Source organism: Mytilus edulis, chromosome 1 (assembly GCF_963676685.1).
Source record: "Mytilus edulis chromosome 1, xbMytEdul2.2, whole genome shotgun sequence".
In the NCBI taxonomy this organism is placed as follows: domain Eukaryota; kingdom Metazoa; phylum Mollusca; class Bivalvia; order Mytilida; family Mytilidae; genus Mytilus; species Mytilus edulis.
Window position 1 is genome coordinate 80,390,468 of NC_092344.1, and position 62,196 is coordinate 80,452,663.

The 62,196-nt window shown below is 33.6% G+C and overlaps 1 protein-coding gene across 1 annotated transcript; it reads right to left on the minus strand.

Moving 5' to 3' along the window:
- Positions 1-20,084: 20,084 nt before the first annotated feature.
- LOC139491306 (dehydrogenase/reductase SDR family member 11-like) lies at positions 20,085-59,941 on the minus strand. Its single transcript, XM_071278928.1, has 7 exons — positions 59,817-59,941; positions 53,989-54,140; positions 49,400-49,603; positions 25,603-25,697; positions 24,428-24,548; positions 22,859-23,011; positions 20,085-20,190 (listed from the first exon to the last, which is right to left on the minus strand). The coding sequence occupies exons 2-7, from the start codon at positions 54,118-54,120 to the stop codon at positions 20,149-20,151; spliced, it is 747 nt and encodes a 248-aa protein (XP_071135029.1). The 5' UTR covers positions 54,121-54,140; positions 59,817-59,941; the 3' UTR covers positions 20,085-20,148.
- Positions 59,942-62,196: the final 2,255 nt, after the last annotated feature.

Sequence of the window (62,196 nt, forward strand, 5' to 3'; positions counted from 1 at the left end):
CATCGCCCTGTAAGATGTATCTTTGGCTATTATTCAGACATTTGTTATATATATATATATACATGATGTATATATTAAGATATCCTTCAACAGTATGGTTATGCTTTATACTATACTATAACCATACTGATGAAGGATATTTTTTATCCGAAATATTTATAGATAATGACACTTATGTGAAAGGGAATATCCGCCATAATTATAAATCTCTTAATTTGTTAACGTATTTTCTTTATTCGTTACATATATTTCTGCATTTCTTATTTTGTGAAATGTAATTTCTTTGTTTGAGTCACGTTACTGGAGATCGTGTCAGTGTAATTGTTACCGACACCAGCCAATGAGAATGTCCATTTCCTGTCTTTTTCTATTTAATACAGCATGTTATCTTCCAAGTACAAATATTACAAATGTATATACCAATACAGCAAGTTCTTTTAAAAACATCAACAAAGAATTAAGATATTCATTTTTTGTCTTTAGGCATAAGATATTGTGTAAGGCTTAGTTTCTTGAAAATGTAAATATGACATACCAATAAAACAAGTCCGTAGACATCTACAATGTATCAACAACAATTTATCTTCTGTCTAAAGGTTGCACTTGTAAATACAGCTGTCTGACAAACGACGCCTTTTTTGGGGTAAATAAATAATTTTCATTGATATTTTGTTTTGTTTACGTACTAGTTCCACGATATGATATCTAGGTTTTATCTCATACAGCCATTACTCTTGAATGCTCTTCGTGTAAATACACTTGGAAAGCGGCAATATTCTTAGGAAGACCAAAATTAAATGGAGGGGTAGTATAGAATTTAGTATAAGTTAAAACTTTTTAAAGTTCGGGGCATATATAGTTATCAAAAGTACCAGGATTATAATTTTATACGCCAGACGCGCGTTTCGTCTACATAAGACTCATCAGTGACGCTCAGATCCAAATAGTTAAAATGCCAAACAAATACAAAGTTGAAGAGCATTGAGGACCCAAAATTCCATAAAGTTGTGCCAAATACGGCTAAGGTAATCTAATCCTGGGGTAAGAAAATCCTTAGTTTTTCGAAAAATTCAAAGTTTTGTAAACAGAAAATTTATAAAAATGACCATATAATTGATATTCATGTCAACACCGAAGTGCTGACTACTGGGCTAGTGATACCCTCGGGGAAGAAACGTCCACCAGCAGTGGCATCGACCCAATGGTGTAAATAGTTATCAAAAGTACCAGGATAATAATTTTATACGCCAGACGCGCGTTTCGTCTACATAAGACTCATCAGTGATGCTCAGATCCAAATAGTTAAAAAGCCAAACAAATACAAAGTTGAAGAGCATTGAGGACCCAAAATTCCAAAAAGTTGTGCCAAATACGGCTAAGGTAATCTACTCATGGGGTAAGAAAATCCTTAGTTTTTCGAAAAATTCAAAGTTTTGTAAACAGAAAATTGATAAAAATGAACATATAAATGTTGAAAATATGCAACACAGTCCTATGTTTTGGCCATTGAATAAAATAACAAAAGTGCTTACCAACGTTCCATTCAAGGATCATATTAACGAAACGTCATAGTAAAACTGGCACATGTTTTGTCGTAAAGGGAGTTTCTTTCGTTAATAGCATTGTCTATATTGACAGAAGTGCACGATCATCATTTTGAATACATTCGTATCGATTGATGATTTTTGAACAGCGGTATATCGTTGTTTACAATTAGCGTGCTTGAACACTGTTATGTCAGATAAAAAAAACATTTAGTCTTATAGTGATACATTTATAAAATCATTTGAATAAACATGTAGGACACAATGTTAAAATAAACTTATATATCTTTGGGTATTTTCTTCACTGATAAAATATATACAAAATGTACATCACTAGAGTCAATCATATTGTCATTTATATTCTATTGTCAATAAACATACGAAATCCATTCTTAATTTCAACTGTAATTCTGTCTGAAAGCAAGAAGGATTTGACAAATTCATTCTTTTAATATTTTATTTCCTAGATAACGGTTAGTTAGTAGTCTTGTGTGAATGAGGCTCGCGTCTGGCGTATTAAATTCTAAACCTGGCACCTTTTGTTAGCTATCATTCGTGTGTTTCTCTGTCCTATATGTTCTCCAATTTTTTTGTAATGTCATGTTATGTTGTCATTTAAATGTTATATCTAACATTGCCATAAAAGCGGGAGGTTTGGCATGCCACAAAACCAGGTTCAACCCACCATTTTTTTTGTCCTGTACCAAGTCAGGAAAATGGCCATTGTTATATTATAGTTCGTTTCTGTGTGTGTTACCTTTTAATATTGTGTTTCTGTTGTGTCGTGGTTCACCTGTTATGTTTGCTGTATTTTCCTCAGTTTTAGTTTATAACCCGGATTTGTTTATTTTTTCTTAGTCGATTTATAAATTTCGAACAGCGGTATACTACTGTTGCCTTAATTTAGGATGTCAAATAAAAAGGGGATATTTTTTAGCAAAGCATGCCAAGTGTACTATCCATTTTTTAACATCATTTGAAAGCAGCTTGGGTTTTTTGAAATCGTATAAAAGAAATAGTAAAATAATGTTTGAGGACAAATTTGGTTTAATTATTTATCAAAAGTACCAGGATTATAATTTAGTACGCCAGAAGCGCGTCTCGTCTACATAAGACTCGTCAGTGACGCTCATATCAAAATAGTTATACAGCCAAACAAGTACAAAGTTGAAGAGCATTGAGGATCCTAAATTCCAAAAAGTTGTGCCAAATACGGCTACAGTAATCTATTCCTGGTACAAGAAAATTCTTAGTTTTTCGAAAAATTCAAAGTTTTGTAAACAGTAAATTTATAAAAATGACCACATAATTGATATTCATCTCAACATCGAAGTGCTGACTACTGGGCTGGTGATACCCTCGGGACGAAACGTCCACCAGCAGTGGCATCGACCCAGTGGTGTTATGGTTATCAAAAGTACCAGGATTATAATTTAGTACGCCAGACTCGCGTTTCGTCTACATAAGACTCATTAGTGACGCTCATATCAAAATAGTTATAAAGCCAAATAAATACAAAGTTGAAGAGCATTGAGGATCCCAAATTCCAAAAAGTTGTGCCAAATACGGCTAAGAAAATCCTAGTTTTTTTCGAAAAATTCAAAATTTTGTAAACAGGAAATTTATAAAAATGGCCACATAATTGATATTCATGTAAACACCGAAGTGCTGATTACTGGGCTGGTGATACTCTTGGGGACGAAACGTCAACCAGCAGTGGCATCGACCCAGTAGTGTGAATAGTTATCAAAATATTGGCCCTGTAATCTAATAATTAATCCCAATGGCCATCTTGAACAGTAAATCAGCAACAAAAAAGCAACACTTCATCAGCACCTCATAAGTAACACTTATGACATGTTTGGTTTCATTCCATGCAGTGCTTCTTTCAAAGAAGACATTTGTATGTATTTCCCATAGGGTCCTGTATTAAATTAAGTCCCCTGCTGCTGGCCTACTTGGATGATTGATCGACTACAAAGTAACAACACTTGATCAACACTTCGTGAGGAACATTCATGTTATGTTTGGTTTCATTCCATTCAATGGTTCTCTAAAGGAAGACATTTGTATGTATTTCTCATATGGGTCCTATATTAAACTAAGTACCTTGCTGGTGGCCATTTTGGATGATCGATAGGCTACAAAGTTACAACACTTGGTCAGCACCTCATACGGAACATTCATGCTATATTTGGTTCAATTCCATTCAGTGGTTCTCTAAAAGAAGACATTTGTATGTATTTCTCATAGGGTCCCATGTTGAACTAAGTTCAAAGCTTGCGGCAATCTTCGAACATGGATCGGCTACAAAGTAGCAACACTTAGTAAGCACCTCATAAGGAACACTCATTCTAGGTTTGGTTTCATTCCATTCAGTAGTCTCTAAAAGAAGATATTTTTATGTTTTTTCCAAAAGGGTCCTATGTTAAACTAAGTCCCCCGCTGGCGACCAATCTTAGATGATGGATAGACTATAAAGTAACAACACTTGGTCAGCACCTCCTAAGAAACATTCGTGCTATGTTTGATTCCATTCCATTCAGTGGTTCGCTAGAAGAAGTTCAAAATGTAAAAGATAACGACAACGAAGACGACGGACGGGTGACGGACGCCAAGTGATGCGAATAGCTCTATTGGCCATTCGGGCCAGGTGATCTCAAAAAAGGTGTAGTAGATAGTAAATTCTAAATTTGACAATGAGGTAAACAAAAGTAAATATCCATACAAAGATCAACAAAATTACAACAATATCATGAACATTGTGCATCTCTTTATATCTTAATATCACGTCCAGGACCCACCTGAACCAGGAATGTGAAGAAGCAAATAAGTATAAAAACCGATGGTGGGAGTATAAATACCGAGTCGCGTCAAAAGTCAAACGACTATGAGACACATACTAGCACGAAGACAAATGTAAGGAAAACTAAAGAAGATATATGATTCTCTTGTAATATTTTTGAATTAGACACTACAAATATGTGTATTCAGTCTTGTAACTTTTCTCCTTTTTTTTGTTTTACAAAAAGGACGATACGTTCTTTGACAAAAAACACACTGTAAGAACAAGTGATAATGTGTTGACACTTATGTTTTAAAGCGCTTTCCTGGTAACACTTAATTACATGTTACAATGTTAATCTCTAACACTGGTGTTAATAATTGTTAGCATGTTAATGTTTTAAATTGATTAACACATACACGTGAATTTGCCTGAAAACACTTAATAACAATTTAACGTGTTTAACCTTGTGGAAGTGTTAATTTCCTTAACATGTCACATGTGCATCTCAACAAAAACAACAGTTATCAAAAAGATTAATGAGTTGTTTCTGACGATACATGACATCATCTATCTATGGTCATACATTGATTAAGCTTAAACAAATCCGTGTCAAAAACCAAAAATGTGGGAGACACTACACACACAACAGTCTATACATATAGCAATACAACAGAATATCGATAACAAGGTAATAGTAGTTTACCGTTGTTCAATAGTCATAAATCGATTCAACTGAAACAAATCCCAGCCATAAACCAAAACGGAGGGAAACACTTTACACACAACAGTCTATTTATATATATTATTTCAAAAAAAAATCAGAAATGTGTAAGAGTCGCTTCCGTACTGGACTCTAACACATTTCAGGATTTTTTTAATTATACTAGTTTAAATAAGAGGATTAGCAGGGATGTATAAGTACGCAGTCACGTTCAATTATTTAACCTTAGTCAAAATGTATAACTATTTTTTTCTAATCATTATCAAACTGCTCTTTTTTTTTGGGATGTTTAAATACGCAGTCTCTGTTGCAATTGATCTTCCGTTGTCAAATTCGAAACATTATACCAGCTTAGATCGGTCAGGGTTGTTTATTGGGATTGTATTTCCACGTAGTTGTTATTACATCATAACTATCGTCACCTTTGGAATTTTAGAGTTGTGCCAGTTCATACCGCAAATTACTATTTTTATTTTTGGCATATCTTTTGCAGTCTTTACGTCGTGTTTCGAAATTCAAAATTTTTACCAGCGTTTCTGATGGTCGCTTGAACTGGTTTTTTTTTTGTGCATAAATTTCGAGATTGTGATTGTGTGTTACCTTTCCACGTCAGTTTTAATCTAGCGTCGTACTACAGTACATGATATATAAGGCATGGAGATGTTATTTTTACAGATCAGCTAAATTATCTATAGTAAAGGATCCTACCGGGACGGCTAGAGTGCAGGCGATTTGGTGTCACGATATCTCAGTAGCATGGGTTCGAATCCCGGCGAGGGAAGAACAAAAAATTTGCGAAAGCAAATTTACAGATCTAACATTGTTTGATTGATGTTTAGACGAGTTGTATATACATAATGTACACATCCATGTATCACCATCACTGCTGGTGATCCGATGGATAAATCTGTTGTAGAGTTGTCACTGGCTCAGACGTACTTATAAATATATATATATATATATTTCTCTAAATCTATGGAAATTTTCTTTTTCCGAACCCATTGTATATAAAAAAATTAATCAACGTGTGGTTGCCGGTGATCTCAAAACATTATGGGATGATTTTAAGGGTCATAACATTTTTAGCTAACTGGATGAATCAAAATATGCTAACAGGTGTTAATGAAATTGACAACTTCGTGGAATGAGAAAGGGACTCGAAGGGGATTTTCGTTTACCAAAAAAAGTGTTTTTTCAATCTTTAGAGAAACAGATTCTTACATAGTTGCTCGTTAATTGTCGTATTTATCCAATCTCGATAGTTAAATTATAAAGTTTAAAGTCCTCGCCGAGGTAAATTGCATTATCCGGCAATATTGGACTTTTTTATTTAGATATATTTGACTATACGAAAGACTTTTAATATTTCGATATATATAACCCCAAGGGTGACTGGGGTATAGAAATATGGTCACTTGGTCTTCTCCCGACCGGCAGTAAAACGCTTGCTGAAGTGGGGCGTCCGTTTGGCTGTGCGGGATGTATCAAGTTCGCAGTCACGTCCGTCAGAAGGGGACGTTAAATCCGATGCCTCGTGTAAAGAGAGTGCCACGCTCTTTGCACGTTAAGAACCCTTGTTACAACTCTTTGAGGGGTCCGTAGGTGGCCTGTTGCAAGGCAAAATTTCTGTCCCTATCCAATATACCCTCATTTTACAGTGGCAGTCCAAATTTCCCCGAACATCATCCTAGATGGCCTCTATTACAACAACCTACCTATTGTATTTATTGTGAACTTGTTCTCGTCCTGAATATGCATGAAATATTTGCCACTGGACGTTAAGCAACCAACAATCAATCAATCAATCGATATATATATATATAAAGTTAAACAAGTATAAATTGAAAACAACGTTCAAACCTATGATTGCGTTGGATAAAAACCGCACTTTTTATACGTGTGCATATAAAAGTTTCGTTGTAGAAGGGTCCACATACAGCACAAACAACATTTTCCAAAAGACCAAAAGAGTGATTTTTTTTTTAGCAAAATGCATTTGACTGACAGGTCGAACAACTGATGTTCTTAAACCCTGCTGACCTCCATTGACGATTGCCAAAAAAATTGATCACAAGGTGTAACAAAATGGATCTCTATATTAATTTAAAATCAAGTAGTAAACAATAACCTTGTGGCAAAGATGGTAAACCACAACATGAGGTGCTAATTTTTTTTACACCATATCCGGATTTCGCCAACTAATGTATCTTCAGTGATGTTAGGGATCGAAAAGTATATGGAAGGGCCATATAATTTCCCTCAATTTAGGGTAGACTCTTGACTTTTAAAGAGTCAAAATAGGACAAACGGATTATATAAACCGGAGGGAAAATATAATACAAGCCCAAACGAAATAAACATAAACAAGTCTTAATTGAAAACACCGTTCAAACCTATGAGTGCGTTGGATAAAAACCGCAACTTTTATACGTGTGCATGTAAAACATTTCGTTGTAGAATGGTCTAAATACAGCACAAACAACATTTTCGAAATGACCAAAAGAGTAAAAAAAAAAATTCACAAAATGCATTTGACTCACAGGTCGAACAACTGATGTTCTTAAACCCTGCCATTGACGATTTCCAAATTAAAAAAAAATTTGTAATGTGTTTATTGGCAAAGAACTACATGTATATTAACAATAGTAAATAAGTTCATAGTACATCAGCAAAATCGAGACAAGTACATAAAGCTGATATTTTGAATCCTTCTATAAACGTATAATATTAATAATAGTTTTAAAAAAAATAGAAAATCTTAATCTGAGGTAGCATGGATTTGGGTAGTTATTTTTATTACGTAAAAATGTTACCTTATAAAATCATTCTATTAGTTGGAGCCAGGGGTTCCAGCAGGTGTACGGTCTTTGCAGTGGTTTATTTTTATAAAATATTATTTTTTCAATAAACAAATTTTCTTAAAGATAATTTTTTAAGGCTACACTATTTACTTGTCCACATTGCATTTTTGTTTTGTATATATATTATTATATATTAAGTTAATAGTATTATGAGATTTCTTATGTAGTTTTTTTCTGTTTTTTCTAATATCCCAAATAAGACAATATCTAAATTAAGTGGTAGTTCAATTAGGACTTTTGAATATATCCATTTATTAAGTTCTTCCCAAACATCAAAAACTTTTGGACATGTCCAGAATATGTGTTCAATAGTTTCTATTGAGTCCGAATAGAAAGTGCATTTATTGTTTTGTGAGACTTTAATTTTCTAGAGTAATTTATTAGTTCCCAAAATTCTGTGATTAATCCTGTATTGGAGCCACTGTAATTTTGAGTTTTTAGTAATGTAAAACGGAAGTCTGTATATTTTATTCCAAATAATATTATGTCTATTTAAGATTAAGGACCACTTTTCCTGTGATGTGATATTTGTTATTTTTTCATTTAAAACATTGTACATGTCTTTTTATCCTTTTGTAGATTTCATAAATATAGAAATAGTAGTTGGTATAATTGGCCCATACGGCTTTATAAGCTGATTACTTTTAATATTAATACTTTTCATATAGGAATAAACAGCTGACATTACTCCTTGAAATATAAGAAAGTTGGTACCAATATCATGTTTTTTTTTTAAATTCCTGCCAATTCATTAAATGTGCATCACTATCAATTAAATCATTTATTAGCCAGACGCCCTTTTCAGTCCATTTTTTATACAAAGGGGTTTGATTACCAATTTTTATTTCTTTATTATTCCAAAGATTAGATGTGATAAAATCGTATTCGTTCTTAATAGCTATTTTGGTTTGTAGTTCAGTCCAAGCATTAAAAACCTCCTGCCAAAAAGGATTTATTACTTGTGTTCTTGGACCTACCAAGAATAATTCATTTAATTCATTTTTTCAGTACAAGTTAGTAACTTACAATAATTATTAATTTGTTTGATTATTCTTCTTATCCATGTTAGTTTTAATCCTTTGATGTATTGTTTTGTATTCACATGTTAAGTCCACCCAGTTCATATATTTGAGCAATTGTTTCTCTTTTAATTTTGTCTGGTTTATCATCCCAAATAAAATCAAATAATTTTTTTATGAATTGATTTAGTAATCCATTATTAAGATTTGGTAAAGTTAGAAATAGGTGATTAAGCTTTGAAATTATAAGACTTTTAATTATAGTAATTTTTCCAATTGGGGATAAGTATTTGTTAGACCAGCTTTTCATTGTTCTTTCTATCTCTTTAAATTTGGGTTAAAAATTTAGTGTTTCCATTTCTTGTAAGTCTACTGAATATTTAATACCTAAGAGCGTAAATCTATTGGAACCCCACTCCAATCCCCACTTTACACACATTGTATCTTGGCTATATTTCTTTTTCCCAATCCAGACTACCTTTGTTTTCTCTAAATTCATCTTGAGACCAGACCATTCAGCATATAGTTCTAAAACACAAAGAGATGCATCTAAGGATTCTGGTGAACCATCTAAAATAAGTGTGGTGTCATCAGCATATTGTGATATCAAAAATTCTGAGTCTTCAATATTAATACCTTTTATTTTTCTAAGTAATGTTCCTAAAATTTCTGTACATAACAAGAAAATGTAAGGGGATAAAGGATCCCCTTGTCTGCAACCTCTTTCAATTGTAAAAAAAAATCTGATAGAAAATTATTCTGCGTTATTGCTGATTTGGTATTTGTAAAAAAAAGTTTTAACCCAATGTTTTATGGAATTTCCAAAGTTGAAAAAATCAAGAACTTGTTCTATGAAAATCCAGGATATTGTATCAAAAGCTTTTTCAAAGTCAATGAGGAGGAGAATGCCTGGGATATCATTTTCTTCAGTGTAGTGTAGTAAATCGTATATTAGTCTGGTGTTTTCACCAATAAATCTACCAGGTATAAATTCTGTCTGGTCATTATTAATTAAGATTGTTAAAACTAACTTTATCCTTTCTGCAATGCAACTTGATGCTAATTTATAAATATTATTTAAAAGACTGATTGGCCGCCAATTCTTCATGTATTGTTTTGGTTTGTCACCTTTTGGTATGCAAGTTATAATACCTTGTTTTGGGGTAATAGACATTTCCCCTTGATTATAGCCATATTTAATTGATCTATGTATGAATTTACATATATCAATCCAAAAATCATTTAGGAATTCATTTGTATATCCATCCGATCCAGGGCTTTTTTTCATTTTTCATTCTTTTAATTGCATCAGCATGATCAGTGAATTCTATAAATGATATTTCCCCTTCTTACGACTCTTTCATATTTTCAGATAATTTTGGTATATCTTTATGGGGTAAAGCATTGTTCAGATTAACAGATTTTTTTGTCTCATTTTTGGAATATAGATTTTTGTAATAATTTTTCGCTTCGTTTAGAATTCGTTTTTGGTTTTCAATTATATTTCCTGATTTATCAATTAATTTAGGAATTGTTTTATTTACATAATTTTTTGTCTCTAAATTTATGAAATATTTTGAAGGTTTCTCTCCTTCTTCTACCCATTTTGTTTTTGACCTTATACATGTATTGACCTCTCATTTTATTTTGTCTGAAAATTCTAAGATCTGTTTTCTTTTTTTCTATCTGTTCCAAAATTTCATCTGTTTGGGTTATTTCTTCCAACTTGTTTATATCTTCAGATAGCAAGTGTTCTGATTTATTTGTTTCTTTCTTTTTAAATGAAGCATATGATACTGTTTCCCCCTTATTTCAGTTAACAATGTTTCTAAAAATAAATGATCACTAATTGTGAACTCAATTTCACTAGAGTCTATTAAGTTTAGGTTTTCTCGATTATATACAAGAGAAGTATATTGCTCTTTAGTTTTATTTATTACCTCTTTAACAATATGGACATAATTTGGATCAAATAGAAGAGAGATTTCCATAAACCCCTCCCAATTCTGAAGTTATTAAGTTTTATTTGTAAAATAATAGGTGAGTGATCTGATCTATAACTATTTATAAACTTGCCCACCTATATCAAAGACACAACATATTTTTTAAACAAATTAAATGCAATACAACAGCCTTTACCAGACAACGCAATAATGTGTTGTTTAGATTTAACTAAATTATATCCAAGCGTACCAAGAAAAGAAGCGCGAGAAGCAGCACTAGAAAATTGAACTAACACATCAATCCCAACTGAAAATGTTCTTAAAATGATGGATTTAGTCATTGAAAACAATAATTTTAGCTTCAACGGAAAACACTTTTTACAAACCGAAGGAACAGCTATTGGTTCCCATCTAGGCATGAATTATGCTTGCACCTACCTCGGACAATGGGATGAAAATTTATTTCAAAACAGCAATTTACAACCATTTTCATATTGGAGATATGTTGATGACATCTGGGGAATATGGGAACATAGTTTAGATAAACTAAAAAAAATTCACGAAATGTCAAACAGTTTGCATCCGCGAATTAAAACAGAAATGCGTTACTCAACTGAAAAAAATGAATTCCTTGATGTGTTTGTACACATAGAAAACGGACAACTTAAAACAGATCTTTATACGAAATCAACAGATAAACACCAGTACTTACATGTGTCGTCAAGCCATCCAAACTCCGTAAAAAATGCTATACCGTATGGACTCGGTATGCGTGTCAAAAGAATTTGCTCAACAGAAGAAAATTACAAAACAAGAAGAGAAGAAATAAAAACGCACCTAAGAAAACGTGGATACAACAACTCGTCAACTGAAGTTCAATTGAAAAAAGTCGACTATTTAAACCGAGAAGATCTATTACAGTACAAACCTCAGAAAGAAAACAAGAGGGTACCTTTAGTAATTACTTTTTCCAAAGCGCTTCCAAATGTACATTCAATTCTTAGAAAAAAATCTTAAAATTTTCCATCAATCCGAAAGACTAAAGAAAATATTCCCCGATCCGCCTATCGTGGCATTTAAACGTGATAACAACATAAAAGACATCTTAGTGCACAAAAAGCATAATTTACTATTTTATAAACAAACTAATGGATGTGGACCATGTGGTAAACATTGTGCATTATGCTCACATATAAATGAAACCAATGTATTTTGTGACAACACCGGCAAAGAATATACCATTCAGGGACAAATAAATTGTAAAACCGTAGGCGTGGTATATGCAATTAATTGTACAAAATTGAAATGATCTGTAAGGCGATGGCGTATTGTTATAAGGGTATTTTATGTATTGTATTGTAGATGTCTTTGTTTATAAAGACGCAAACCATGCTGGATTTCTGATACTTTAATCAAGGTAGATAACTGTGTTAAACATTGTACATAGTAACATACGGAATGAAATGACGGACATATATTCCGGATCAATATTAAAGTTAGGATATTACATCCCTCCTCAACTTAGATAAAGAAATAATTTTCATTTAAAGTAATTGAAATATTAAACATTAAACATTTTCGTTGTCGTTGAAATTATCTATCAAAAGAATGAAATGAAGTCTATGATTGTCATAAAAATGGATTTCAAATTTTCTATCGTATAAAGTTCAAATGTTCTGACTAGAGTTTCTTGACTAGAATCCACAGATTGATTGCTAACAAACTAATGTCTAGTTCACTACTATACTATTCTAAATGATACTAAATATAATCAACAAAACATATTTTATGAAACTTTGAGCCTTTTTACTCTTTCACTAATCTAGGGGATTATTATGCCCCATTCACTGACTTCACTGATATAATTATAGGGGATTATTATGCCCCATGCACACGCAATAAATTTCAATGGTTTGATTAGAATTAACGCACATAGTCTTCCAAATAATTAGGAACATGTTTTTGTCGCACTGGTCTTTCACTTTGTTGCGGAATAGTTGACTGTTGTTCCGTTCCTGAGGAAGGTGGTTGATCTTGAATATTTGACGGTATTGTATTTTCAAATTGTTCTTCAATTTCATCATCATTGTGGATCGGTGGACGGTTCACTTTCTCGAATTTTGATGAGTTTCGAGTAACTACTTTCTCGCCATTTGTAGCGGTGATCATACTTCCTTTCTTGTTCATAACATTATACGGATTCGGTTCGTAAGCTGGTGTAAGTTTGTTTTCTTTAAGATCGGTCTTCCTCAACACGTAATTTCCTATTTCAATATTACTTGGCTTTGCATGATTTCTCTCATCAAATTGTTTTTTCATTTTGCATTTTTCACTTTCATCATTTTGTCGTGCATTTTCATCCATTTGTTTGTTGGTAATGTTAGGTTTGTGCACTTGTGGAAGTTTCGTTACTGGTTCCCTGTTGAATAATAACTGAAACGGCGGGTAACCTGTGCTTGTGTGTGGAGTTGCTCTAAATTGTCTGAGAAATTTAAATAGTTCTTGTTTCCAGCTTTTTCTTTCCACATGAGCTGCTTTAATTGTCTTCATCATTGGTTTATTAAATGATTCGGCCTGGGCATTGGCACGCGGCCATAATGGTGTTACACGGCGATGTTCAAATCCAGTATTCTCAGCATATTGTCTGAATGCATGAGAGTTAAACGGAGGACCATTATCTGTTTTGATTACTTTAGGAATTCCGAAAGTAGAAATAACTTTGTCCAAAACAGGAACAACAGTTGAAGCAGAGTCCGATTTAATTACTTCAACTACTGGATAACGTGAATATTCATCTGTAATAACGAATAAGAGGTCTCCGCTAGGTAATGGACCACAAAAATCAGCACTCAAATTTGTCCATGGCTTTTCTGGCAATTCAGACATTCTTAACGGTTCAATTCTTTTGGTGTGTGTAACAGATTGACATGCTGAACAGTCTTTAATTGCATTATCAACTCTGTCGTTAATCCCTGGAAACCATATCTTGGAACGTAAGAATGCTTTAGTTTTGGTGATACCCTGATGACCTTCATGCGCAATGTTAACAGCTCGCACACGGAGTTCAGATGGAAGTACAATACGATTGTCTCTGAGTAAAATAGTGTCACCATAGGTTACAAGTTCACCACTGATGCTCCTTAATGCTTGTAATTCCTCAATGTCAATTTCCAGATCTGTTATGTTTTTGATTTTAAACCATTGTCCAGTTCTTACGAATTCTATTGCCTTTTGAATAGTTTTATCCTTTGAAGAAGCCATTTTAACTTCATCAAGTGTCATTGCACGAGGGACTGCTTCAGACATAACAAATCTCACATACTGTTCTGCTATAGATTGTTCCCGGGATTTGACAGGGTTGTCTGATGGATGTCTTGACATAAAATCTGCAGGATTTTCACTTCCTGGTTGATATGTTATCTTAAGTTTGTAAGGTTGTAATCTCAAACCCCAACGTTCAATTCTCAGTGGTGGCTTTGGTTTCTGCCAAATACGCTCTAGTGGCTTGTGATCTGTTATAATGTTCACGTTTGGTGCACCTCTTATGTACATATCAAAGTGTTCACATGCCCAAACAATAGCGAGAGCTTCCTTTTCAGTTTGGCTGTACCTTGTTTCTGTGTCAGTAAGACTCCTGCTTGCATAAGCTACAGTCTTTCCTTCTTGTGACATTATTGCCCCAAGGCCGACAGGACTGGCATCTACTAAAATATCAATCTCATGTTTTGGATTAAAATATGTTATTACAGTGTCACTAGATAGTTCACATTTTAACTTTTCGAAAGCTGCTTCTTGTTCGGAGCCCCAGTTCCAGTTTGTATCTTGACGTGTTAGTCTTCTTAACGGCTCGCATAATGTTGCATAATTCTGTATGAATCTAGATGAGTATGTAGTCATACCTAGAAAGCTACGTAGTTCTGGTACATTTTTCGGTGGAGACATGTCTTTGATTGCGCTAACCTTCTTTGGATCTGGCGAAATGCCTTCTTTCGAAAATGTAACCCCGAAAAACACTACTTGATCTTTATTGAACTCACACTTTTCAAGATTTAAAGTTAGTCCATTTTCAAGTAACCTCTTGAATGTGGCATCTAATGCTTTATCATGTTCTGCCTGTGATCTACCATAAATGATTATGTCGTCTGAAATGTTTTTAACTCCAGGTATGCCACTTATAACATTGCGTATTACTTCTTGGAAAATTTCTGACGCTGATGATATGCCAAAATTGAGACGTTTGTAGCGAAATAGACCTGCATGTGTACTAAATGTTGTTATATAACGGGACGAAGGATGGAGTTCCAGCTGGTGATATCCTGACCGTAGGTCCAGCTTTGTGAAAAGTTTTGCTCCAGTTAAGTCATGTATAAGTTCATCAATAGTTGGTAAAAGATGACGTTCACGAGATATAGCTTTATTTGGCTGACGCATGTCAACACACAGTCTAATTTCGTCTGGGTTTTTCTTGGGTGGGGTCACTATCGGTGATACCCAAGGTGTAGGTGTATCTTCTATTTTCTCGATGATATCTTGCTCTTGCAATTTCACAAGTTCTTTTTCAACCTTATCACGAAGGTGAAATGGTGTCCTGCGGTGTCTCTGCGCTACTGGTTTCACATCTTCATTGATGTGCAATTTGATTGGTTTTCCCTTGTATTTGCCTATGCCTTGAAATAATTTTGGATATTTTTCTTTAGGATCTGTAATTTGGTTTATTATCTTCACAAGCCCTAGCTTGCTTGCAAGTGGATATCCTAATAAAGCTCCATGATTTCCTACAACTACATAGAAAGTGTCACAGTCAATAGTACTTTTTGTCTCAACACTCAGCTGACAATTACCCATGACCTTTAAAGGATCACTTCCACCATACGGTAATAAATTTGGATTATTGCCCTTTTTCATCTTAGGTGCTCCTATCTTGTGATAAGTTTTCTGGTCAAGAAGGTTAACTGTTGCACCAGTGTCTAGAAGAAAGTTACAATGTTTGTCATTTATGCGAATGTTTACTCTTGGTGTTTTTGAACCAACTACACTTACATGTTCTTGTGATGGGGTAATCATGCTGATATGATATGCATATTCTTCATCACTACTTGATTCATAGTTATTATTGTTCGTGTTATCTTGAACCTCTCTAACTTTTTCTTGTCTTGGATTGTGCCTCTGTCTACATACTTTGCTGAAATGATTAAGTTTACTGCAATGGTTGCATTTTTTCCCTTTAGCTGGGCATTCATTTGTATGCGGGTACTGTCCACCACAGTTACGACATGTTTGTTTGTGTTGTTTAGAATAATCATTACGGTATTGTGGCTTTGTGTTATTTCTTTGGTTACGATAATAAGTCAGTAACAATGCATTTAAGGGACGTAACCCTTACAAAAGTAACGTCTTATCTGTTTAGGCTTGGTTTGTACTTTTGTATATATATATATACTAAAAACAAGCAAATTTTATTTGTGGACCCTTTAGACCTGTTTGTGAACCGATTGAAATATGGGGCCCAAAGTCCAAAATATAAATACACTTTGAGACTTAACTTACAACTTGTAAACAGTAGCTTCTGAAAAATGAAAGTATATATATAATTCAAAAGTTATATCACTTTATTCGACTTATTTTTTTCAGATGTGCATTAACCTGATTATGCTTAATTTGAATTATTTTCAGATGCTGTGCGCTAACCTTGGAATGCTTTATTTGATTCTACTTTAAGATGTTTCGATTGGTAAAAGTAGAATCATGTTATCCTTCCAGGATACATGAGATCTGCTCCAGTTTTTGGTTGATTTCGTGTTGCTCTGTCTACGGTTTTTTATGTTGTTGTTTTTAGTATGTATATATATATATATATATATATTAGCTGATCTGTAACAATAACATCTTCATGCCTTATATATCATGTACTGTAGTACGCCGCTAGATTAAAACTGACGAGGAAAGGTAACACACGGCCAGCGAAAGCTCTTTTTTTGAGAGCCCAGGTGGTCGTGTGGTCTAGCGGGACGCCGGGACGGCTGCAGTGCAGGCGATTTGGTGTCACGATATCACAGTAGCATGGGTTCGAATCCCGGCGAGGGAAGAACCAAAAATTTGCGAAAGCAAATTGACAGATCTAACATTGTTGGGTTGATGTTTAGACGAGTTGTATATATATATACTACTCTGTCTTCAACAGTTTGGTCTTTTTTCGATCTATTATACTTTGCATGGAATTCCCAAGATTATTTTTCGACTTATGACTTTCTGATATTTTGTTCCTTTTTATAATGTCTTCCTTAGAATTTAGATTTTCCGGATCTGATATCAAAATATTTTCATATATTATGCTGACTTTCAGACCTGACAAATATTTTTAGGGTAATTCTTATCTAGTACCGGATAGCTTTTTGTACATTTTCTGTGCGATCATTTATTTTTTATTTTTCATTGAATGTTCATAGACCCTTTCATTAAATTGTGCAATATAGAATATTCTTGCAACCGTCATATCATGCTCTCCTGTTTCAGATGTTATTGTTTTTATCATCAATGATTGATGGCGTGAATCAATAACATTGTTTGCTTTGGTTTTGCTGTCTCTTTGATATGTATCTTGCATCTCATTTTGTTTTTATATATTTGTTTGGTTTTTTTTATGTACAGTCGACTCTTGTTTATACTCGAAGTTCGACGGACCAGTTAAATTTAAAAGATTATAGCACAATGTTGACTGCTGTCCTATTTTTGACATTTTTCCCTTTAATGGCGGTTTGTTTTGATCACACATCGTTATCAATTTAATGGAATTTTATGCGACTGTCATACAAGTGAGATGCTGACCTAACTATAAAACCATGTTTAATCCACCATTTTCTACATAAGAAAATGCCTGGACCCCGCCATTGAGATCAGATTAATGTCTCATTTGTCCAAAATTCATAACCATTATTCTATAACTTGACTTCACATGTTAAAATTTTTCGCATACCCAGTCTTTGAACATTGGTTGACTACTGTTGCTTTGAAAGGTATACTTTTGTAACATAACATCCACAACTGTCTTACTTATAAACTCATCATAGATACCAGGACTAAATTTTGTATATACGCCAGACGCGCGTTTCGTCTACAAAAGACTCATCAGTGACGCTCGAATCCAAAAAAGTTAAAAAGGCCAAATAAAGTACGAAGTTGAAGAGCATTAAGGACCAAAATTCCTAAAAGTAATGCCAAATACATCTAAGGTAATCTGTGCCTGAGGTAGAAAAGCCTTAGTTTTTCAAAAATTCAAAATTTTGTAAACAGTAACTAAATTAGTAAACAATTACAAGAGTTTATTACAAATTGACAAATGGGGTCTTCAAACGGACAAGCTGAATATGATTTAATTACAACAAAATAAAACCAAAAATATACTTATTTTGTTGTAACTATTTGCTATTAGCGCATGACACCCCCTCTCTGTTTAAAAGAATGAAGTTCAATAACTTCTCAATGTCAAATCAAAAATTCGTGAAAAACTAAAGGGAGTTTATCTTAATAGATATAAAGTAGTCACCAAAGTTTTATGATATCTGCTGAAAGCATTATCAGAAAAATAGAAAAGCACCCCTTTTAATGAATAAAATCACATAAACACTCAGAAACGTAACATCTAAACTTTACAACGATATACAATAATACAGGCGTAAAAAAGGGGCAAAAAATAAAACTGTTCTTAAACTTTGATGAATTGCTTAATTTCTTTACCAATTTCAGTGTTGAATTCTTAGGATGGATTCTATTAAATGCTATAGTTAAGTCTCAACGTGTATTTATATTTTGGACTTTGGGCCCCATATTTCAATCGGTTCACAAACAGGTCTAAAGGATCCACAAATAAAATTTGCTTGATTTCATCAAAAATTAACTAACTGATTAAATAATAACAGAAAGCTTTCATGTCAGTTACTGTCATCAGAGATGAAATTACAGCACTATGAGGAAACAATTTAAATGTGCATTGTGCGCAATACAGGTACTGAGAAGGCAAAGTATTCATTGAAAAGAATCAAAAACAGAACATTTTCTCTAGATCCTAACACTAATTTATAATCATATATCAAGCTAGCATATGAATATAATGCATAACCTGTATGTTGTATCTAGTCAAAGCCCTTAACTTCAACATCTCTACATTTCTGCTGTTGAAAATCAGTGAATCAGAGGGTACACTTATTTCATACATTACTATATATAGTTGCTGTTTTTTTAAGTTTCTAATATGGGGACGAAGTCCCCTATTACAGTAGAAAATTCAATAAAAAAAAAAAAAAAAAAAAATCGGGAAAATTTCCCGAATTTTTCAGTATACTAATGAACTCAAAATCGTTCAATAGACCACTTTCGAGTTCATCCGTCACCGGAAAAAACTCGTCAAGTATACGCGCCTTTATCATCGTCATTTGTGCGTTTAGGGGCGTCGTCACTTCCTTCCAATGTTGAGCGAGTGGTTGGAAAACTATAATTCTATATTGTACGAATTATTCGGCAAATTGAATTCTCAAAATTGACAATCAACAATGCTGTCATTAGGGAAATGTCAGTAAGTACCTACAGAGCAACCATTATTTCTAGTTTATCCTGCACAAAGACGATCACTAAGACGCTTGATGAACGTAAATAGTGCAGGGATACAGGCGAGCCCCTCTATCTGGTAAATGACGTCATAAAGGCGTGTATAATTGACGAGTTTTTGCCGGTGACGGATGAACTCGAAAGTGGTCTATTTTTTTTTTGTAGTGTTTTTTAATTTCCGGATCTGCGCAGAACACATAACTCTTCTTTCTTCTTCCGGTCTTGTTGTCGTGAGACTTTGATTAGTCTAGTAAAATATAGGAACTCAAGGAACACAATACCAATATTTCATTTTTAATTATTCTTTGTCTTTGGTATGAATAAACGTTAGGCCTACCTGATGTATTGCGTTTCTTTGTTTACATTGAACATGACGTCATAACTTAAATAACGTCACAAGTAAAATCCCTAACAACAGAACCAAAATCGGAAACGTTATGGTATTTCCGTATCTTTTTTTTAACAAATATTTAAAATACAAAAAAAATAATTTAAACAAACTTCGTCCCCATTTTCAGGTAATGCCTGCCTCATATTAGTTCTTAATCTAAATATCATGGATTCCTTTTTATTGGTAATTTGCTACCAAACAGCAAAGCATTCTCAATGAGCTTCATCTATATGATAGTATCATCACTTTTATTATAATATATTTTGTTCATGTAATACTCCTACACAACTTGTTCTGTTGGGCGAATCATCATTTCACTAACCTGTAAAATAAAGGATATTTTAGAGTTGAACTCCATACCTACTAAGTTAATATCATTTTTTAACAAGCATACTTGCTCTATGAAGTAAAATAGCTAACAAACCTAGACATTAAGTACTAAACACCTTTCTCTGGGGAAAAAACGAACTCATCTATTATGTTGGGAAACAAAAGTTTAAGAATAAAATACTTATACATGTAAATATTTTTAGATTCAGCTTAGTAAATTCATGTAACAAAAAGAAATAAATGAATCTAGTCTCCTTCCACTATTATTAACAGTCAGGAGTCTACTTCTCCAAAGTTATCTCCCCATTATGCAAAATAGTTTTATAACTTGTAAAAATGGAAGCCATTGTAGTAATGACATAGCATCATTACAATCCTCATATGCCAGTTGCATTTATAAAGACAAATGTAATAACTGGCTATCTAACATCATTAATGGATGGTGGGTATGTAGACCAATGATGTAACAGTTTTTAATACCCAAGACTAAGAATAATTGTGCTAAGACAAGCAGCCCAAACTAGACTCGAGATATGTGTTGTTGTCCTTTTACAGGTTATTTGGGTTTTTTTTATTTTACCAGTACAAACAGATAATGGCAATTTTCTCTGTTTTACTTGCAGGGCCAAAATTTGAAAATCCTTCCCAATGAAAGCAATAATAAAAATATTAACAAAATGATATAATAATTATATCCAAAGATCAATATATATATGTTACAGTAAATAGGTGAAATTAGGAATTACATGTAATTACTAAACACTTCAGTAAATACCTGTAATTACTAGCCAATTTAGTAATTACATGTATTTACTAGTTGTTTCAGTGATTACTGGTAATCACTGATTTTTTTTGTCATTTTTACAGCTATTTACTAACTTGATGTTTTTGTTTTAAAATTAAAAACATAATTCAAGATACCAAATAAGAAAGTAAAGGGGTAGGGATTTTAACGGCTCTAACTTAAGGACAAAATGAAGGATGTAGGAATATAATGCACATCCAAAGTGCATACTCTTTAGTGTTTGTGAATTGAAACTGGAAAATGGTTGTTTTATAGGTTTTGAAACTCCGTAAATATAATATATGTATGCAAGACAATGATATCTATCCAAAATCAAACTAAAATCTCCATCATGCACTGTGGTTCAAAACTTTAAAAAAAACTTTCTCCAAATATCCTGGATTTCTACCAAACTTGAACAGAAGCTAAATGTTTATGATCATAAAATAATATCCAAAAGTAAAGTTTGAAAAAAAAAATCCTTTTTTTCATATATTACTTATAAATTTAATGGACTAGTTTTGTCCCAGTTAACATTACATACACTCTGTAGTTAAAGTTTTTAAAACATTAGATTTTATAAACCATCCTGGATTTTTACCCAATTTTGACTGAAGCTTCTTACAGTACTAGTCAACAGATAGTATCTAGAGGAAAATTTTAATATTTTTTCCTCATTTTTGTTGAGCCTGCGATTAACAGCAAAAGTAACCGAGACTATTTGTTCTGCAAAAACCCTTACAATTTTAATAGCTTAATACATCGATAACCCATCTCCAGCTAGGGGTTGATTTGAAGGTCACATGAATACGTATTCAATGAGGTCCAAATATTCACTTGCAAGTGCACAACTCATCAACCTTGTTTCTCAGCTAATTTAACAAAATAAAACCAGAATGGCTGCTAACAGTGAATTATAATTTTACAATATCATTTTTATAAATGATTTAACAACAAAAAAAAGATATTTTTTTTATATATCTCGAAGCTAATGCACATAACAGTTCATTCCAGTTCTTAACCTACATAAAGTTATCTTATCTTTATAAGGTAATAAGTCTAAATATTCTTCAAATTCAAAGAGTTCTTTAAAAAGTTAAGACATAATGCTTTGGGAGAATTTTCCATTTCTGATTTCCATGTCTGCTGAAGTTGGTCAAAAATTATCTGTATTATAATGCTCAACTTAAACCATTTTGGATTAAAACTAAAGTTACTCTGATTTAACCAAATATTTGAAAGTCCATATTTATTCAAGATATATTTTATACATATCAACCATTCAAAATTTTAAGAGTACTAACTGATCTTCTAGCTAAAACAATGTTGTATTATGGTCAGGTGATCAAAAGTTATGGTTGTGTTAGCAGTCAGTAAATAGGTGTAAATATTCATTTTAAATTTAGTAATTACTGGTAATAACTGGGCCGTTTAAGGAATTACTTGTATTAACTAAGTGCATCGGGAATTACCTGTAATTCCTAAATTTTAGTAATTACATGTAATTCCTTATTTCACCTATTTACTGTAACATATATATATATAAACAACTTTGTCTCTGATAGAATATTACAGTTTAATTCTTTTAACTTTAAAGAAACTTACAAAAAAATATTTTAAAATTTTATTTCAAAGCCATCTCTATATGCACTTATCAATTAGTCACATGCTCCGAAACAAGGCAAGATGTTATATAAATGTGTGATGCTGTAGATAAGTAAAGATTGAGTAAATATAAAAAATAATGTAAGCTAGACATGTAATAAATAAATTGACCAGTTCCTTTTTTTACATACACAATTTTCATGCCATGCAACATTTCTAATAATTCGTTGTTTCAAATTCTCATTTTTGTTTTACTACAAAATACATTCACCTGAACATGTGATGGGTAAGATAGAACTGTTTCAATGGCATTGGCGATGTCCTGCGGATCCAGACTTTGTCTTGTACTGTAACACTCGTCAGCTGCCACTTCTCCAACTGCAGTATAGGCAAAGTTAGTCTTTACTAAGCCTGGACTAATACTCTGTAACAACAAATAAAATATGTTATAAGGGATCTCTGGGTTGCCAACAAAATGTGTTGATAAAAGAGCAGACAATAACAGCATGATGGAGTGTAAATGTTACTGAAAAATATATATTCTTATATTCATTCAAAATTCAGAATTGGACTCAGTGTTCTCCCAAAGGCCTTTCAGTAGCATGGTAATGTGATGCTATAATCATCAATGTGATGCTATCTGAAGTGGTTTTCTTTATACAGATTGTGTTATTGATGTGATGCTTGAATTTTAAGAAACAAGATGGTAATTCAAATTTCCCCCTTTTTACCAGGATGTTAAATGAAATATCTGGGCACCAAACTTATTATTATTGTGAATTTCTCATCAAAGATATCCAATATGGATTCACGTACCACAGTATGTGTATATATAGGGGTTTATTTCTAAATGATGTACATGTGTGAATAAATAGACAATAGACAATATCTATGTTCACCAACACATTTATATTCAATGGTTATGGCATGCAGTATTGAGACAATAAACTGACAATAATTCAATTGACAATAATTTAATTAGAGTGACAAGAAAAAAAGATGATCAATATGTGTGAATCGATAGTTAACGCATTATTAATTTTCATGAATAAAATAAACAGGATGCATATCAAAACGTTACAAGAATGTGTCCATAGTACATGGATGCCCCACTCGCACTATCATTCTCTATGTTCAGTGGAACATTAAATTAGGGACAAAACTCTGATTTGGTAATAAAATTAGAAAGAGCATACTATAGGAAACATGAGTACTAAGTTTCAAGTTGATTGGACTTCAACTTCATCAAAAACTACCTTGACCAAAAATTTTAACCTGAAGCAGGACAGACGGACAAATGATTCAACAGATGAACGAACAAACAGACACTCAAACCAGAAAACATAATGCCTATAAATGAAGCATTAAAACATAAACTATACAGATGTTATAAAAAAAAACAATCATTTATATAATGTGTGGTGATTCCTATAATGAATGGCAAACTGCAATTTAAAAGTGTGGTCATATGTCTGATTTTTATAGCTCAATGCAATATTTAACAACATTAAAATTTAGATTAGTTGTAATATTTTATATGAATGACTAGAATAAATGATAATGAATTCCATGATATATGTGAGGTGTACAAGATACAAGATATTTTATCAACCAACCATGATGCCCAAAATTGGAGCTATACAATCAAATGAATTACAAAATAAAGCACAGTTAATGGTTAGAATGAGAATAATTAAGGGGTCATAATTTTAAACAATGTCATTGACAAAACATTAAGTCATTTAAGAAGCCACTGTGGCTTATAGAAGATATTTTTTCTTAATAACTTTATAGTGATTTTTATAAGCCCAAAGTTTTGTTAATACAGCTCTAAACTTACTGTTATTTTGATATGACTGTTTATTTCTCTTAGTTCCCATCTTATGCCTTCAGTTAATGCAGTCACTGCATGTTTAGTAGCTGAATAAAAGTGTGCTTTGCCACAACGATGTCCAGATAAACTTTAAATATAGTAATGATAAAGTAAACACATTTTCGTGAATGACAATCAAACAGCATCTAAAGCACCAATGCATCCTGCAATGTTGACCAAAACAATTAAAGTTTCATATTTTCATTGGCTAATTTTTCAGAGAAGTATCTTTATGCATCTTCAGCTTGTGTAACTTAATCTTGTATATATTCCTGCTGTTATAAACAGAAGATGGATAAACACACAACTATATTTGCCACTGAACATTAAATACTCAATAAAAATCTTGCCACTTTCAATAATGAATGCAAAGAGAATAAATGTGCATCATATCATCTAGCAGTCCCATATTAATACTGTTTCTTAAATTATACGATTAAAACAGCCCTAATTCTACCAAAACAGTAGTGTCATACTGGCCTCACGGTCATAAAACTTTCGAGCATGATTTTTGTACTCAGACTCGAAAATCAACCAATCAAATTGCTGGATTTCATGTTTCCAGCATGATTTTTGTGCTCCGAGCACTGAGCAAAGTTTTATGCCTTCAAGGCCTGGTGACGTCGTCCTGGTCATATAGATCATGTGATCTATATTGCTTTTCGGCCCGGCTTAATACTGAAAAAGTATTCATTGCCAGTCCGTATTGGAAATATTGGCCCTATAATCACATCATTGCCAGTCCGTATTGGAAATATTGGCCCTATAATCTCATCATTGCCAGTCCGTATTGGAAATATTGGCCCTATAATCACATCATTGCCAGTCCGTATTAGAAATATTGGCCTTTTATTCAAGCTTGATGTATGTTATACAGCATTCAGAACAAGTCTGTATTGAAAAAGTTGGATTATTTAATAAAAGTGTTATGAACTGGCTGTTTCTGTATTGTCACTGGTATAAATTCGGAGTCAGAAGTATTGCCCCTCGACCCTACGGGTCTCGAGTCCAATACAGAAACAGCCAGTTAATAACAATATAATATATGATAAAGAAACATTAAAGTATATGTTTGCTTATGAAATAATTCTTATATCAACCTAATATTTGATTTAAAACTACACTTAAAATAAAGATTTCACCTGTTGATATTTATGATATGACCATCATCAACTCCATTGGCCCTCATCATTTTCACAGACTCTCTTATACAAAGACATAGAGCCATCACATTCACCTAGAAAGACAGAACGATAAATAATAATCTTAATTATACATGTCATTCAATTAACAATTGAAAACACCAATAAGAGCAGCTTTTTGACAACTTTCTAATATTTATTATTGAATAACATTACAATAAAGTGGGTACTGTGTGTATTGCTTTGTGGAATTAAAAGTCAAAGAGCGATGATAAATGTAAAATCGTTAAAACAGGAGTAGAATCACAAAAGCCATGATTCGGATCATGACTTTCCAATATGAACTGGGATGACAAAGGGTTACAAGTAGCAATAACCAATCATTGTATAGTATTAAGTGAGTTCATAAGGTAGAAGGTGTTACAATTACATGTGAGACTAACTATAGAGATCACTGGTAAAGAGGGATCTGTGAGATCCATTTGACTTGACAATGTTGAGATGGAACCAGATACACAAGAAATTATAAACCAAATAGTTAATATTTACAAAGAGTGTACTTCAAATTTGAAAGAGTTTAAAATTCCATGCATGTGTTTTTTTCGAATTACTCAGGTTTATAAGATATTTTATAGTCTGCGTTATGTAGCATTCAGCAGCTCGATGCTGCATCATATTTAGTTTTGTGACGCATTAATTCATAGAGCCTATCAAAATCGAAATTTATCATGAAGGTAGAGAAGCTATTCTTTCTAGTAATGTCACATGTGCTATTAGCATGTAACTTAGATATTCATCAAAAGCAGGCACTAAGTACAGTACAATGAGTGCAGTATAAAAGCCAATAACAAACTAGTAAAAAATCTAAGATAATGTGTGTCATTCTTGCCTCGCTTGTGTCTTTATCAAATTGTCTAATTTTAATAAAAATTTAGTACATTATGTTTTTTGTTGGAAACTTGACACTTATTTTTCATTTACAGATTGTTTTCAAGAAGAAAGAAATATTTGGATATTATTGATTTTAAGAAAGGTAGTTCATATGTTAACTCAGAATCCGTGCTCTTCCATTACATTAAGGCAGCAACCATTTGATTTTCTGGGGGGGGGGGGCTATGCATTTTTTTGGAAAAAAAAAGTTTGTTTCCAGTTTTGGGAGAAAAAAATAATTTGTTTCTGATCCTGAGGAAAAAAATGTTTGTTTCACCCTCAGCTGCCACTTTATGTAATGCTAAAATTGAAAGAAAACAATTGTTTTCAACTTCTCGCCAAAAAAATAGATTGTATTTCGCTGGAGGCGAAAAAAAAAGTTTGTCCAGAAAAAAAAATCATAGCCCCCCCCCCCCCCCCCCCCCCCCCCAGAAAATCAAATGGTAGCTGCCTAAGAATTGAAAATGTAAGATACTAAAAAAATTGTATTGTACAGCTGATAAAGTTGAGGATGAGCGTCATTTTTCAATCCAATGCTCACTTCATTTATAATAATTTCAGGGAGGAACTCTTTCACCATATTTCTAGCACATGTAAGAACTTTAAAAAGTTAGATATAAATATGATAAATTTTTGATGTCAAGATAACTTTACTATTATGGGGGGGGGGGGGGGGAATGACAATACAATGATTTCTGAAATTTGGTTTCAAGGTTTATAAAAGTCAGTTATACTGTGTGATGCTTTTTCAAATTCACAACTCAAAAACTTCCTGTTTACCGAAATGTTTGGGCGGGGGTATCATCAATGGCTTGTACCATCAATGTCTGTTCTTGATTATATGATCTTTAAAGATTCTTGAATTTGGAAAATGAAATATTCTTTTCTGTTATATTCTATATACAGATTTCGAATTGAGTATATAGAAAGTATTCGAACTACCTTAGCCTTATGTTATATATACGGAGTTATTTCTTAAAATATGTTATTACATATCTAAACGTAATAATACAGACAGAAAAATTTTATTTTACCCTGATACCCTGGTACTTAACTTGATAAGTGACAGACTTATGGGTTGTCGAAGTATTGGGCTGTCGGAGCAATGCCTTGTTGGACTATTGGGTTGTCGGACTAATGGGTTGTCGGACCAATGACAGTGTATATAAAGTGCGAATCCAGCTAGTTCATTTTTACTGTTATATGCGGGTATGTCTATTGTAGAATAAAGGATCATGGGAAAACTGTATTTGTTTACGTTTTGAAAATATCAAGTTAAAGGATTTTAAGTTAAGTTTTAACATATTTTCATTGTGATATGTCTTTATAATATACAAACATAGCATTAAACTTCAAATAAGTGTTATAAAAGCATCATAATATAGCATATCGATTATTGAAAGCGATCCATTTTAACTATAGATGCGATGAATTATCACTGTTAGTGCAGTCATTATTAATGTAGAATTTTCAAAGATGCGAGGAATTTTTATTGTAGAATTATGTGATAAATGCACTTGCAACAAATGAAAAAAAACTTAGTTGATGACTTTAGGATTTATGATACATGTATTTTCCAATTGAAATACAAACTCCTCATTCATTCTTCATCAAATATATAGCTTTTCAAACTTGTAACAAAAGCGATTCTCAAAATGTCATATTGTATTCTTCAGATTACGTTTCTCCTTGATTTTAACTTATATAGTGAATCACTGGAGCGTGAAAGCAGCGGGCCCTCTTAAGCAGTCAGTGGGCCCCTACTTATGAAAAATTCTAGATCCGCGAATGGATACTACCACAGAGGTAAAACCATGCACATTTGGGTTATTGTACACGAAATGCATGCTTCAATTCATTTTTGTTGATTTTAGACCCTTTGGAACTCTATGTGGGCTATTTCAGCAACTAGGCAAAAAATCCCCAAACTTGATACATGGTCAGATTCAGCACGTCAACGAATTCCAAATATCTATATTAAAGGACTTTTGTCTATAAATTTGGACCCCACAAAATTGAAAAAGGGACAAAAAATATGAAAAAATGCATGCATCGGATACTTTTGTTATTGAAGGCATGACTGTAACAATAGGATGAATATACAAAAATATCTTTTTCTGGGGTCTCATTGGGGGGGTTCTGATCCCGGATCCCGCTTACTGTTTTGGCAGATTCCCGTATTCCGCTTATTGTTTTGTCAGATTCCCGTATCCCGCTTATACTATGCAGTTCTAATTTTTAGCTCACCTGGCCCGAAGGGCCAAGTGAGCTTTTCCCATCACTTTGCGTCCGGCGTCCGTCGTCCGTCGTCGTCCGTCGTCGTTAACTTTTACAAAAATCTTCTCCTCTGAAACTACTGGGCCAAATTAAACCAAACGTGGCCACAATCATCATTGGGGTATCTAGTTTAAAAAATGTGTGGCGTGACCCGTCCAACCAACCAAGATGGCTGCCATGGCTAAAAATAGAACATAGGGGTAAAATGCAGTTTTTGGCTTATAACTCAAAAACCAAAGCATTTAGAGCAAATCTGACATGGGGTAAAATTGTTTATCAGGTCAAGATCTATCTGCCCTGAAATTTTCAGATGAATCGGACAACCTGTTGTTGGGTTGCTGCCCCTGAACTGATAATTTTAAGGTAATTTTGCTGGTTTTGGTTATTATCTTGAATATTATTATAGATAGAGATAAACTGTAAACAGCAATAATGTTCAGCAAAGTAAGATTTACAAATAAGTCAACGCGACCGAAATGGTCAGTTGACCCCTTTAGGAGTTATTGCCCTTTTTAGTCCATTTTTAACCATTTTTCGTAAATCTTAGTTATCTTTTACAAAAATTTTCTCCTCTGAAACTACTGGGACAAATTAATCCAAACTTGGCCACAATCATCATTGGGGTATCTAGTTATAAAAATGTGTGGCTTGACCCGGCCAACCAACCAAGATGGCCGCCATGGCTACAAATAGAACATAGGGGTAAAATGCAGTTTTTGGCTTATAACTCAAAAATCAAAGCATTTAGAGCAAATCTGACATGGAGGTAAAATTGTTTATCAGGTCAAGATCTATCTGCCCTGAAATTTTCAGATGAATCGGACATTCCGTTGTTGGGTTAATGCCCCTGAATTGGTAATTTTAAGGAAATTTTGCTGTTTTTGGTTATTATCTTGAATATTATTATAGATAGAGATAAACTGTAAACAGCAATAATGTTCAGCAAAGTAAGTTCTACAAATAAGTCAACTTGACCAAAATGGTCAGTTGACCACTTTAGGAGTTATTGCCCTTTATAATCAATTTTTAACCATTTTTCGTAAATCTTAGTAATCTTTTAGAAAAATCTTCTCCTCTGAAACTACTGGGCCAAATTTAACCAAACTTAGCCATAATTGGGGTATCTAGTTAAAAAAATGTGTCCGGTAACTCGGCCAACAAACCAAGATGGCCGCCATGGCTAAAAATAGAACATGGGGGTAAAATGCAGTTTTTGGCTTATAACTCAAAAACCAAAGCATTAAGAGCAAATCTGACAGGAAGTAAAATTGTTGATCAGGTCACGATCTATCTGCCCTGGAATTTTCAGATGAATCGGATAATCGGTTGTTAGGTTGCTGCCCCTGAATTGGTAATTTTGAGGAAATTTTGCTGTTTTTTTGTTATCTTGAATATTATTATAGATAGAGATAAACTGTAAACAGCAATAATGTACAGCAAAGTAAGAACTAAAAATAAGTCACTATGACCAAAATAGTCAATTGACCCCCTAAGGAGTTATTGCCCTTCATAGTCAATTTTTAACAATTTTCTTTAAATTTGAAGATTTTCAATAACATTTTCCACAGAAAGTACTGTTATAGATAGAGATAATTGTAAGCAGCAAGAATGTTTAGTAAAGTAAGATCTACAAACACATCACCATCACCAAAACACAATTTTGTCATGAATCCATCTGTGTCCATTGTTTAATATTCACATAGACCAAGGTGAGCGACACAGGCTCTTTAGAGCCTCTAGTTTGTAATTATCCGTGTCCCGCTAGATTTCATTTCCCGTTTTTCTCTACACAATCATTTGACTTTCACCTGTCACGCTTGCAAAAAATCGGCAATCCGGCGTGACGCTTATACCCCAAGGCCGTAACTACCCTTGAGGCAAGTGAGGCAATTGCCTCACTGAAATTTCGACACTGATTATTTTTTTTTATACATATATACAAATAAAATAGTCTTTTGTTGTTCTGTCTCAACCTTAATTTCTATAACTTGTCATCATTCCTTTAAACTATTCATCCTGGATATAACTCAGCATCTCAACGGGTGATGTTTCTCAATTACATTAACCTAGTAACGATAATCATCATGGATCTCTGGTTAAAAACAGGCTCTTGCAGAAAAAGGAAAAGCGACACTGAAGGTAAAGAAGGAATAATTCTAGTAAACTAATTTGTTTGTGAACGTAGTCTGCGTATTGCATATAACTTCATTAGAACAATCCAAAAACGATAAATAGACTGACAAATCAAGTAGTGGGCATCGCAAGGGGGCAGTCCTGTCTGTGTATTCATTTCTCCGTTTCATCAACTTTAATCTTTCTCTTTACAGATAAATAAAATATAAATAATATGAAACATGCATGGATTAGTTTTTCATGATCTATGTTTCTTTAACCTTAAAAATTGAAAGAACATCCCATATTCCAATTTGACATTATTGAGGAATGGTATAGAACCTTTATCACAGGATTTTGTCTTTACTTATTCGGGACTACGGAATTTCATTTCTTTATATTCGGGGTTTCGGAATCAGACACCCCCAACCCCTAACCCCTAAATTTATAGATTCTGGAACTAAAATACCACCGACTATTTCCAGAAATAATTTGAAATTACGGACCTACATGTAAACGTCAAAACTCCATTTTAATTCCCCTGTACCCATATCATATACACTTACTCTATAGATAGATCATATACATGTATCTTATCTCATTCTATCTCTAGTTTGTTTACTCTTTGTCAGCATACAAGCGAGTTTAATATTTTGTAACTGAGACTGTATGATGATGCTAGCCTTTATAGGAAAGCTTAATTCCCTTTTGCAAACAAAACTGTTACTACCGATGCTGCTACCGTATTGTTGATGGAGAAGGAATTGGAAGAAGACATTGATCATTGTGTTGATGATAATGTGCTACCTTTAGAAACACAGACTGCCCTGAAACGACTGAAATCTAGGAAAAGAGCATACATGAGTGGCGAGAGGTTGTGCGGTCTTGCCATGCTCCATGTTCATCGCGATAAGGATATCAGCAGACCAAAGTTATGATTCTAAAACAATTTGACTGAACCCACCATAGAAATAATTGGCAAACTCTACTGAATCGATGTTTGTTCTATGTTCTGGCGGCAGATTTAAATTGATATTTGGATGATTATCTTACATACAAATTCAAATAAAGTTGTTAAAAATTTGGTATTAGTAAAAGTCTTTAAATATGAACAATTTATATAAAAACTGTCCAAATTCAAAACATTATCAAACTCTCTAAAAATGCCTAGAACGCAGGATTTTGCATCATTCATTTCATACCCTCCAAAAAAATTTAACGCCTCGCTTCGCTCGGCTCAATTATTTTGCCTCACTAAAATAAGATGCCTAGTTACGGCCTTGTACCCAAATGCGACCCACTATTTTACTCTATTTTGACTCATATAAAGCCCATTATAAATATATTAAAAAAGTAGCGTAGATTTTTTCATCCCTTTTTATCCCGTCTCGTTTCGTTTTTGAGCCATATAGATGTCGTATGTGACAATGAGACAACTCTCCATCCGAGTCACAATTTATAAAAGTAGACCATTATACGTCAAAATACGGTCTTCAACATGGAGTCTTGGCTCACACCGAACAGCAAGTTATAAAGGGCTCCAGTGTAAAACCTTTTAAACGGGAAAACAAAGGTGCAATCTATATCAAGATGTACGTAATTAGTGGTGAAGTGTCATGGAAATGGATAAAAAAAATAAGGATAAAGATCTCTATACGCTTTATCAGAAACTAAATGGAATACATTTGAAATAAATGTTATTTCTATTGAATTTAGTAGAGTGTTTTAAAACCAAACTTTTATCCGTAAGTTAAATTTTATCAAATCTTTCTCTTACTTTATCTATTATTTGAGCAAGTCGGCTAAATTAAGGCTTTACAGCTAATTTTCTAATGCATGTAAAGCAAAACTTTGGTTGGCTTGCTTGCTTTGTTTGTATAATTGTTTATACAAACTTTGTAAATAAGATTGACATTTTTAAACAATATGAATAGGCATAGTTTAACCTGTATTTTTAATATTTGAATTAAATTGGGTGTTATCATAATGATTATCCAATAAAAAAGCAAGCAAATCAACTAAAGTCTTGCTCTACATGCTTAAAGAAATGAGCTGTAATCGATAAAAAAAATAATAATTATACAGTGAAAATGCACCGCATATACAATACTAATGATTCGCTCCACAGTTAAAATGAAAGAATAGTATCATTATTCGACAGTAAACATGACTAGCATTACGAAATCATCATAGTGGAATTTAGTTAAATATGAAGAAACTGAATGACAAAACATATTCTACGTTATACAACTTTAATAATTGTATTAAAATGAATATTGTTTTCTGCAACAACATCTCACCTGTTAGTTATAAAGCACCTGCACGATCTGTTCGTGAAATGTCCTAAAAATTCACCTATTTTGGTATATATTTCACAGTTGGATGGCTTTAGGCGCGATAAATCCCGCTCGCATCTCTTACTTTGTTTATTAGTATTGTAACGGATTTCGGCCTCGTTGTTCAACAGTTTGAGTCCCCTCCCCCTTTTCACTTTTTATCAGATTAAATCTCTGTTTAACCGTATTGGATACTTATAAATTTTTGAATATGTTTCTTTTTATCAGAATAAGTTATATTAGATATTTATTATGAACAGTAACTTGAGCAAAGATAAAAATAACGTCAAGTCCTCCCTGAAACTGAGTCGCCTTTCTATTTATTTTTGTACAGTGTAAATACAGAATTTCCTTATACTGGACCTACCTTTATATATTTGTTGATGATTGTATTATGTTGTTTTAATCTCTATATATATTTATATTGAGTGAATTAGTTAACCTGGTCAAGTTTCTAGAGACTCAGAGTCTCTCTTTTTCCTTGTAATGTCCGCCATGTTTACTTGAGTCGCTTTACCGTAAACCGTCAAAGTGCACTGTCGTGAACGGCAATATTACGTTGAAATAGAGTCTTTCGAGTCGCTTTTGACGTCAATATGAAGTCTTTTAAGTCTTTTTGTTGTATATATACTGCACTACCAGCGAGCGCGTTAGTCGTGATCGGACTACCGTGGCAAAAGGTTGCTTACAATCACAAGCCTAATAATAAATCCTTTCTGCACTGTAACTTACAATTTGAGTCTTGCACTTTAAAAGGTTAGGAAATATTTTGTCAGAGTTTTACTTTATGTAAAACATAGCTTTATAAATTTATATTATAAGGGACTCTAGAGATTAGAGATCATTAGACGTACAAAAAGTTATATACTGAAAAGTACAGAAAAGTCAGAAAATATAAAATATTCCATATTTTATACAGAGACTCACCGACGCAGTCTCGAGTCTTAAGGTCGCTTTTAATAAGACGTCAATAGAGTTTTTCTTCAGAGAAAGTAACAGTTAAAGTTATTCTTGTATTATTTACTCGATATACCAACAGTATAGAAACTGCAATTATTAACGATTCTTTACATATATATTACGAATTCAAATATTCACAAAAAGTACAGTAAAACCCGGAGTCGCAACTTATACATTTGAGAAGTCGGCATCACTTATATAATTATAGAGATTTCTATAATTACTTGTTAATAAGATTGTTTATTTAATACATGTGTATATAGAACTTGACCAGAGTACTCACTAGCTTGCATACTATTTAAGTGTTATTTATTGTGTTGATCTAATGTAAAAAGATATACAATATTGAAATTGTTTGAATGACATATATATATATAACTGATCATAGTAACACTTCATTAAATCATTAACTTGAAACGAATTATTTATTTCTGTCTTCTGAAACAACGCATCTTTAAATATACCTATTGGATTACAGGGTTGAGTTAACCCAAGGGAGCAGTCATTTGAAACAGTATTTATTGTGGAGAATTAGTTTGTCTGGCTAATTGTCTAGTTTTGTCAGTGGGTCAGAGTTTCACTTCAGGGTAACGAAAACGCTATAGCAACACCGAGCGAAAACGTTACATTTGGTGGCCAATGTGGGGAGTCCCAAATTCTAAGGGGCTCTCCGAACTAAGCTGAAGTGAAATTCATATAAATATTTAAATAAATATAATTAATTCCGTTTAATAAATAAATATGTCAAAAACAAATATCAGACAACCCAGTTTTGTTGTTATTGAAGAAGAGGAAAATAGTGCAAGTCCGTTTGGGGTTCGATCACGGCTCCCCGCAATGTCCGTGAACCTGGACTCAGATATGAACAGGAGTCTTATTGATTTGACACCATCAGGGGAGGTTCAAATGCGGGTAAATAGGGAAAAGCATGATGAATTCACTAGTCCACGAGCTCAAGCGGGAGCTACTGAAAAGTCTATGCAGACTTCAACAGAAAATATAGATGTACCTAAACTTAAACAAGAGTTAAATGAAATAAGGGAGAGGGAAAGCATGTTAATGGGTTTATTGGAGAGTCATTCAGGCGACGAGTGTCGCAAATCACGGGAATCCTATGGAGGGGGAGATAGTTTTTGTAATAAGGTTTTCCCTGGTCTCCTAAATGACAGGAGGCGGCAACAGGCAGATCTCCGCGGTCTAAGTAGTGACCAGTGCTATGGGCCCAGCACTAACTCTCTATGGCAGGCACCTCACAACATAACTAATGAGGGGTGCAGTACTGTCCGAGTGGACAGAAACGGGTGTGTAGACACCATGACTCCTCCTGTAAGAAGGGCTACTAATGCAGTAGCAGGGAATGGAAATTATAGTGAGAACTCCTATCCAACTTTTAATATAAATGATAACACAGTCAATAATTGTGTACCTCAAATAAATGAACCTTCAGTTCATTTCAAAAATAAGAAAACAATTACGTTTGACGGAACAGGTAGTTGGCAAGACTTTTTAGTTCAATTTGAACTAATATCTACTGTGAATAAGTGGGATAACGGCATGAAAGCTTATGAACTTGCAACTAGTTTACGTGGAGTTGCACAAGGAATAGTGACCGATATTGAGCCTGCTAAAAGGTTAAATTATGACTATCTTGTATCTGCTTTGACATCTCGTTTTGAGCCTGCAAATCAAGTAAATATGTACAAAGTACAAATGAATTCTATTTATAGAAAGCCTGGTCAAACTTTGCCAGAAATGGCACAAGAAATTCGTAGGGTAACTAGACAAGCTTACCCGACTGCACCTATTGAAATAAGGGATCAACTAGCCAAAGACTGTTTTGTTCGTGCAATAAATGATCCAAAAATACAATTATCAATATTTCAAAGAGAACCAAAAACAATTGATGATTGTGTAAGGTTTGGTCTTGAATATGAAGCTTTCACTGTTGATCAAAAGAGATTAAATAATGCCAAACCGGCAACACGCATGTTGTCCGAAAATGATGATTCTGCCGAATATGATGTAGTTACTCGCTTGGCAAAGATAAGTGAACAAATGGAGAAATTGACAAATAAAGAAAGTCAAAACTTTAGTAGGATGACGTGTTTTTATTGTGGGAATAAGGGTCACATTAAGAAAGAATGCAGAAAATTTGAATGGGACAAAAGACACAATTGTGTCAAAAGTAACGTTCCAAATTATAATAATCAAAATTCACAGTCTAACAGTACAAATAACAGTTTTCAAAGACAGGGAAACTGGTAAATGCTGGGGATAAGGACCGTTCACCAGCAGTTGAAGAAAGGGACTCGAGGTCCATTAGTTTAATTAAGTCAAATAAACAAGACAGTTTGTTTGTTAAATGTTTTATTGTTGATGTTGTTGTTAATTGTTTAATTGATACAGGGTCCACAATTTGTGTAATACACCCTAGAAAGTTTGAAAAACTTTCAAATGAGTTTAAACCGGAAATTCAAAGAAATAACCAGCGGCTTTGTTTGGCCGATGGTAGTTTTGTAAATACAATGGGTCATGTAGATTTACCTATTACAATAGGAAATTATACCATTATTCAAAAATTTACTGTTGCAGAGATTGATGTGCCAGCAGTAATTGGTTACGATTTTTTACATAAAAATAACTGTACCATAGACATGGGCAAAGGGGTACTATTATTGAAGGACTCAAAAATAGATTGTATAAAAGAGAGTCAAATGAGTTCAACTTTTAAAATAAAACTTAGTGACAAACTTATTATTCCACCAAATACAGAAGTTATCATATCAGGAATTGTTGAAGGTGATTCAAGTAGTATAATGAATGCTATAGTTGAACCATTACCATCAAAACATACTGAGACTTTACTAGTTGCTAAAGCACTAGTGGACCCTAGTTGTGGTCAAGTACCTATACGAATGGTTAACTTAAGTAAATATGAACAAATAATGCAGCCTTTCACACATGTTGCCACATGTGAACTTATTGACACAGGTTCAGTCTCAAATGAACCAAGGTCAGAAAAACTCAGGCGGTTGAGTTCATCATCATGTGACGAAGTAAATGAATTACCGAGTCTTTTGCAAGATTTGAAATTAAGGAGTATTGAACTTTTGAGTGAGGGTCAAATTGATCAGTTAGAGTCTCTTTTAAAAAGAAACAATCAAACATTTTCTAAAAATAAAGATGATTTAGGAAGGGCTACTGCCATTAAACATAAAATTGACACTGGTAATGCCAAACCAGTAAAGCAACCCCCTAGGCGTTTACCTCTAACAAAAAGGGATGAAGTCGATAAAGAAATTCAACGTCTTTTGGACGGTAAAATAATTGAGCCTTCAAAAAGTCCCTGGGCATCTTGTATAGTGCCTGTGACTAAGAAAGATGGCTCCACGAGAATTTGTATAGATTTTAGACCCATAAATAGCCTTACAATTAAGGACTCGTATCCTTTATGCCGCATAGACGACTCTCTGGATGCTCTGAGAGGTTCTAAATGGCTGAGTGTACTTGATCTTTCAAGTGGATATTGGCAAGTTGAGATGGACGAAAATGATAAGGAGAAAACAGCTTTTACCAGCACAAAAGGGCTATTTCATTTTAACGTAATGCCTATGGGTCTTTGTAATGGGGTTGCCACTTTTCAACGCCTAATGGAGTATACTTTGGCTGGCCTTAATTGGCAGACATGTCTCATTTATATTGATGACATAATAGTGTTTTCAGATTCATTTGAATCTCATTTATCCAGACTAAGTGATGTATTAGATAGAATAGCACTACAAGGACTAAAAGTCTCACCTAAAAAATGTAGTTTGTTTCAGAAACAGGTTTCTTTCCTTGGACATATTGTCTCAAGTGAGGGTATAGCAACAGACCCTGATAAAATTGCTAGTGTAAAAACATGGCCATTGCCAAAATCAATGACAGATGTTCGAACTTTTCTAGGAACATGTTCATATTACCGCAAATTTATTAAAAATTTTGCTGAAATTGCAAGACCACTTCATAAATTAACAGAGAAAAATTGTACTTTTAATTGGACCAATGAATGTAATGAAGCTTTTGAGAAACTTCAAATGACTTTAATGTCTGCACCAATTTTAGGCTACCCTGATATGACAAAACAATTCATACTAGATACGGATGCTAGTGGTTTCGGAATTGGCGCAGTCCTTTCTCAACTTCATGAAGGCAAAGAGGTTGTAGTAGCCTATTACAGTAAATCCCTCAGTAAAGCGCAACGACAATACTGTGTAACAAGACGAGAACTTCTGGCTGTAATATTAAGCCTTAAACATTTTCATCACTATCTCTATGGTACACATTTTAAAGTACGAACAGATCATGGAGCTTTAACCTGGCTTCTCAGGTTCAAAAATCCTGAAGGTCAAATGGCCAGATGGCTTGAGACCTTAAACACATATAATTTTGAAATTCGTCACCGCCCTGGTAAACAACATGGTAATGCAGACGGTTTGTCTCGCAGACAATGTTTTCCTTGTGATCATTGTTCAAAACAGGATCAAAAAGAAATTGATAATTCTGATGAAACTTTTGAAACGGTTGACTTTTTAAGAATGGCAAAAGTGCAGGACTCTCAAGAGGCCTCTTGTTCAAATAAAACAGACTCAGCTATGTGGTATGAGCATAAAACAAATGAAGAAATGTTTGAAGCTCAAAAGAGCGACAATGTGTTGTTCAATTTATTCTGTCTCAAGTCTGATAATGATAACAGACCTGAATGGGCCGATGTGGCTTTACACGATGTAAAACTTAAGAAATACTGGTCTCAGTGGGATCGCATTGTACTAATAAACAATGTGTTGTACCGAAAGTGGATAAACAGTACCACTGAAGAAAGTAATTTACAATTCGTAGTCCCTGAAATCTGGAAAGAAAATATTATGAAAATGTTACATGATGACATACAAGTTGGCCATTTTGGCATACACAAAACTGTGGCACGAGCACAGAATAGATTTTATTGGGTTAATCATAAAGATGAAATAACCAAATGGGTGCAAAACTGTATTGTTTGCAATTCACGCAAACAGCCCCCCAGAAAAGCTAAAAGCAAAATGAAACAATACAATGTGGGTGCTCCCATGGAAAGAGTTGCCTTGGATATAATAGGACCCTTACCGATTTCATATAAAAATAACAAATATGCTTTGATTGTAACAGATTATTTTACTAAATGGGTAGAAGGTTTTCCCATGCCAGATATGGAAACTACTACCATAGTTGATAACTTAGTTAACCATTTCTTCTGTAGATTTGGAATACCTTGTCAAATGCACTCAGATCAAGGGAGACAATTTGAGTCTGGTTTATTTAAGGAACTGTGTGCTAAGTTAAAAATTGACAAAACAAGGACTACATCATTTAGGCCACAAAGTAATGGTCTTGTGGAGCGTTATAATAGAACTCTTGAAAATACCATTAGTAAATACATCAGCAAAAATCAAAGGGATTGGGATGAGCAACTTCCCTGGGCTTTAATGGCTTACAACTCATCAGAACATGAAACGACTAAGTTTAGTCCTAGTATGCTTATGCTAGGCAGAGAACTACAATTGCCAGTTGATTTAATATATGGTCCCCACCCCCAAGAAATTGAATATCCCGACGAAACAGTATCACACAATGATTATGTTAAAAGTATGCAGGAAAGCATATGGAAAGTGTCTGCTAAAGCACGACAAAATATTTCTAAAAATAGTGATAAACAAAAACGTCAGTATGATGTTAAGGCACATGAGAACACATACAAGACAGGCGATGTAGTATGGCTTTATACTTTTAATCGAAAGCCAAAACTGAGTCCAAAGTTACAAAGGAATTGGGATGGGCCGTACTTTGTTATAGAAGTTATATCGGATTTGATATATAAAATTAAAAAGACAGCAACGTCTAAAATGCAAATTGTGCATCATGATAGGCTTAAACCATTCTTTGGTGATGTTCAAAACTGGGTCAACGAACAAGAAAATCAAAGAACTGACAATACTGTTAACACTGTGGTTGCCTCTGGAATCTGAAAAATAAATAAAATGTGTTTCAAATTCGTATTTGAAATTTGAAAGCTAGTAAATGTGTTTGAATAAATGAAGAACGCATTTTGTGTGTTCATATATATATATTAATCATAGCGAGGTTTATTGCTGTGTGTTAATAAAAAGTAATGTGTTTCATTTTTTTTTTAAATAAAATGAAAAACAGAAATTTAAGTATAAATACTTACCAAAGTATGCAAGCAAAAAATGATTGGTACTGGTCAACTGTGCTGTATGTTGAAATTGAATATATTCTCAAAACAGTATTTTTATACTTCAGATGGTTTTCTTTTGCTTTCACTGTGGTGCTCAGTACAACCTAAGAAGCCAATTAACAAGACATGTAAGGGACAAACATCCTAAGAAGATGCTTCAGTGCAGATTTTGCTCTTACATGGTACCAACAAGTAAGAGGTTCCGCCTGAATGAGCATGAAAAGAATGTCCATAGACATATTCTGAATCCAAGAACCAACAACAGAGAACTTATTATCCCAGAAACTCCAACAAGAAAACCAGTGACAACCTCTAATTTTAATACAAGACAAAGTTGCACAGTCACTAGACCAAGAGAAGTAACACCACCAACAACACCTATATTAACAAGGTCTATTAAACCCATTTCTCCATTGTCAGAAATATCTCCTTGTAGCATTTCCTTGGGAATTGAGGATTACAGCTCCGTGTCACCTGTCAAGAAGAACTTAGTAGATCTTTTTGACTCTCCTACAAGACAGGCTGTGGAAGAGCCCAGAGAAGAAGCTAGTATTGTACCTGAGAAACCAACACCAGAACCCTCCATAGTTACTACTTTGAGGGATAGTAGGCATTTGGCTTTGCCAGCTATTGGAGATGAAGTCTGTCCTGAAGACAGATTTCAGGCTCCACCCTCCCGCTTCCAGTGTTCATATGAAGCTTCAAAGTGCATGCTAGTGGCCGAGAAGGCAAAGAAGACAGGGAAATATACAGGCAGTGTATTGCCAGTAGGTTATGGATGTGTGAAGAAGGAAGAAATATGTATTCTGCCAGATGGGACAGTTTACAAACTGTTTGCAACATGGGTACCAGATCCATCTTTCCAAATATTAAGGTCGAAGGACATACAGACAGACGAGCGTCAAGTGCAACAAACCAGTACACAAACAGAGGATAAGCGGGTTGTGCTTACAACAACAGCCACCCAGACGAGGCGAGTTATTAAGAAAGAGAGAGAAGTCCAAACAGAAGATTGTAGAGTGGTAATGGAAAAAGGCACAGAAGAAGAACTAGAGCTGGACATAGAGGAAGAATACATGGATTTTGACTTTTATCATTAGAACAGTTTTATATTCGGACAATTATAGGCTTTTAGAAATTAGTTATTATGTAAAAATTTATATTTTAGGTAGAGTAATTAGGAAAATTTTTGGGTTGGGTAAAGTTTTTGATAGTTTGGGAAGGGATTGGTTATTACGAACATATATATTTATGAAACTTAGATGTTTCATTCCAGTTTAGAGTGTTGTGTGTTGAGAGTACGCATATTTGTATATAAAATGCATTTATTTATTGTATTTATTTGAATCAATTTTGAAGTAATGTGTATTATAAAGGTATTATATTTATTAATGCTAAAAAAATATTTTAGTAAATCAACTTGTCCGAGGTCGGACAATTTTTTAAAGAAGGGGGCAATGTAACGGATTTCGGCCTCGTTGTTCAACAGTTTGAGTCCCCTCCCCCTTTTTACTTTTTATCAGATTAAATCTCTGTTTAACCGTATTGGATACTTATAAATTTTTGAATATGTTTCTTTTTATCAGAATAAGTTATATTAGATATTTATTATGAACAGTAACTTGAGCAAAGATAAAAATAACGTCAAGTCCTCCCTGAAACTGAGTCGCCTTTCTATTTATTTTTGTACAGTGTAAATACAGAATTTCCTTATACTGGACCTACCTTTATATATTTGTTGATGATTGTATTATGTTGTTTTAATCTCTATATATATTTATATTGAGTGAATTAGTTAACCTGGTCAAGTTTCTAGAGACTCAGAGTCTCTCTTTTTCCTTGTAATGTCCGCCATGTTTACTTGAGTCGCTTTACCGTAAACCGTCAAAGTGCACTGTCGTGAACGGCAATATTACGTTGAAATAGAGTCTTTCGAGTCGCTTTTGACGTCAATATGAAGTCTTTTAAGTCTTTTTGTTGTATATATACTGCACTACCAGCGAGCGCGTTAGTCGTGATCGGACTACCGTGGCAAAAGGTTGCTTACAATCACAAGCCTAATAATAAATCCTTTCTGCACTGTAACTTACAATTTGAGTCTTGCACTTTAAAAGGTTAGGAAATATTTTGTCAGAGTTTTACTTTATGTAAAACATAGCTTTATAAATTTATATTATAAGGGACTCTAGAGATTAGAGATCATTAGACGTACAAAAAGTTATATACTGAAAAGTACAGAAAAGTCAGAAAATATAAAATATTCCATATTTTATACAGAGACTCACCGACGCAGTCTCGAGTCTTAAGGTCGCTTTTAATAAGACGTCAATAGAGTTTTTCTTCAGAGAAAGTAACAGTTAAAGTTATTCTTGTATTATTTACTCGATATACCAACAGTATAGAAACTGCAATTATTAACGATTCTTTACATATATATTACGAATTCAAATATTCACAAAAAGTACAGTAAAACCCGGAGTCGCAACTTATACATTTGAGAAGTCGGCATCACTTATATAATTATAGAGATTTCTATAATTACTTGTTAATAAGATTGTTTATTTAATACATGTGTATATAGAACTTGACCAGAGTACTCACTAGCTTGCATACTATTTAAGTGTTATTTATTGTGTTGATCTAATGTAAAAAGATATACAATATTGAAATTGTTTGAATGACATATATATATATAACTGATCATAGTAACACTTCATTAAATCATTAACTTGAAACGAATTATTTATTTCTGTCTTCTGAAACAACGCATCTTTAAATATACCTATTGGATTACAGGGTTGAGTTAACCCAAGGGAGCAGTCATTTGAAACAGTATTTATTGTGGAGAATTAGTTTGTCTGGCTAATTGTCTAGTTTTGTCAGTGGGTCAGAGTTTCACTTCAGGGTAACGAAAACGCTATAGCAACACCGAGCGAAAACGTTACAGTATTATGTATTTCTGGACATATACATTTTAACTATTTTTCTTCATTTTCTTCAGAAATTAAAAAAAGTTCGTCTGTTTATTTATCATTCTACATTAGACATTTATGGTATATACAGTAAAAATGATATTTTAGGATCCGCACTTTACATACACTGAATGAGCTGTCGGACTAATGGGCCGTCGGAATAATGGTGTGTAACCATTTGTACTATAAATCAAAGAGCAGATTGCTCTGAGGGATAGTCATACGATTGCCATTGTTTTCATTGACACATGTATAAATGTAGCTGGATATTATTATTTTCAAAACTAATTCAAGACAACTGCACATGTAAAATGTAATTTACGTAATCTGAATAGTTACAAAATAGCCAATCCCGGATACAAGTGTATGAACAATGTACTTAATTAGGCCCATTGTGTTTTGTTTTTGTACTATCAATTCCAAGTTTACACAGCAATCACGTGAGATGGTATTTCACTTTGTATCTTTATAATCTTATCACCTATTTTCGTACGTTAATTCTAGGAGGAACCCCATTCCTAACTCTTTAAACATTTAATTTCCTTTGGGTCAGTGGTCATGACTCCTTTCCGTACACATCCCTCGGTTTAAATTGCAATTGTTTTTAATATAATACGACGTTTATCGACAGAACAAGTTAATTTGTATCGGTATATTTTGGTCTCTCAGAATTGACGGAATTTACTTCAGGAAGGGAGACAAATCGAAATGATAATATGGAAGACCCCATTTCGCCTGAAGGGGTGTTGTAGTTAAAGCTCTACGATGTGGACTACATTTATTTTAATTTAAATGATGCAGATGATTTAAAATTATGCAACAACAATAACCCTCAATAGCAGACATACATAGAAAAGTTCCCATGAGTTTTAAATGAATCAATTGAGTGGGGAATCCAGAGCAATCATTCAATCTAATACCCCTTAAAGTCAGAAAAACTATATGCATGCGCACAATTACCCAAACAAACCCTGGAGCGAGAACGTGTATTAAATGTTAATTAAACGACCTAGATGGTTCTCTATTTCTTTATTGAAGTACAATATCAAAATAGTGTGAGTTCGTGGTCTAGTGGTTAAGACCGATGGCTACAGTGCTGAAGGTCCCGAGTTCGATTCTCACTCGGGGTGCTAAAAATATCAGTACATCAGAAGGGTAATTTTCAACCTCTCACACACATCTCTGGTACCCAGACCGGAGTTTAAACTAGAATGGGTACTTTGGGGGCCTCGGTTGGTCAAAGTTGTTCCCTACTTGACCTGGAGATCAATCTTCTGATATCTGTCTGGTTTGTCTGTTTCCACTGAGTGGCCCGGTGGTTCTCTCCGAGTACTTCGGCTTCCTCCACCATAATAACAGACTTCCCGGTGTCCTAGCACTCCCTTGGTGTTGGGTGGGATTGAGTTGTCCTTGTAAAAATAATTGTCGAATTTTTCGTTAGTGACACATCTCCATTAATCCCGATAGGGAGTGTACATGGATGCCACTGTACCCTCGCAGCTTTCGAGGGGTTCTTCGGATATCGGAGGCATTTACCAGTACATACAAAATGTACATACATATCAGTTTCATAACGGTGACATATAAGAAAAACTCCACTTCAGGTCTTATATGACAGAAATAGATTGATCGGAATTCAGAGAACTCTCGCATTTTTATCAAAACTGGGGAATTCCCTCTGAAGTGTTTCTAAATTTATAAAAACACTAAATATAAATACTGCACAAATTTGATTTTCCGTGTTGTTAAAAACAGGCATATAAGTCAAGGGAAATATCAAACATGAAGATTATATAAAGAACATAATAGGAAAGTTGTTTAAGTTCAATCCCTTTGTTTGTTTCTACCTTTTAAAGCAAGACAATCCATACGAATATAAGATGTTCCTTGGTGTTTAGAATAAAACGGTTGACGTGAGGGCATAGACATGAGCCACTGGTATAAGTCTACAGATTGCTTGAAAGCAATCGTATCCCAAGAAGTGATTTTACAAACTTGAAAAAATTATGTGAAATCAGAATGTGTATCTTTCTGTTTCGGAAAATTCTGGTTTGCTAATTCTTTGCAGCTCAGTGGTTTCCCAGTAAAGATGTTGTATTGTGTTTTGCATTATCGGATATAAATTTTCTATTTGCATATGGGCTTTTTTCGGTTTATTTTGATTCTGTAGACTGCAGTTCATATTGGTAATTGGCGAGCTCTTGAAGAAAGTTGCATTTGTGAGAATGTTATGACAAGGAATCATTTATATTACATCTGAATACATCAACATTTTTTTTGATAAACAAATCACCAAGACGTTTTATTAAAGGCACTGGCTACGGTTACATGGAAATGTAACAATAATAAAAATATTATTGTTACATTGGAGACTAATTGCCGGAATGCAAAGTTGGGTGAGGAACCGATTAATCACAAATGTAACAATAATTACTGAGGCTACGGTTACATTACGTTATTGTTACATGAAAAACAGCAATGCACGCTAGATTCATTAAACTTAAATCTTCTATAGTTGTATTGCTTCATTCTTTTATATGTACTAAACAATACTTGTAATTTAATACTGATAAATAATAAAATATTATTATTCAACAAATGGTGTACAACTTGAATAGTTTTACTACGTATTAATGGTTTTGATGTTCTTAAAGATACTACTCAAGATTAGGAGTGTGACTGTCAAAGGCGAAAAATATAGTTCAATGGTTTCACTTTTTTAAAGTATTTAACTGCACACCTACTCTTATTACTGTCATTATACTTTGGACCAATTTTGTTTATGGTGAAAAAATAAAACTTGGGATGCGTTTTAAACGAAACTGAAACAATATCAAGACATACATTTCATACAGCTTTATAACTTGACGCAAATTGATAATCAAAAGCAAAGTTTGCTAACTGTAACTTAAAAACTAAGAAATTCTGTATGTACACGTATCCGTGCAGGACGTAATTTCGTTCATCAAAAATGTGTCGGACTTTAAAAACAACTTACTGGATTTGTAGAAATTTGTATGTTATAAATGTATGTAATAAATGTCCTCAACTTTTATTTTTTAGTACATATTACTAGTCCCATCGTACATTTCTTTTTTTCATGTAACAATAACGCAATGTAACCGTAGCCTCAATAATTATTGTTACATTCGTAATTAAACAGGTCCTTACCCAACCATGCATTCCGGCATTTAGTCTCTAATGTAACAATAATATTTTTATTATTGTTACATTTCCATGTAACCGTAGCCAGTGCCTTTATTAAAAGGACAAACTTTTTACTCCTCATCGTGTAATTTACGGTAGTTTTCTCATTTTCTTTTCCTTTATTAAACATGTCCTTCAATGGAATTGATCTGAGGTCCAATTTGTATAAGCTTTTGTATTTGATTATCACTTTTTGTTTACGGCCGTAGTTGTTTTGTTCATTTTCAAATTCAAAAAGGTTCAAAATGAAATCATACATGTTTCCCACCTACATGATTCTGGGGGAAAACGTCTTTGAAAACTATGAACTTGAGAACGAGTATAATTACGTGACAGATGATTTGAAAAAAAATAGCGTATACTATGTACGGTTGTATATGCCTAAGCAATTGCTTAGATAATCAAAACCACAATTTATAGTAAACAAATGCCGTAGCAGTTGTAGTTCTTTTCGGTAACCATCGAGCCCTTGGAGAAACGTTGTTAGTGAGAAAGTAATTGAATGAAATCATTTCTGTCACATCTGATTATATCAAAATATTTTTAAGTAAACAAATCACCAAAACGTTACATTAAAATGACAACTTTTTTCTCCTTATAGAGTAATTTTATGATAGCTATCTTGTGTTCATTTGCTTTATTAAATATGTCTTTCAACGTAATTGATCTGTGTCCCAATTTGTATTAAGTGTTTGTATTTGATTATCACTTATGTTTACGGCCGTAGTTGTTTTGTGCATTTTCAAATTTAAAAAGGTTCAAAATGAAATCATACATGTTTCCTCCATAAATGTTTCTGGAAGGAAACGTCTTTGAAAACTATGAACTTGAGAAAGTATAACTTAGTGACAGATGATTTGAAAAAAATAGCGATTATTCTATACAATGTACGGTTGTAAATGCCTAAGCAATTGCATAGATAATCAAAACCACAATTCATAGTAAACAAAATAATGTAGCAGTTGCAGTTCTTTTCGGTAATCAGCGATTCCTTGAAGAAACGCTGTGTTTGGTGAGAAAGTAATTGCATGAAATCATTTATGTCACATCTGAATACACCAAATTATTTTAAAGAAAACAAATCACCTAAACGTTACATTATAATGACAACCTTTTTTCTCCTTTTCGAGTAATTTTATGATAGCTTACTTGTTTTGCTTTGCTCTATAAAAGAATGCCTTTAACGGGGTTAGTCTTTTGCCCAGTTTGTTGTCAGTGTTTGTATTTGTGATTATTTTAAAATTTAAAAAGGTACACAATAAAATTAAAGATGTTTCTGAGAGGAAATCACGTTCCCGATGTCCATCTATGAGATTCAAATAAATGTATGATATACGATTAATTTAAAATAGTGCACCTTATGTACAATGTTAAGAACATACGAAAGCACTTTCATAGATATGAAAAATAAAAATAATTAATGACAACAAATTACCTTCTTTTCGGTAATCATCGAGCCCTTGAAGAAATGTTGTATACGGTGAGAAAGTAATTGCATGGCATCATTTTTATCACATCTGAATACTTCAAAATATTTTTAAGTAAACAAATCACCAAAACTTTACATTAAAATGACAATCTTTTTTCTCCTCATCGAGTAATTTTATGATAGCTTTCTTGTTTTGTGATGTTCTATCAAATTACGCCTTCAACGGGATTGGTCTGTGGCCCTGTTTGTTTTCAGCTATTGTATTTGATTATCACTTTTGTTTACGGCCGCAGTTGTTTTGTTTATTTTCGGATTTAAAAAGGTACACAATGAAATCAAAGATGTTTCTGCGAGGAAATTACGTTTCCGATTTCCACCTAAAAGACTCGTTATGATATACAATTTATAAAAAAAAATAGTGATTCTATATACAATGTTTTGTTGTTTATATATGCGAACTTTCATAGATATAAAACAAACAACTCAATTTAATGACAGTCTAATATGTTGCATGTTGTACATGTATCATAAAAATAACTTGAATCACAGAATGTTTAACTGTAAAAAATCTCATTGAATCATAAATTTGATAAAATATTATACATATATAACAAAGTCAATCACATAGCTTCAGATATTTTTTGTTAAAAAATGATTTGATTAAACTTGCTTTTGAAATAAAAGTCACTCAGCTATTTGAATTGAATATGTGTAAACAATATCAGTTTGAACTTACCTTATGCCAGCACCATTTGATTTTCTGGGGGGGGGGGGGGGGGGGGGCTATGGATTTTTTTTTCTGGACAATCTATTTTTTTCACAAGTCGAAAACAATTTTTTTTCTTTCAATTTTAGCATTACATAGAGTGGCAGCTGAGGGGAAAACAAACAGTTGTTTTTTCTTAGAATCAAAAACAAATTATTTTTTTCTCCAAAAACTGGAAACAAACTTTTTTTCAAAAAGCTCCCCCCCCCCCCGAAAATCAAATGGTTGCTGCCTAAGTTAACAAAAAATCCGGCGCCGGCAATACATTTTGTATTTTTCTGGTGCCAGTAAATAAACCATTTCTCAGTATAGAAATAAGTTTGTTTGCCTTATGAATCAAGATATGTCAATCAGAGCCGGCACTAACCAAACTAATATCATGATCAGTGATCAACATATTTGCAAAATCCCAGTGGCAGATCCAGAACTTTTCATTAGGGGGCGCTGACTGACCTAAAGGAGGGCGGACCCAGTCATGCTTCAGTGATACTCTATTATATAACCAACCACATTTTCCCCACGAAACGATAAACTCACCTGCCACATGTTTTCCCATGAAGAAAAATCTCCATTAATAATCGGAGCATCCAGTGACAAACCAGCATTGTTAATACAAATATCAACACCTCCCCATCTCTTTTTTATCATCTCAAACATCTCCATGATATCGTCTTGCTTTCGTAAATCACAAATAATTGACAGGAACTGGCCACCATTTTCTACAATTTGTTCTTCTAAATCCTAGAAGATCAGGAAATCATATTGATTCAATTCTCGCCGTGTATATAAATTTTATAATACATCACACTAAATCTTATTTAAGTGGTATGCGTCAAATTATTACACTATGCATACAGTGAACAGAAAAAAAATATGGCGTTTAAAACGCTTACATTGGCAAGGTGTATATTTATAATAAGTCTCAAACAAAATTGCAGAGGTGTCTTTTTTCTTACAAAAATTAACATGTATACACTTGTGGTTACCCTCTAAAACTGACACTGTACATAGTTAATTGATTATAATTTAATCACCGACCACTTATTTTAAGAATTAATTAAAAAAGAAATCAAAACGACATTGATTTTCGAAAAATCAAAAAAAAAATCGTGTTCATGTATCAAAAACAATTCGTTTCTAAATTTTAATTAAATTAAATTTTAATTTAAATCAGGAAGCATCATCAGCCGGCAAATGAGAACCGTCGTCAATGATTTGTACTTGTGATCAACACGACGTGGGTCACATGTGGAGCAAGATCTACTTATCCTTAGGAGCACCTGATTTTATCCCGTTTTTTCTTACTGTGAATCGTGGTGATCAGTCTTTGGTTCACTATGTTGTTATTTATTGACTGATGTTTTTTTTTTTTCGTTGATTTTTGTTTTTTTCTGTCATGGCGTTGTCCGTTTGTCTTCGACTAAGGGAGCAACCATTTAACTCCAAAGGGGAGGTATTTTCTTCTGAACTAAAAAAAAAAGACTGTATAAATAAAGGCAAGAAACACATAAACAGTTCGTGACCGAGTTCAGAGCGGGATAACGTTTGACAATAAAACGCACCACAATAGAGGAATCGCAAAAAACAAAAAGTCTCTTTCGCCGACTTGATTTCGACGTTTGGGTTTTAATAAATAAAAAAGCAACAAAAAAACCACAACACTTCTCTATTCCTGTGATATTTCAACACCACGCATGACCATTTTCTTCATATTGAATTTATATTTGTAACATCAATAGTCATAACAATTTAAAACGGCTATTTTATTGGGATTGATTGGGAGACAGACGATCGAGGACTGATGAAATTGTTCAAGCTTTCTTCTTAGGGGTATGTTTTGATATTTACAACAACAGCAAAATACTGGTACATGTATCAGATCATATCTGCAAAAGTCGTATAAAGCATATTTGACATAATACTGGTAAGCCCCTCAATATAAAAAAGAAGATGTGGTATGATTGCCAATGAGACAACTGTCCACAAGAGACCAAAATGACAAAGACATTAACAACTATAGGTCACCGTACGGCCTTCAACAATGAACATAGCCCATACCACAAAGTAAGCTATAAAAGGCCCCGATAGGTTGTTATCACTAAGTCTTGTAAGTAATTTAATTCAGGTCTCTAGATATAAGCGTTAATTTGTCCCTTGTTTGACATTAATGCTTTTGTGTCTGCATTTCTATTCTTCTGGGACGACTCTTTAGGTTTTTTTTTATATTTTTTTATTTAATTTATAACTTCATTGCCTCTGACAGACACATTTTGGGGTATTTCAAATGTAGTAATATAATTTGTTACCCTTGCGAAGAACCTGAAATCACCCCTTTTTTGTGTTGTCCAGTCTTTAGCTTGATATATGAAGGTTAGGTCTATTGGAGGCAGAATTCGCCGAGTTCACAGAAGCAACCATTACTCAAAAATAACAACAATCTACTAAAGGTTGAAAAAAAATAGCATGCCAAAATTATGACATAACAGAAAATGTGTATAAGAAGATCCTAACACGAGTTTTTTCTAAATAATTATTAAAAAGATGATTGGGTGTGATTGCCAATGAGGCAACTCTTCACAAGAGAGAAAATCACACAGAAATTAAAGAACCTTAGTGAGCACGCTCACATACCCAACGTCCCCACATTGTCATTGAAGAAATTAAATAAGTATAAGAAAAAAAAATTGTATAAGAAAAATTATTGAATAATAATTTCCTGTTAATATACACATCTACATAATATGTCCTTTTCATATAAAAAGATTTCGTGAAATTCTGTTGTGTGGTTTGAGAGGAGTTGCGATGACAAACTGTTGCAGTAGTACATTAAAGTAAATAAGTTCAAAGGGGCGTAACTCCTAGAAATAAAATTGAATCGTAATTTCCCGTCGATATGCACAACTACATAGTATGTCCTTATTATCTGAAAAGGTTTCATGAAATTCTGTTGTGTAGTTTTAGAGGAGTTGCGATGACAAACTGTTGCAGTAGTACATTGAAGCAAATAAGTTCAAAGGGGCGTAACTCCTAGAAATAAAATTGAATCGTAATTTCCCGTCGATATGCACAACTACATAATATGTCCTTTTCATATAAAAAGATTTCGTGAAATTCTGTTGTGTGGTTTGAGAGGAGTTGCGATGACAAACTGTTGCAGTAGTACATTAAAGTAAATAAGTTCAAAGGGGCGTAACTCCTAGAAAAAAAATTGAATCGCAATTTCCCGTCGATATGCACAACTACATAGTATGTCCTTATTATCTGAAAAGGTTTCGTGAAATTCTGTTGTGTGGTTTGAGAGGAGTTGCGATGACAAACTGTTGCAGCAGTACATTAAAGTAAATAAGTTCAAAGGGGCGTAACTCCTAGAAAAAAAAATTGAATCGCAATTTCCCGTCGATATGCACAACTACATAGTATGTCCTTATTATCTGAAAAGGTTTCGTGAAATTCTGTTGTGTGGTTTGAGAGGAGTTGCGATGACAAGAAACAGGACTGACGGACTGACGGACTGACGGACGGACTGACGGGCGGACGGGCTGACGGACGGACGGACGGACGGACGGACGGGTCAAAAACATTATACCCTCCGCAACTTCGTTGCGTGGGGTATAATTAATAACTGTAGGTCACCGTTCAATACAGCCTTCAATAATGAACACAGTCCAAACTTCATAGTCAGCTATAAAAGGCCCCAAAAATGACCGTGAAATGTAAAACAATTCAAACGTGAAAATTAACGGCTTAATTCATGTACACACAAAAATGAACGAAGATCAATAATGGAACACTGCAACAAACGACAACCGCTGAATTAAATGCTCCTGACTTGGGACAGGCACATACAAACAGAATGCGGCGGGGTTAACATGTTAGATGGATCCTGACCTAACCTGGGACAGTCGTGTAACAATATATCATTGTTTATACTGTGTAAAGAACAATGGCATAAACAATTGAATAAGACAGAAATTATGATTTTAGGGAATCACTGGAGCGGGACCCGCCCCTCTTATAGCAGTCAGTACCCCCTTTTATGATCATTTCTGGATCCGCCACTGAGTTTGAATTAAATCATTTAACGGGAGATAATCTTGAATCTATGATTGGAATGATTAGATATTAGATGCTTCACTCCCTTTAAACTTCGTGAAACCACCAGAATCCATGAAGAGAAAATTGTATTTTTTTACGAAGTAAATCAATATCAAATTATGTCTGTACGGTGTCTATTTTGATAGTTTTCCTATGTTGCTTGCAAAAAGAAGCAATGATTCTCCATCGATCGTCATATAAATAAATAGACTAGAATGTAGTGTTTAGAAAGTGTTTTACCGTTAAAAACATATATTGAGAAATGCCAAGGTGACGATTTTGTTTTACTCTTGTGCTCTTTGTAGATACAGATAACCAATAAAAAATATTGAAACAAAAATCAAAACGTGGATTTCTTTATTGTATTTAGAATATTTGTAAATGAAGAGAATACTACGATTAAATAAGATATTTTGTATTTTGATTAACTATAGCTATTTATTGACACCAGCTTGCTATTTCTTTTTTTAACTTTTAATGCATGGATTCACTTTAAAATATACAGATAATGGAATTTTATAAGAGCTCATTTTCAAACTTTTATTGGACTTTATTATACTGTAAACAAAAATTAGTACACTATATTACCCATGACTTTGCAATTGACATACATGTATGTTTTAAGAAATACATTTGTACCGTTTCTGATGTGGAATTGAAATTACTATTGAATCCGAATTCTGAATGATCTGCAATAGGAGAGAGCAAGCCAACACTTAAATTCATAGTTATAAGTTTCGTTAGTGTATGCTTTTCACAGACACATATGCATGGGAACATGATTTGGATAAAAAAAATCATTGTTTGCACTAAACTTCAATTTTTAATTTTCTATTTTTGTCAACTCTGATACAATCTCTTATTTTACTATGTATACTAAAGAATCTGTTTAACCGTTCTTAACATGAATATGAACTGTAATCTAAGTAGATAAAAAAAGGGGGCTGGTTATGTTAATTGTTCAGTCTGATATGTTTGATAAATCTGTTATATCCTCGTTATGAATTATTTCTAGTTTGAATTACACCCACCTTCAGTTTTTCTGCAGATCTTGCACATCCAACAACTTTAATGCCATGTTTAGCTAGATTCTTGCATGTTATATATCCGATACCCATTGATGCCCCAGTTACCAAGGCAACTCTATTTCTCCATGTTTCCATAATATTTTAGTATCTTAAAACTTTATGAAATAAAAAAAAAAATAAAAAAATAAAATATTCACGAAAACAGATAATACAAATGTTTACTTCGAGAATGATGAACCGTTATGCAAGAAACCGTTTGTTGATTCTATTGTTTTTATGTCAGTTTTTATTATCATGATGCATTCCTAAAATTATCCAAATTAAACATCTACACAATAATTGAAGGAAACCCTAGTCAGAAAAGTCAATATATGTATGAATATATACAATGGAACATATGTGCAAGAAAAGGTATACAAAAATGTCAATATTTACTACATATGTTTCATCATGCGTTTCTTTTATCTACCAGTGAATCAATTTCATTCAATATTAGTTTTGAAAACAAGATAAGAAGTGCTAGCCCCTCTTCCAAAGACATAATAGTTTATCCATCCTTAAAAATTTTCAATACCTATGCTTTAATATTGAATAAACTGTAAATGCTTAGAATTCTTTTTCTTATCAACATTAAAAAATATTACATAAATACAAGTTCAACAAATGAGATATTTTTATTGTGGCCTCAGAAATCTATTCCAGGATATAATCTGTTTACTGTCAATACAGGGTCGGACAAACGAACTAAATGTGCTGAAATTGAATGAAGGTCGTATGGGTAAATGTCAAACATGTATACAAATGACCTTCTTTTTCAACTGATTTTTATAGTTAGTTCTTTTTATGTTGTACTGCTACATCACTATTCTAGATTGGGGGGTCCCGCTAACGTGTTTAACCCCGTCACATTATGTATGTATGTGCCTGTCCCGAGTTGGGAGCCTGTAATTCATTGGTTGTCGTTTGTTGATGTGTTACATATTTTTCGTTCATTTTTTGTACATAAATTCGGCCGTTAGTTTTCTCGTTTGAATTGTGTTTACATTTGTCATTTCGGGTCTTTAATAGCTGATTATACGGTATGGGCTTTGCTCATTATTGAAGGCCGAACGGTTCCCTATTGTATTTCTGTGCCATTTTGTCTCTTGTGGAGAGTTGTCTCATTGGCACACATCTTCTTTTTTATATTCATTCAATTTCAGCAACATGGTGAAAACCAAGAATTTATTATTGTATTTTGTATTAAGTTAAATTGTGACCTTAACAAATGCGCTGAGCGAGGTCTTTTTTTGTTTGTTTTTGGGGGGTTGTAACGACGGGTGTGTCCCTGCATAGTTCGCCTCTGCAGGTCAGAAAGGGAACAAAAGAAAGAAAGAAAGATGTTAAAAATGCCAAGTTTTCCTCCCGTAGATATTATTTTGAGTGGTGTAACCACGGTGGGTATGGTTGTCCTGCGAGAGAACGTACTGTGCTGGTGATTTGGTCCTGACGGGTGCTGGTGGGTCCTGATTCTGTGCTGGTGGGTTTGTTTACATTGTATCAGAACGGCAATAAAACGACTGTTTTGTTGCTTAATTTTTCTCTGATGTGTCATAAGTACCATGCAAAGTATATTACAACAATATTATATTGCAAAAGTCGTGCAAGTTCGTTAAACGGAATTGTCCTGACGCTGTGCTGGTGATAAGAAAAACGGTCCTGGTTCTGTGCTCCTATGTCCTGGTTCTGTGCTTTTATATTTTAGTTAAAAGTGGCATATATTCAAGAGCATTGATGCTGTACTGTTGTTGACTAATTAGCTGTTGTCTGCTTTCTTGAAATTGACATTGTTGTGAATCGTTTACTGTTATTATGAGAGAAAAAATACCCCTATTTAAAAAAAAAATGAAATTAACTGTAATCTTATTTATTGGACTGTTATTGCCCCCTTTTAAGATAAGAAAATATGTTTACGATTTTCGGGATTACGAGCATTTTGCAAGATCACCAAAATACGTTGTAATTTATACAATACTTAATATAATGTAGATGATGTGGTATGTTTGTTTTCAATGGACAAATTTCCATAAGAAACCAAAGGAAGTATGTGTTAACAACCATACGTCATCGTACGACCTTCAACAATAACCCATAAAATAAAAATGTGAAAGGTTTTGCATAAATATAGAACAAAGGACTTTCTGAGCGTTTGAATCATGTCTTTAGCAGCTTAAAACACATTTGTTTGTGAACAATTGAGTGTTGTATAAGAATGACAATAGTGTTGCGGGTTTGTTTGTTTGGTGTTTTTTTGGGGGGAGGGTGGGGGAGGGAGGGGGGTAAGTTAGAGCGAGGTTACAGTGAAAGCTTGGAATAGTTTCCCGTAAAATTTTAAAGGTGGATTGTAAAAGAAAAATGTATCTTATATTAGCCTTGGTCACACCTTACCGGATAGCTCGAACGGACGCCTAGCGGATAACTTTTTCTCAATCCGTTCATGTCCGTTGGACGTCCGTTCTTATCCGTTAGGCGTACGTCCATATCCGTTGCATGTCCGTTAAGCGTCCGTTTTATCCGTTGACGTCCGTTCTGTCCGGTGGAAAATTTTGAGCATGTTCAAACTTTGAACGGACGTCCAACGGGTAAAATGTCCGTTGAACGTCCGTTAGGCATCCGTTTTGTACGGTACTCGTCCGTTTTGTATCCGTTATGCATCCGTTGGAGATCCGGTAGACCAATTCACCAACGGATGTCTACCGGACGCCTAACGGATAAAACGGATGTAAAACGGATATTAACGGAAGGATAACGGATAAAACGGATGACTACCGGATGTAAAATGGACAAATGCCAATTGAAATTTCTCATGGTTTATTGCCTTTAATTTTTAGATGGTTTATTGCCTTTAATTTTCAGATTATTTTGTTCATCCGTTTTATCCGTTACGCTTCCATAGCGGTGTCTGTTTTATCCGGTACTCGTCCGTTGGATGCACGTTCGACGTCCATTCTGTCCGGTACGTATCCGTTTCACGTACGTTCAGTGTCCGTTGTGTGTCCGTTTGGCATTCGTTACATGTTCGTTAGTACACCAACGGACTCCCAACAGATACAAATTTTGTCAACGGATAACTTTTTTTTTATCCGTTAGGCGTCCGTTCGAGCTATCCGGTAAGGTGTGACCGAGGCTATAGCTATTAAGAATCACTTGCTGTAAGATTTTTCCAACATATTTTTTTTGTCTAAGCGGTTATCAGGTATTTGTTTTTCGAAAATTCGATAAAACACTAAAAAAATCACTATTTTATGAAAGGGCAAGCTAGAATATGTCAGAGAATGAAGACGAGATAACCTAGAAAACACTAAAAAACCTAAGATTTCTTAGCTTTTTCATTTCAAAATAAATATTTTTGATAAAGAACTACGGGGGAGGAAGTGAACAATGTGTCCTACTTTTCTATATTTAAATATTTTTCATGAATAAAAATCAAATGTGCCTTGATTATAATTGAAAATGAGTAAATGGAAAAAATACCCAACTAAAATACACTTTTATTTTAATATTGGTAATATCACTAAGCTTTTAAGTTTTGTGTGTCAAACACACCATCTCTGTAGTTATGACTCCTTACTAAGATATTTCACTTCATTCATTTTTTTTCTGCATTTTTTTATATTGTGAATTCATAGAATTATTATACTAAAATGTAGCTTTAATTTATATTTAAAAAACATAAACACGCCTGGAAAGTAAAATGCGTACTCGGCTGTCTGTAATCGACCATTTTTAGACACCCCAGGCTCCAAAAAAACAAGACGGGGTGGGGGTTCAAAGATGCAAATTAAGTACTTATATCAATATTTTATCTTTTCGTGTACGGTTTATGACAATGTCAATTACGAAATGTGCATATATCAAGGGGAAACTTCTTGCAAAGCATTATTATTTATTATAGTTCATTATTGTATTTAGTAGAAAAAAGAGAATTTAGTGAAAATAAAATACTATTTTTGTAGAAAATTCACAGACCTTTGTACAGAGATTTGTGTTATGTTTACCATGGGATCAACACAAGGGTTCATTACCGAGTAAACAAATCAAAATGTCTATCTACCTTGCACATTTCAGAAAATTCGGATCAGATAACGAAACTAGGTCCAGCAACATTTATAAGCAATTTAAGATTTTGACCCTCACAGTTTCCATTCACCACAAATATTCTCGTTACAACGAATCATTTTAAATACAAAAATACCAGTTGCAGCCTTTCGTTTATCTATTAATATATGTATACGGATGAATTTATGAAAGGCAGCAGGGTCATCAGGGTGAGGAGTCCATGTCATCTGAAATAAATGCTAAGCATAGATCTAGAAAGCGACAGATAATCATGACATTAACTTAAACTCTCTTCTTTTCGACTTTTTTCGAACAAATTGACACATAAAATGAATTATATAGTATTGTGGGATTTTTAACTTATTTTAGATACTATATATTGTTATCTGATATTGGACGAAAGATGTTGCCCTTTTATGTTATTATGTAATACAAGTTAAGATCATTTGAAAACACATATTAAACAGCCAAATGGATGCACAAGAGCTAAAATAGGAGTCATAGATCCTGTTGGCAACAATTATCTGCCCAATTTTATTGATTTTGTAACATTTGTTTCAAATATGACCAACTTCTTATCCAAAATCACCAGCACCGTATCAGGACCCACCAGCACAATGACAGGACCCACCAGCACAGTATCAGGACATGCATAAATTGAGAAAATGCTAAATTTTAAGAAATTGCAATGTTTTTTCAAAAAATTGTTTTGTCGTGTGGATTGCGGTATAGAAAGCGGACTCTATGAGCATTTTTGTTTTATTTTTTCAGTTCGAGATTTTCTGAAAATGAGCATTTTTGTGTTACGCTTACTGAAACAGTTTAGAGGGTCAATTTTTTAATGGTTTATATATGAACCCATAAGAAACGAAATTGAAAAATCTCAACTGTTTTCTTCCATTTTTTATGAGTGAAAACGTCAAAAATCATCATTTTCGTCTTTGTTTACATTTTTTCATTGATCACCAGCACCCGTCAGGACCGAATCACCAGCACAGTACGTTCTCTCGCAGGACAACCATACCCATCGTGTGTAACAGTACAATATAAGAACAAACTATCAACAAATATTTGATCCCCGCCATCTGAAGTAACGAAAAAATTGCCCTTTTTCCATCTCCCCAAAATCACAGGTTCCCTTTATTTCCGCCATTCGCCTATGTTATAACTGAATTACCGATCCTTTATAATTCACCGTGCATGCCAATGTCATACTTTTTCGGATTGTTTATGACGTCTCTATATTCAATTTATTGGATGGTTACTGATTGATAGTTAAGTGTCGGAGAATATTATTTATTTATTATCAATTGGCTTTTGAATTAGTTTTCAGTAATTGCGACTATTCTTAGATCGGTTCTTGTCACACGGTTGCCTTCATTATATGAGTGTTTTGTGCTTCGTGTCAATTTGAGGAATCAAACCATTTCTAAGTGAGTTTTACTTAACCTACGGATGATATGAAGAAGATAATAATAAAGGATCATCGGAGAATTTAGTCAAGTGCTGACTACGGCCGATTATAACAGACAATATGCACATATACCTAAAATGCATTATTCGTGTATATGTTAAACATCGATGACTACAGTGCTTTATTAATCTAAACATTATCAATATGAAAAACATACATACATAAAAAAAAAAACACATTGACATACTGTATTAATATAGAAAAAACGAATCCATGAACAAAAAATCTGCCTCGAGCTACAATCAAAAGTTGTACGTACCTTGTAAACCTTTTGTACCGTAATATATCGATTTATCCGACACAAGTGTGACAGATTGAAACTGCATAATAACTAACTAAATACGCATGTAGTATAGACAGCGTGAATCATCCCAACATCAATCTTTACAAAGTATATGAGCGCAATGATTATCAATAATATCAGAAAAATTAAATTGAGAATGGAAGTGGAGACAGTGTCAAAGAGACAACAACCCGACAAAAGAGCAGAAAACAGCCGAATGACACCAACGGGTCTCAGTCAACGCAGCGGCGAGAAAATCTCGCACACAGAGGCGGACTTTAGCTGGCAATGGTGTAGCTTTCATTGGCGTAATGAGGCTGCCTCATTAAAATTTTATCATAAAAAAAGAGATAAAGACAATTATTTACCGTGTAATTCATGTAGTATAAAATGTATACTTTCAATATGTCTTTTAACTAATTCATACGTTTAGCTTTTGATAACATGTATGGATAATATATTACCTGTGATATAAAATTGGTTGTTTAAACCCATTTGTGGTCTTCGGCTGTTGTCTGCTCTATGTTCGGGTTGTTGTCTCTTTGACCCATTCCCCCGATTTCCATTCTCAATTTTATACTGAGTGACGACGGTTCCAAATGTTGACTGCTTTACTCTTTACTCACTCATTCCTCACACAGGACAGGCACTTGTCTCCGAATTTTTTTCCCTATATACCTTAATATAACATTATAACGTTATATTAAGGTATATAGGATTTTTTTTCTGAGACAAGTGCCTGTGATTCCTCACTATAAACAGCCTCGAGTAAACAGCATGAAAACTTCCTTTTATAAAATGAACAAGACAGATGTAAATATCTTTGTCAAGTTAAACAGGCAAAGTATACGCTGCGAAAAACTGATAAAAACTTTTGATGGACAAAGTTTTCCAAGGACACTTCGCGTGCCTACATTTTATGTAGAGTTCTTCTGCCTTGGTTAATATAAGCAATATATCACAGTTAATATATCATCCATACATGTTCTCAAAAGGTAATGGTATGAAGTTAAAAGTGGATTTTAAAAGTTAACTGATATCCCAAAACCTGTACAAAAGAATTTTTTAGGAGGTCACGCATTTAATTCTGTCGTTAATTTATTTTCGTTTTGATCAGGACCTGTTTGTAAATGAAAACTTTAAATTGACATATTGATTTAATGCTTACTAGAAATATTATGTTATGATAGAATTCCATATTTTTCATAGACAGAATTTTTTGCTAGTGTGTGACCAGGTGACCTATCAAGAGTATGATCACCCAGCTGTGATCACCTACCCCTTTTTGTGAGTTATATTTTCAATTAACCGTACACTCATTATTGACATTGACGTGTTTCAACAAAATGAGGCTTTTACTGCCCAAATTTCAAACATTTGCCCATCCAGATATAAAATGCATGTTACGCTGCTGGCTTGTGTACTAATTCAATGAAAATGACGTCACACTAAATTAACTAGGGCTCTAGTAATGGATTTCAGATAAAATACAATTTTGCTATTTGGGTTATGGGGGGATTCAAACAACTCACCTTTCGTTAGTATAGATACGAATAAGCGAAATGTCCAATTTATGGCTCGACCTGAACATGCATCAAATATTAGCCACTGGACGACAACCAAACAAAAATCAATCATTCATGAACGTGAACGGTTTCAAGATGCAAATATGCATGATTCCACAATAATTTCGTCTTGAACTTGAAAACTTTCTTAAAAGCATAACAGGCATGAAGGTATCAGTCTTCTTTCCACTTAATACATCTAAACTATTTAAAGAAAAACACAACACAAACTTATGTTGTTGACTAGCTCGAGTACTGCATATTGTGAGCTGCCGATTTAATAAGACAAATGATCAATATAAACATAATTATACACTATACAATGTGAAAACAACATCATCGTTCAACAAAAATATATACTCATCAATGTTGACCTTTTGTATTAGAATAACTGAATAAATGAATGTTTCGTGGCCGCCCAGGAAAAACCCTTTTAGGAAACCTGTGTCCTTTTGTCCATGCCAACGAAACTCTAAGTGTTGGACCTCACTTATCAAATGAGAAAAAGAAAAACATAATTTTGTTTGTAAATATCGATAGAAAAGAAAGCGAGTCATTAGGACTCAAGGGCTATGAAAAATTTTGGTACAAAAGTCTAAAATACGATTACGTTTGTATAGCCAATCAACCTACATAAAAATCAATATATTTATCAAATACAAAATTATGCAAATCTTTTTTCCTTAAAAAAAAAAAAAAAAAAAAAAACCTTAAAAATACGATGTTCACAGTACGAAGTACAGGCTAGAATTAACTATATAAAACAGTCACTTTACAACCTACGCCTACAC

Bases quoted from the DNA above. Each gene is read 5' to 3' on its own strand.
- LOC139491306 (XM_071278928.1), bottom strand. From the start codon at position 54,120: ATGGAAACATGGAGAAATAGAGTTGCCTTGGTAACTGGGGCATCAATG. The intron at 24,549-25,602 runs GTGAAATCTTTA...CTATATTTAAAG, and splicing joins CATATCATAAATATCAACAG to TTTATCTGGACATCGTTGTG. The intron at 23,012-24,427 runs GTAAGTTTAGAG...TTGTTGTTACAG, and splicing joins ACAGTCATATCAAAATAACA to AGTATTAGTCCAGGCTTAGT.